At 42.4% G+C, this 72,089-nt stretch overlaps 4 protein-coding genes across 4 annotated transcripts in view; 1 reads left to right on the top strand and 3 right to left on the bottom strand.

Annotated features, from left to right (window-relative positions):
• LOC311099195 (interferon regulatory factor 4-like) overlaps positions 1-230 on the bottom strand; it is a gene marked incomplete at its 5' end in the record, with an annotated part of 22,477 nt that extends 22,247 nt beyond the window's left edge. The window contains one exon of the mRNA XM_084139875.1: positions 33-230. Within this exon, the coding sequence (XP_083996001.1) occupies positions 33-230 (198 nt within the window). The remainder of the gene's footprint in view (positions 1-32) is intronic.
• Positions 231-3,431: 3,201 nt separating this feature from the next.
• Positions 3,432-10,787, bottom strand: dusp22b (dual specificity phosphatase 22b). Its single transcript, XM_084139200.1, has 7 exons — positions 10,582-10,787; positions 8,949-8,982; positions 8,685-8,767; positions 7,816-7,865; positions 4,787-4,861; positions 4,239-4,410; positions 3,432-3,981 (listed from the first exon to the last, which is right to left on the bottom strand). Exons 1-7 carry the CDS (start codon positions 10,600-10,602, stop codon positions 3,829-3,831), a joined length of 588 nt encoding a protein of 195 aa, XP_083995326.1. The 5' UTR covers positions 10,603-10,787; the 3' UTR covers positions 3,432-3,828.
• Positions 10,788-14,736: 3,949 nt separating this feature from the next.
• On the top strand, positions 14,737-23,675 carry LOC311099194 (receptor-interacting serine/threonine-protein kinase 1-like). Its single transcript, XM_084139874.1, has 11 exons — positions 14,737-14,963; positions 15,284-15,493; positions 15,771-15,927; positions 16,145-16,282; positions 16,750-16,993; positions 18,353-18,502; positions 20,354-20,430; positions 20,648-20,723; positions 21,123-21,845; positions 22,003-22,155; positions 22,665-23,675. Exons 2-11 carry the CDS (start codon positions 15,336-15,338, stop codon positions 22,958-22,960), a joined length of 2,172 nt encoding a protein of 723 aa, XP_083996000.1. The 5' UTR covers positions 14,737-14,963; positions 15,284-15,335; the 3' UTR covers positions 22,961-23,675.
• A 6,640-nt stretch (positions 23,676-30,315) lies between these two features.
• On the bottom strand, positions 30,316-49,862 carry LOC311150567 (opsin-5-like; the record flags this gene model as incomplete). The annotated part of the gene is made up of 6 exons (XM_084188046.1): positions 30,316-31,029; positions 36,203-36,537; positions 38,066-38,193; positions 38,850-39,012; positions 42,537-42,630; positions 49,809-49,862. 6 exons carry the CDS (start codon positions 49,860-49,862, stop codon positions 30,316-30,318), a joined length of 1,488 nt encoding a protein of 495 aa, XP_084044172.1.
• Positions 49,863-72,089: the final 22,227 nt, after the last annotated feature.

The following is a 72,089-nucleotide window of genomic DNA, read 5'->3' on the forward strand; positions in this document are numbered from 1 at the left end:
CGGGTAAAGTCAGGGTGTGGGTCCAAACGCACCTTGAAGAGTGCAGCATCCTCGTCTCGATTGTAATCCTGTTTGCCCGCATGTTTCCATGGAATCCTGAAAACGCTTTTCTCTTCATTCTCCCAAACCAGTCCGGGATAGCGGCAGCTGTCAATCTGATCGATCAGCCACTGTCTAAGTTTCCCATTGCCACAAATCACTGACTGGCCTCTGTCCCCCTCTAAGTTCATCTCTTTCGAAAAGCGCATGCAATAGAAGGATGGGCATAGTGATGATGTGGGAACAATGAGTCGGTTATCATGCAATGCAAAAAAAAAAAAAAATACATTGTCAGTTGGTGCTGAGTGATGGAGGTTAATGTTATTAGGGAAATCATGCTTTTATGAAATGTAATGCATTCATGAAATTAGGCTTTAATATCACTACTTTTTTGAGAATATAATCGTTGAGATTATTACATATGTTTAATCACATTTTAAAAAATCACTAAAAATAAGTCGGCCTAATTTAAGAACGAAACACTTCTGGATTTGTTGGTCATCTTAATTCAAAGACAAGTCAATTAATATTTTGTAGGCTTATAATTGCAATCAGAAATACAATGTTATAATCACATGCATAAAATAAATAACATAATAGCCTAGTGTTGAGTGCATCAACATCACTGCATCAATTTCAAGACGTTTTCCCTCTCTTATGTTCTACACTATGAATGAGAATAAACTCCTTACCTCTAACCATGTGAGCGTCTCTGACAAGTAATGAAATCGATCTCACGGACACTGTTCTCAAAAGAGAGCATGGGATGACCTATTCTTAAATATTGTCATATCTTTATGGCGGTGTCTTGACTGGGAGGAGCCTATACACTTTATGCGTGCATCGCTATGCGCTACATTTCTTTGAAGCTTATCGAGAACAACCTACATACAGTAGCCTACAGTAAGTGGATGGGGAATCCCTCTCGAGTGGCAAACACTGCCATGGAATGGAACAATTACCTGCGCTAAATATAAGAAAAGAAACTCCCTAAAATCGTGATTATGTAAATAGATTGCGCTACCATTCCATGTTTATACTTTAAAATAGTCTACTGTATTATAAAATCCTAAAATATAATTGTTCTTGAGTTTACAGTGCATTCGGAAAGTATTCAGACCCCTTGGCTTTTTCCACATTTTGTTACGTTACAGCCTTTTTCTAAAATGGATTAAATCGTTTTTTCCCCTCATCAATCTACACACAATACCCCATAATGACAAAGTGAAAACAGGTTTTTAGAAATAAAATAAAAACAGAAATACCTTATTAACATAAGTATCCAGACCCTTTGCTAAGAGACTCAAAATTGAGGTCAGGTGCATCCTGTTTCCATTTATCTTATTATTATTATTATTATTATTATATTTTTTTTGGTCATTTAGCAGGCTCTTATCCAGAGCGACTTACAGTTAGTGAGTGCATACATTTTCATACTGGCCCCCCTGGCCCCCGTGGGAAACGAACCCACAACTCTGGCGTTGCAAGTGCCATGCTCTACCAACTGAGCTACATGGGGCCTTGCATGTTTCTACAACTTGATTGGAGTCCACCTGTGATAAATTAAATTGATTGGACATGATTTGGAAAACACACACATGTCTATATAAGGTCACACAGTTGACAGTGTATGTCAAAGCAATTGTCAGTTGAGCTCCAAGACAGGATTGTGTCGAGGCACAGATCTGGGGAAGGGTACAAAACATTTCCGCAGCATTGAAGGTCCCAAAGAACACAGTGGCTTCCATCATCCTTAAATGGAAGAAGTTTGGAACCACCAAGACTCTTCCTAGAGCTGGCCGCCCAGCCAAACTAAGCAATTGGGGGAGAAGGGCCTTAGTCAGGGAGGTGACCAAGAACCAGATGGTCACTCTGACAGAGGCCCAAAGTTCCTCTGTGGAGATGGAAGAACCTTCCAGAAGGGCAACCATCTCTGCAGCACTCTACCAATCAGGCCTTTATGGTAGATTGGCCAGACAGAAACCACTCCTCAGTAAAAGGCACATGACCACCCGCTTGAAGATTGCCAAAAGGCACCTAAAGACTCTCAGACCATGAGAAACAAGATTCTCTGGTCTGATGAAACCAAGATTGCACTCTTTGGTCTGAATGCCAAGTGGCACGTCTGGAGGAAACCTGGCATCATCCCTACAGTGAAGTATGGTGGTGCCAGCATCATGCTGTGGGAATGTTTTTCAGCGGCAGGGTCTGGGAGACTAGTCAGGATCGAGGGAAATATGAACGGAGCAAAGTACAGAGAGATCCTTGATGAAAACCTGCTCCAAAACACTCAGGACAGACTGGGGCGAAGGATCACCTGCCAACAGGACAACGACCCTAAGCACACAGCCAAGACAACGCAGGAGTGGCTTCGGAACAAGTCTCTGAATGTCCTTGAGTGGCCCAGCCAGAGCCGGGACTTGAACCTGATCGAACATCACTGGAGAGACCTGAAAATAGCTGTGCAGCGATGCTCCCCATCCAACCTGACAGAGCTTGAGAGGATATGCAGAGAACAATGGGAGAATCTCCCCAAATACAGGTGTGCCAAACTTGTAGCGTCATACCCAAGAAGACTCGAGGCTGTAATCGCTGCCAAAGGTACTTCAACAAAGTACTGAGTAAAGGATCAGAAAACTTATGAAATGTGATATTTCAGTATCTTTTTTTATATAAATTTGCAAACATTTCTGAAAACCTCTTTTTGCTTTGTCATTATGGGGTATTGTGTTTTGATTGATGAGGGGGGAAAAACAATTTAATCAATTTTAAAGGCTGTAACTTAACAAAATGTGGGAAAAGTGAAGGGGTCTGAATACTTTCCGAATTAACTGTATATCATTTTCATAATTTATATTACTTTTAAAATTGAATTTCTATTTCATTTAGTCAACCCTCTTGATAGGTAATTACAGTATTACACTGATGAAAATATGGTATATCTTAGTGGAGGAGAGTGGTTTAATTTCATTAACAAATAGCCTACAACATAGCCTAAATTGGTTTTACTATGGTAATACTGCTGCCCTCCAGTGGTTGTGTAGTGTACATAACCTTAAATATAAACTGGGTCTATTTCATAGACTGTATGATATATCTACTGGAGGGCTACACTATAGGTAAGCGGATAGGTAGGCTACAGACAAATAAAATTTAGTCACTTTTCAGAGCTAGTTGCACTCATGCCCAGCCCTCTCTATCCCTCCGATGCTGACAGTGAAAGGTGGCTGAAAAGGTTGTTTTTACTGCTGTCATGCAAGGCTTCCTTTGCATTCCACACAAACAGGAAATAGACCCGGAAACAGAGAGGTAAACAGCGCAGAGCATGTCTTTCTGTCATCACATGGTATCTGACAGCACACACAGCAGTTAATAACCATTTCATCACACAGTGACATGAATCCTTTTATTATTGCACAAAAAGCTGACGTGGCTTCAAGAAGAAACAAATGACATGGTAACAATATTATACATTTTCAAGGTTTAGAAAAACAAGTACAAATACTGAACATGGCATACATAGCTATATACATAAAATAGGGGTTATAAAACCAGTAGTATTAGCCATAATAAAACATCAATAAACCTTCTCAAAATGGTGCATCAATTGGCCCATCCTCCCCCAGTCGTCTCCAGCAAAGGGACAACAACAGAGAGAGAGTCTGGTCCAACGGCATACTGACAGAGAGAGAACCCCCCATCCCCCCCCCCCCCCCCCCCCCCATCCCCCTCTCGGGGCTAGAGTGGTATCATCCCCCAATGCAAGCCTTAAGACCTGGATAAGGGGTCTCAGGTACCCTGCAATCCTGGAGGGGTGGGCAGCTCAACATTCACCTTCACCGCCACCCCGTTGGGTTTGAGACTCCTGGCCAACAGGATGCGGATGTCATCCTCGTCATTGAAGGGACTCTCTTTGTACTCCTGCCGAAGCCACTCCCTGTACTGCAGAGACAGACAACAACATACAGTATGTCAATATTCTTGTCTACTAAGGCAGCTGTATTCTCTTCCTCAAGTAACTATGAGGCTACTCTTCTCTCTGAAGGCTTTAATGCTTAATACATAAATGTTTAATGATAAGAAACTCATTTTTATTGAACTTCCATTTCCTCCAAGAGTGCCTGCATATCTTTCACTGTCACCTGTACCTAGACTGACATCTTCCCCTCTGTCCACCCTCTATCCCCCTCTGTATTGACCTGGTCAGCGTGAGTGGTCTCAAACTCCTGGAGCTGGCGCTGAAACCCCAGGTTGGGGCCAGCGCATGGCCGAGCCACCCTCACAGCAGCCAGAGCCTCCTGCCAGCCCAGCCCTGTCACTGTCATGATGTAGGCCACCACCAGGGAGACACTGCGAGACACACCCGCCAGACTGCATGAAGAGAGGAATGGATGGTTAAGCAGAGATGTATAGGAGCAGGCATGGCCATGATAGAGATAAAGGGCATGGACATCAGCAGGTCATTAATAGACATACATTTAATTGAATTGGAAGTCAAAGATAGAGGCTGTGGAGGCAACATTAGAAAATGTAAATAAAGGAAGGATCTTCTATATTTCTCAGATAGTCTAACAACACGATACATTCAAATCAAGATTGTTCTTTGGGGAAGTTCAAAAATAGCCTTCTGTGTAATCTATGTGCTGCTTACCATAGTCACACATGGGTTCACTTGTGAGCACTCAGATAAACCCAGAGATACAGTAGCAGATGGACAAATTAAGAAGTTTTGTATCTTATGACTCACCAGTGGACCAGACAGCCCTCTCCTTTCAGCCGGGACTCGTGCATGAACATGATGCTTTGTTTGAAGTGCTGTGTCCTGAGAATGACACACATACAGTGAGGGAAAAAAGTATTTGATCCCCTGCTGATTTTGTATGTTTGCCCACTGACAAAGAAATTATCAGTCTATAATTTTAATGGTAGGTTTATTTGAACAGTGAGAGACAGAATAACAAAGAAATCCAGAAAAACGCATGTCAAAAATGTTATAAATTGATTTGCATTTTAATGAGGGAAATAAGTATTTGACCCCCTCTCAATCAGAAAGATTTCTGGCTCCCAGGTGTCTTTTATACAGGTAACGAGCTGAGATTAGGAGCACACTCTTAAAGGGAGTGCTCCTAATCTCAGCTTGATACCTCTATAAAAGACACCTGTCCACAGAAGCAATCAATCAATCAGATTCCAAACTCTCCACCATGGCCAAGACCAAAGAGCTCTCCAAGGATGTCAGGGACGAGATTGTAGACCTACACAAGGCTGGAATGGGCTACAAGACCATCGCCAAGCAGCTTGGTGAGAAGGTGACAACAGTTGGTGCGATTATTCGCAAATGGAAGAAACACAAAATAACTGTCAATTTCCCTCGGCCTGGGGCTCCATGCAAGATCTCACCTCATGGAGTTGCAATGATCATGAGAACGGTGAGGAATCAGCCCAGAACTACACGGGAGGATCTTGCCAATGATCTCAAGGCAGCTGGGACCATAGTCACCAAGAAAACAATTGGTAACACACTACGCTGTGAAGGACTGAAATCCTGCAGCGCCCCCAAGGTCCCCCTGCTCAAGAAAGCACATATACAGGGCCATCTGAAGTTTGCCAATGAACATCTGAATGATTCAGAGGAGAACTGGGTGAAAGTGTTGTGGTCAGATGAGACCAAAATCGAGCTCTTTGGCATCAACTCAACTCGCCGTGTTTGGAGGAGGAGGAATGCTGCCTATGACCCCAAGAACACCATCCCCACCGTCAAACATGGAGGTGGAAACATTATGCTTTGGGGGTGTTTTTCTGCTAAGGGGACAGGACAACTTCACTGCATCAAAGGGATGATGGACGGGGCCATGAACCGTCAAATCTTGGGTGAGAACCTCCTTCCCTCAGCCAGGGCATTGAAAATGGGTCGTGGATGGGTATTCCAGCATGACAATGACCCAAAACACACGGCCAAGGCAACAAAGGAGTGGCTCAAGAAGAAGCACATTAAGGTCCTGGAGTGGCCTAGCCAGTCTCCAGACCTCAATCCCATAGAAAATCTGTGGAGGGAGCTGAAGGTTCGAGTTGCCAAACGTCAGCCTCAAAACTTTAATGACTTGGAGAAGATCTGCAAAGAGGAGTGGAACAAAATCCCTCCTGAGATGTGTGCAAACCTGGTGGCCAACTACAAGAAACGTCTGACCTCTGTGATTGCCAACAAGGGTTTTGCCACCAAGTACTAAGTAATGTTTTGCAGAGGGGTCAAATACTTATTTCCCTCATTAAAATGCAAATCAATTTATAACATTTTTGACATGCGTTTTTTCTGGATTTTTTTGTTGTTATGCTGTCTCTCACTGTTCAAATAAACCTACCATTAAAATTATAGACTGATCATGTCTTTGTCTGTGGGCAAACGTACAAAATCATTAGGGGATGAAATACTTTTTTCCCTCACTGTACAGGTTATGTATGGTCATAAGCAGGTCATAACACAATAACAAACCAGTTACCATTCCCAGAAAGGTAACAAAATTGTATCTGTTGTGGAAGACAAATCATATAGGACAAGTAACATTAAAGTTGCCAAAAAAACTGTAAAACTGAAACGGGCCCTCCACCCCAGTCATAGAAAGTGGGGGGATGAGTGGTTAAGGGTGTGCGACACAGGAGGCTGCTGAGGGGAGAACGACTCATAATAATGGCTGGAATGGAGTGAATGGAAAGGCGGAAAAACACACATGGAAACCATGTGTTTGATGTGTTCGATAGCATTCCATGAGCCCGTCCTCCCCAATAAAGGTGCCACCGGCCGCCTGTGGTGTGCGAGCAGTGAAGGGTATGGGTGAGGGGAGGGCCATAGGGGTGAGCATGTGTGTGTTCTTCTAGGCCCTAGGGCTATCCATCTATCCTCCTGACAGGACCAGGATGAGCAAGTGGTGTCTGTGTCCATCTCTGGCTAGCCAGGGTCAGTTTTACATTTCGCTTGCTGGTTTCACACACCTTGCTGGAGAGACGTGGGGGTAACAGGGGAGTTGACAGCGACATCTGGGTGCCTGGGTGTGAGTGTGTGTGTGTGTGTGTGTGTGTGTGCGTGCGTACGTGCATGTTTTTTTGGGGGTGTTATAAAAATAGAGATGCAGTGCAGACGGACAAGGCAACTCTGCAGTAAATAACCAGAGACTTCCTGTTCCTTCCTGCATAGAGGACCAGACATCCTGCACTCTACGCACTGTGTGTGTGTGCATATAGGCATGTTTTTTTTTACAGCATCTATCTATCCACCTATTTATGTATGTATATGTTGATCTGTGGGTGCTCAGTACATCTCTGCATGTGTTTGTGTCTTAATCCTAATGTGTAAAAATCATTCCATGGTTTCTCATTAGAGATATCAGAAGCTGAGTCGCCTAGTCATCTAGTGATTTATTCAGTGCTTTGATTCACAGTCAACTGGTGAGCATGTGAATCATATCATTTTCATATCAGGAGAACATGAACTAGAGACGCCCACACAGTATGTGTGCGCTGGATAGAATGGATCTGACTGGTCTAGTCTGCTTCAGTCCGGTGCTGATCTGTTCTGTAGAATGGATCTGACTGGTCTAGTCTGCTTCAGTCCGGTGCTGTTCTGTTCTGTAGAATGGATCTGACTGGTCTAGTCTGCTTCAGTCCGGTGCTGTTCTGTTCTGTAGAATGGATCTGACTGGTCTAGTCTGCTTCAGTCCGGTGCTGTTCTGTTCTGTATGGTAGCCTTGTGTACTGTGTGGTGCTGTGTGTTAGGGTACTTACAGGTTTTGTGTGGGCAGGTCTGCTGCTGAGATGCATAGATAGGTAATCTCCTGCAGGAAAACAGCCAACTGTTATATGCTCTAACACAATTACAATCTAATAGGCAAAGTATGCCGACAGGATCGTTGTAAACACCACTCTGTACACACTATTACATAATGCTGAATTCTCAGTCTTACAAGTGTTTCTGCAAACAACAAAAAACATTACGTAAGCTTCCACACCAGGTCCTATCCTATAGACTGTGTTTATGATGGTGGGATGGCAGCTGTAGTGAGGAAGTAAAGGAATGGGACAGACCGTGCTAGTTTCTGTAGGGAGTAGTAGAATTCGAGAACACCAAATCCCACACAAGCTAGAGCCAGAGCACTGGGTCAGAAACTCAAATGAATCCTCCTCTCTGCCACCTACTCCCTCGCCTACACCCTCCCACAGAGCTCAGACAGGCTCCAACAAATTCTTTCTATTGAAGTAACGTGAACCTGTTTTGTTTGGGATGGGGCCTAGTCTAATATTACACACTAAGCCACATTCGCATACTGCTGTCCTGAATTACCTGACAGACTGGTCCAGGGGCAAACATACACCATGCTCTTATGGGAAGAGCAGTCATGGGGACTGTCATGGGGACTGTCCATTTATTTGAAAATCTTGATTTGTAACATTAACATCCATCTAAATTGGATTTTGAAACTGGATTTTGTGCGCGCGTATGATACAGACAGGCATTAACGAACGTGTGTTAATACATGTGTCAGGTGTCATTAGATCACGTACATTCATATAATAGCCTCATGCGTAAAAAATGTCTGATGAGGTATTTAGCCATTTTGATCTAGCGAATGGTCCACTGGGAAATGTTTTCTTACCGGCAGGATAGGGGCTGCACTGTCATGGATGGAGAGGATGTGTGTGATGTTGTTCCTTGCTAACTGTTCCCTGTCCCTCGCATCTAAAGGAAAACAATTATTGAATGACAAACACATTAATCATCTATTAAATATTCATAGAATGTTCTCAAATATGAATGTGCCACTGAAATGTACTGGAAGGGAAAATGATGAAGGGGTGTCTTCATTGGTCTTATCCTTAGCTCAAGCCTTTGACCAGTACAGTTGGGAAGAAACACTTACCTTTGAAGTTTCCCAAGTACAAGTCAGGCAGGACCTACGGGAAGGTAAGCATTCAATATTAATGTGTGACCTGTTGTTTACATTCACCAGTGTTCTTAAACCTGACATAATTACAACAAGCATTTCATTCATTACACAAATAACTAGGCTAAGCAACCATATTACTACTCAAAACACAAGCCCCTGGGCCTATACTCCTGTACCACTATTGACAGGAAAGATGAAACTCAAATATATAGCTTGTGTTCTCAAGAAAAGACAACATGGAGGTCCAGAGACAGTATATTTAGTTTGACACCAAATATCAGAGGAGAGTGAGCTCACATAAATGACACAGGTCACTCTGATGCCACACAAAATAATAGTGATAATAAGACATGTTAATGGAGGATCTGTGTGTGTGAGTGTGTGTGTGTGTGTGTGTGTGTGTGTGTGTGTGTGTGTGTGTGTGTGTGTGTGTGTGTGTGTGTGTGTGTGTGTGTGTGTGTGTGTGTGTGTGTGTGTGTGTGTGTGCAGTGGTGTAAAGTATTTAAGTAAAAATACTTGAAAGTACTACTTAAGTCGTTTTTGGGGTTATCTGTACTTTTACTTTACTATTTATATTTTCCCTGTCACCCAAAAGTACTCATTACATTTTGAATGCTTAGTAGGACAGGAAAATGGTTCAATTCATGCACTTATCAAGAGAACATCCCTGGTCATCTCTACCGCCTCTGATCTGGCTGGCTCACTAGGGGTTGAAGGATTATTGTTATACTATTCCAGGTATTCCTTAAAGAGGTAGGGTTTCAAGTGTCTCCGGAAGGTGGTCAGTGACTCCGCTGTCCTGGCGTATATAAGTAATTTCAAATGATTTATACTTTTACTTTTGATACTTAAGTATATTTAAAACTGACTTTTACTCAAATAGTATTTTACTGGGTAACATTCCCTTTTACCTGAGTCATTTGGTACTTTTTCATCCACTGTGTGTGCCTGTGTGTATCCCACATACCTCTCCTCCCCCATCTCAAACCCAGCTGGAATGACAGCGATGAGAGGTGCAGAAAGCTTTTCCAATTGAAATGAGTTGATGACACCTGTTGTGTACACCAAGTACCAAGCCAACATTTGAGAAGGTCAATTGCTAAAGTATCCATGATGACATGTAGCCTACAGTATGTGATAAGACACAGCAATGCATTACACCCATAAGTAATATCACCAAATGTAGTATGCTAAGATCATTTTCAACAGAAATCTGTCCACTGTGTAGGCAAGGAGTTGGAATGTAAAAGCACAACGCCTACACACCGGGTGTGTGTACTTTGATAGACAGCTAGTCATTAAAGTGTACAGTGTCCAGTAGCCTACATACAGCGGCAAACAGACACTCTTATGGCAGATGGTATTAAGTGGAATATGGTATTATGCAACTGTGCACGATTCAATATAAATTCGATGTAATACGTGTTTAAAACACCAATAGAACTCACGTATTAAACACATTTGACAACACGCGTTTGATTGACATTCTATATTCATTATTCATTGAAACCCCCTGTCTACAGAACTACTGTAGCCTTCTCGGAAACCATGCGTAAACTTTGCTTTAGGAGCGCATGCATAGGCTGTATATCAACGAATAACATACCTTATTGAGCCCATTACCCATTCTAAGCGAAGACGTCTGTAAAACCAACGAATGGAAATTACGGCATTTATTGTTGTACTCTTGTCTCGAGAAGTAGTTCTCCAACGGCTTTCCCAAAAGCTCCCCAAATTGCGAGCGATCGAGGACCTCACACAGTCTGCAGCAGCGCTGTTCTATAAAGCTCCCGATGTTTTTAATGCTTCCTGGGATATGTAGTTTTGCTTATCTAGAGAGGCATGGGCTCTGTAAATGAAGGATGGTAGGCCTACACTTTTTTTATATTCACTATTTCTATACAGTTTATGCCATAGTATACTCTATGGGTACGCTTCACCTATAGGCAATAGGCATACAGTCAAAGATCTCTCAATTTATGAATGAAGGAATGGACACAGAGTTTTTTTGTCTAGTGTGGAAACAAAAGTATTCTAATTTCACAACATACATATTCATTTTTGGTAAAAGCCACTCACTCAACATCTTTGTTTATCATTATTAATTACAGGACTTATTATTTTGGAGATGAGGCAAGCAGTGAGATACTGCCAACTTATTTTTATCTGTCTTCACATAAGCCATAATGTATATATTGTTGAATAATTGCAATCACATATCATGACCAGTAATAACATATATAGGGATATTTGCTTTGAATGAAAAGCTTACCAAACTTATTGAGCTTTGCTGTGGGCAGAAATTGTTACAATGCTGGCCTATACAAAATAGGCACCAGGCCAGACAATAGTGCATTTAGGCCTATTACACCCATACCGTTATTGATTAAACCACTTTCATTCACCCAGACTCTATTACATAAGGCAGACAATAAGAACCAGTAAAACAGTGGATGCCAGGGTTACTGTAATGACACTGAATCATGAAAAGAGAACCCAGAGCCATGGCAAATGATGATGTGAAATACTTTGTTATGGCTTTAGTGTGTGAGGACAGGCAAAGAATATAGCGGAGGTCGGGGGCGTTTACAGAATATAGGCCTACTCCAGATGTACTGTAGGCCTTGGCCTAACTCTGCACATTCAGTGCAGTCTGGTCACATCACCCAAAACCTTCAGAAGCGCTACCATTCAGGTGGTTTCCCATCCTGGTTTCAGAGAAAATCTTACTTTATCAATGGATCACAATCTCTTTTGTTTTTGTCAGTGTATGCTTTAATTCAGTGTGGTTTGGCTGTGTTGAGTCATTGTGCCGGTAAGTGAAAGTGTCTTGTTATTTCCTTTTTAGTGTCTGTAAATTACTCTGAAATAGATTCTTTAAAAAGATTCTGGTTATTTTGGGGGTAGCTATTTTGATCCTTTAATATATCATTGTATTAAAGGAACAGCCAAGCTATAAGTGGTAAAGTGGCCTACATGCTTCACATGACTCTCTCTCTCTCTCTCTCTCTCTCTCTCTCTCTCTCTCTCTCTCTCTCTCTCTCTCTCTCTCTCTCTCTCTCTCTCTCTCTCTCTCTCTCTCTCTCTCTCTCTCTCTCTCTCTCTCTCTCTCTCTCTCTCTCTCTCTCTCTCTCTCTCTCTCTCTCTCTCTCTCTCTCTCTCATAATACACACACAAACACAAAGAGTATGATTGTGGTCAGGGCTGACAGGTCTTCTCAGCCCCCTAACAAGATGATGTTGCAGCATCAGGAAGTGCCACACAATACTCTCTGCTATACTGTAGGCTGGAGAGGCTACTTCTTAATAAATACCTAGACAAACATATATCTTTAGAATTACAATCACCCTATAATGTAAAGCCCCCAATAGTCAGGAGATGCTTGGTTGTGAATAATGTAATGATGAACCATGTTCTCTTCTTTGGTAGATGAACTGTGATAGACGCATACCTCCAGTAGGCGGTAATAGTGCTCTATTTTACTGGACTATTTTTATTTTTATGGGCTTTTGCCTCCCGATCTGACCATGGCACTATGCAATGAAAGAAGGTAGTCCAACTGTGATATCATTGTAAGCCCATTGCCTAGGCTAGGAATCTGTCTTTGACCAAAATGTTCAGCTCCATTCACATTTCATAATTTATACCACAGAAAAAACATTTTCGTTTCAAATATTGTAAGATCATTTTTTCTCTCAGTGGCCTTGCGGTTAGAGTGTCTGCCCTAAATTCAATCCCTGGCGGAGTCACACCAAAGACTGTACAAATAGGACCTGATGCGTCTCGGCTTGGCACTCAGCATTAAGGAGATATATTTGGGGTTAAGGCCCTGCGATAGACTAGCGTCCTGTCCAGAGGGAATACTTGTATATTCACTAAGCTGCCTCACGCTACAGAAACAGGAGATATACTCCTGCCCTATGAGCGGTTCCGGCTCGCACAAGCCAAGGCTCGTGCAAGGCTACTTACTTACTACAGTCAGTGAATACAGTTGAAGTCGGAAGTTTACATACACTTAGGTTGGAGTCATTAAAACTCGTTTTTCAACCACTCCACAAATTTCTTGTTAACAAACTATAGTTTTGGCAAGTCGGATAGGACATCTACTTTGTGCATGACACAAGTAATTTTTCCAACAATTGTTTACAGACAGATTATTTCACTTAGAATTCACTGTATCACAATTCCAGTGGGTCAGAAGTTTACATACACTGAGTTGACTATGCCTTTAATTAGCTTGGAAAATTCCAGAAAAGGATGTAATGGCTTTAGATGCTTCTGATAGGCTAATTGACATCATTTGAGTCAATTGGAGGTGTACCTGTGGATGTATTTCAAGGCCTACCTTCAAACTCAGTGCCTCTTTGCTTGACATCATGGGAAAATCTAAAGAAATCAGCCAAGACCTCAGAAAAAAAATTGTAGACCTCCACAAGTCTGGTTCATCCTTGGGAGCAATTTCCAAATGCCTGAAGGTACCATGTTCATCTGTACAAACAATAGTACGCAAGTATAAATACCATGGGACCACGCAGCCGTCATACCGCTCAGGAAGGAGACGCGTTCTGTCTCCTAGAGATGAACGTACTTTGGTGCGAAAAGTGCAAATCAATCCCAGAACAACAGCAAAGGACCTTGTGAAGATGCTGGAGGAAACAGGTACAAAAGTATCTATATTCACAGTAAAACAAGTCCTATATCGACATAACCTGAAAGGCCACTCAGCAAGGAAGAAGCCACTGCTCCAAAACCACCATAAAAAAGCCAGACTACGGTTTGCAACTGCACATGGGGACAAAGATCGTACTTTTTGGAGAAATGTCCTCTGGTCAGATGAAACAAAAATAGAACTGTTTGGCCATAATGACCATTGTTATGTTTGGAGTAAAAAGGGTGTTTCTTGCAAGCCGAAGAACACCATCCCAACCGTGAAGCATGGGGGTGGCAGCATCATGCTGTGGGGGTGCTTTGCTGCAGGAGGGACTGGTGCACTTCACAAAATAGATGGCATCATGAGGAAGGAAAATTATGTGGACACATTGAAGCAACATCTCAAGACATCAGTCAGGAAGTTAAAGCTTGGTCACAAATGAGTCTTCCAAATGGACAATGACCCCAAGCATACTTCCAAAGTTGTGGCAAAATGGCTTAAGGACAACAAAGTCAAGGTATTGGAGTGGCCATCACAAAGCCCTGACCTCAATCCTATAGAACATTTGTGGGCAGAACTGGAAAAGTGTGTGCGAGCAAGGAGGCCTACAAACCTGACTCAGTTACAACAACTCTGTCAGGAGGAATGGGCCAAAATTCACCCAACTTATTGTGGGAAGCTTGTGGAAGGCTACCCGAAACGTTTGACCCAAGTTAAACAATTTAAAGGCAATGCTAACAAATACTAATTGAGTGTATGTAAACTTCTGACCCACTGGGAATGTGATGAAAGAAATAAAACCTTAAATAAATCATTCTCTCTACTATTATTCTGACATTTCACATTCTTAAAATAAAGTGGTGATCCTAAGACATGGCATTTTTACTAGGATTAAATGTCAGGAATTGTGAAAAACTGAGTTTAAATGTATTTGGCTAAGGTCAATCAATCAATCAATTTTATTTTATATAGCCCTTCTTACATCAGCTAATATCTCGAAGTGCTGTACAGAAACCCAGCCTAAAACCCCAAACAGCTAGTAATGCAGGTGTAGAAGCACGGTTGCTAGGAAAAACTCCCTAGAAAGGCGAAAACCTAGGAAGAAACCTAGAGAGGAACCAGGCTATGAGGGGTGGCCAGTCCTCTTCTGGCTGTGCCGGGTGTATTTAAACTTCCGACTTCAACTGTATTTGCATCGAAATCATATGCTCTTTTCTCGATTAGCTACACTGGTCTGCAATTGACTTCTAAGACTTCCACAACATATTTTCTGTTGTTTCAGAATTGCGGCAACGAGAGAAATCCCGGAACTATAGGCCTATCCGTGGGATGAAAAGGTAGGTTATTTCTCTATAATTTACGATTTGACCTACATCTTTTATCATAATGCATACATAGACCTATTTACATTGAATTTTAAACTGCATTCATTATTTATGTCATCCACTTCATGTGTTGACAACTCTAACAGAGCAAGTTACAGTATTGGATTTCCGACTACGTCTTTCACTTCCATATTCAGTTCTGTATTTCGATTCAATGTAACGCCGCTGAAGCTCCTCAGCCTACTCCTCCATTCGTTCGGAAATCAACTAGTGTTACTATTTACATCATGAGAGATTGCTCTATTACTGATTAATTACAATGTATCCATTAGTCTCGTATCAACGCTAGAGGGAAATACCCGACCGAGGACCAGGTAGCAAGCCATGGCTACTGTGCAGGACTCCATCTACATGAAATCCGCTGATCTTATCAAAAAGGAGCCTCTGGACTACGGTGGATTCGGTACAGTGTATCTGTGCTATCACAAAACCCTCGGCCAGGTGGTTCTGAAGACCGTCTACACCGGGCCACCGCGTAATGAGTGAGTATAGCGGGCTATGGTGTAGAGGATTCCCCCAGTGTCTGTAAGTGTTGTGACTGTCACGCTCTACCGAGTTTCATATTGTAGTCTAAACCAGGGATTCCCAAACTTTTTCACTCAGGGACCCCCTTCCAGCATTGGGGAACATCCTGTGATGTGTATATTGCTAAAGTAGGCTATAGTAGGCGGCCTAGTTAATAAATAGGGATACATCTCCAAATTAACATATTTTCCTAGCTGGTAGTCTTGACCAAGCCTTCCTCCCTCTCTCCCTCAGGGGCAATAAGCAGTCCCTGCTAGAGGAGGGCAGCCTGATGAGCAGACTGAACCATGAACGGGTGGTCAAACTGCTGGGGGTGATCCTGGAGGATGGGGACTACTCTCTGGTCATGGAGCTCATCCCTAAAGGCAACCTGCTGGCCATGCTGGACCGGGTGAGAGGATATCACAACAACAACAACAGCTAACTTGTCTACACTGTCACTATAGGAATGAGGTTAGGTCCTGGACTCACAGGCCAGCCTCCTTCCTCTCACTGCAGAGATGGAAGGTCTTCAAACAGAACTCCACATTACATTTTGTCTGTGTAATATCAACAAGCTATTTTCTCTCTGGGCAAACAACTTGTATATATTCCTGTCTTTTCTCCAGGTGCCTGTGCTGATATCCATCAAGGGCAGGATCATACTGGAGATTCTGGAGGGGATGGTGTACCTGATGAAGAACCGTGTCGTACACAAAGATCTCAAACCAGAAAACATACTGGTGGACAAGGATTTTCACATCAAGGTACAGCACCCACTGTATAATATGCTTTATTACTGTTTATATCATTTACTTTACTGTGTGTGTGTGTGTGTATGTGTGTGTGTGTGTGCGTGTGCGAAGTCCCCACAAGAATAGTAAACAAACAAACATTTGACCAACTGGGAAAATGCTATTTCTAGGGGGTTTAAGGTTAAGGTTAGAATTAGTGTTAGGGTTAGAATTAGTTTTAGGGTTAGGTTTAGGAGCTAGGGTTAGGGTTAGGGTTAAGGTTAGGTTTTGGGGTTAAGGTTAGGTTTAGGGTTAGGTAAAATAGGATTTGGGGACTGAATTGTGTGTCCCAACAAGGTTAGTTATGCAAGACTGTGTGTGTGTGTGTGTGTATTGATGTCTCTACGTTCGATGTATGTGTATGAATATGGATATGTGTGTAATCTGTGTATGCAATGCATGTACATGTATGAATATGCATGTCTGTATCTGTGCTCCAGATTGCAGACCTGGGCCTGGCCACCTGTCAGACGTGGAGCAGGCTGACTAAGGAGGAGTCTCGCAGGCAGAGCCGGCTGGGGCGTCCCGGGTCTGGGGGAGGGGGGGGCAGGGCAGCTGGTACTCTGTGCTACATGGCTCCTGAGCACCTGGACAGCATCCACACACGCTCCTCTGAGAAGTCTGACGTCTATAGCTTCGCTATTGTCGTATGGGTCATCCTCACTGGCCGTGAGCCATATGAAAGTGAGTGTTGCTCACTCACTCAACAGAGGCCTGTTGCATTCAAATTAATCTGATGCGATTTCAGCCATATATACTGAACAAAAATATAAATCCAACATGCAACAATTTCGAGTTACAGTTCATATAAGGAAATCAATCCATTTTAATAAACGTATTGGGCCCTAATCTATGGATTTCACATGACTGGGAATACATATATGCATCTGTTTATCACAGATACCTTCAAAAAACGGTAGGGGCGTGGATCAGAAAACCAGTCAGTATCTGTTGTGACTACCATTTGCCTCATGCAGCGCGACACATCTCCTTCGCATAGAGTTGATCAGGCTGTTGATTGTGGCCTGTGGAATGTTGTCCCACTCCTCTTCAATGGCTGTGCGAAGTTGCTGGAGATTGGCGGGAACTGGAACACGCTGTCATACACGTCGATCCAGACCATCCCAAACATGCTCAATGGGTGACATGTCTGGTGAGTATGCAGGCCATGGAAGAACTGGGACATTTTCAGCTTCCAGGAAATGTGTAGAGATCCTAGTGACATGGGGCCGTGCATTATCATGCTGAAACATGAGGTGATGGCGGCGGATGAATGGCCCGACAATGGGCCTCAGGATCTTGTCACGGTATCTCTGTGCATTCAAATTGCCATCGATAAAATGCAATTATGTTCATTTTCCGTAGCTTATGCTTGCCCATACCATAACCCCACCGCCACCATGGGGCACTCTGTTCACAATGTTGACATCAGCAAACCGCCTGCCCACACAACGCCATACATGTGATCTGCGGTTGTGAGGCCGGTTGGACGTACTGTCAAATTCTCTAAAACGACGTTGGAGGCGGCTTATTGTAGAGAAATTAACATTAAATTATCTGGCAACAGCTGTGGTGGACATTCCTGCAGTCAGCATGCCAATTGCACACTTCCTCAACACTTGAGACATCTGTGGCATTGTGTTGTGTGACAAAACTGCACATTTTAGAGTGGCCTTTTATTCTCCTCAGCACAAGGTGCACCTGTGTAATGGTCATGCTGTTTAATCAGCTTCTTGATATTCCACACCTGTCAGGTGTATGGATTATCTTGTCAAAGGAGAAATGCTCACTAACAGGGATGTAATTTGAGATAAATAAGCTTTTTGTGGGTATGGAACATTTCTGGGCTCTTTTATTTCAGCTCATGAAACACCGGACCAACACTTAACATGTTGTGTTTATTTTTTTGTTCAGTGTAGTTTGTGAACTCTGATATATTTTATAGTAAGAGGTCCTTTGTTATTTTTTATGAATGTATAAGGTTTTTAGTTTTTCTGTACAGATTTGAATGCACTGAATTAATATTGGACTACTGTATTTCAGATGCTCGGAGTGAGGACCATATCTGCCAGTGTGTCCGTAAAGGTGATCGTCCTGATGAAGACCTCATCCCTGATGATACGCCTGTAGAGATCATAGAGCTAATGAAGAGATGCTGGCATCAGGATCCACAACTACGACCAACATTCGAAGGTGCGTGTGCATGTGTGTAGTGAGATTGAGGTACAGGAATTCCTAAATACAGTAAAATGCATTACAGTGTACACAATGCCAATCAATACAATGTTATTTGTATATATTTGTATATTTGTTTATCATTTTAAGCTTGGAAAAGAGAACCTTAAACCCAGACTTGGGACCACACAGTCACTCCACTGAATAGCAGGCTAGTGATTACTTTGCAATGCTTGCAGGTAGCCACTGATTCCTTCCAAACCACTCATTGTTGAATTGGCGATTTCCAACTTGTAGTGTAATGTATATGTCCAATGGCCGATGAGCACCGATACGTTTTATCTATTATTTCTCTTCATATGACAAGGATTAAAAAGGATTTGCCAGTAGATTGTCGACTTGATTCATGATGATGACTGCTAGCTAAGATTTTGAAAGTATGATGTAACGTGATTAACGTGATTTGACGTCATTTTATCTGTGGCCAATGACCTTGAGCCTTCATGGATGGGCACTTCTAATGTGGCAGCACCCAAGGGGCTTGAATTTTCGAGCTCTACCCTTAGATTTGGCGGTGACGTAGTGTCCGCATGAGTGACAGAACACTGAGCCAATCACGGCGCAACTAGAGAACATTACCAACCCCTACGCTCCGTATTTTCTGCTGGCTACCCCACCACCACAGAAAACACTGAGCTAGGCTGAAACACCTGCATTTTGGAGCTGCCTTACTCAAGAGAGCAAAAAAGAGGCAATGTTTGTATGGAGGCTTTATTAACTCAATGATTATTTATATATTTTTACATTGTTTGCAAACTGATATGTGACACGTAAAAATACCAAAATAACATGCGAAACAGGCAACTCAAAATGTGGGGCTCAAAACAGCCCTGAATGACAGGTCGCCACTGTTCCTAATGGTAGTGTAGATAACCCCTGAGAGGTATTAGACTCTAGAGGAGTCCCCATCCACCTGTGGCTAGCTGGACATACTGTATATATGTGTGTAACTGGTGTGAAATGGCTAGCTAGTTAGCAGTGCGCGCTAGTAGTGTTTCAATTGGTGACGTCGCTCGCTCTGAGACCTTCAAGTAGTTGTTTCCCTTGCTCAGCAAGGTAAGGCAATAGGTAACGATGCTTCATGGGAGGCAGTTGTTGATGTGTTCAGAGGGTCACTGTTTCGAGCCCAGGTTGGGGCAAGGACAGGGACGGAAGCAAGACTGTTTCACGTGTACAGACATGGCATTAAAGGGGTTTTTCGACCCTCTCTCCTTCTCCCTCCCTCCCTCCCTCTCTCTCTCCCTCTCTCCCTCCCTCCCTCCCTCCCTCCCTCCCTCCCTCTCCCCCTCCCTCTCTACTGCACCTGCTGTCTCGACCTCTAAACGATCTGGCCTTAATGGCCATGTACTGTTATAATCTCCACCCGGCACAGCCAGAAGAGGACTGGACACCCCTCAGAGTCTGGTTCCTCTCTAGGATTCTTCCTAGGTTCCTGCCTTTCTAGGGAGTTTTTCCTAGCCACCGTGTTTCTACATCTGCATTGTTTGGGATTTTAGGCTGGGTTTCTGTATAAGCACTCTGCTGATATAAGAAGGGCTTTATAAATAAATGTGATTGATATTGCAGAGCATTTACACCTTGTACATTTCAACACATATTCAAAAAAAGTGCAATATGCAACCAATATGCTGTTTTCATCTACAAAAGTCAACATTGGACCTATGAATAAATTGGTACTTCAACAAGCATCAATTCATTGCATTCAGGAGTCTAATGTTACATCATGGTCTAATACACAGACTATTCTGTGGCTGTTGCTATGTTAGTCATGACTGCTCTAATTTTCAAATTTTCTCTCTCTCTACACAGAGGGCTACAACACCTTCCTTCCCGTCTACAGGGAGAAGTTAGAGCCAGATGTAGAGAGGGACTCACTTGGTCTCAGAGTAAGTTGCATGTGTGAACAAAGTAATAGCACTGTCATGAGTACATCATTGAATTAACCAAGTGCACAACAAAGCAAAGTCGGAACAAATACAGTAACTACGTGAAAGATATTGATGGGTGTTTAATATTACCACAATATTACAAAATGTATCATAAGGTCCATAACACCTTTTAAACAATATTATGCGTCCTGTGATCTGTTTCATTGGCATGCAGGACTTGTACGAGGGGCCAGAGGAGCTGGTGGAGAAGATGAAATCATTATCCATGCCCCCTGAGAGCCTCAAAGGAGGTGAGCAGTCTGAGCACAATGTGAGGCAGGCTTCATGGCCCTGACCCTCTATAGCTCTCCACCTTACTACTCTACACCACTCACTGCCTTGCTAAACAGTCTCAGCGTGGTGGAAGCTTGCGTCAAGTTTTATATTTAATTACTTTGCCTAAGCCCACTGATCCAAAGGTTTGGACAAAGTGCACTGAACTATTGGACATGAAAGAAAAGGGATACAAAAATTGAATGTGATGGGATGCACTAAGACCTCAACTTGAGATCTTTGCCAGTTTCTAGATTTACCATTCAAATCTCTCATTCTCATCAATAATCAAACCATTTATACGACAAGTTATTCACCTTGATCTTAATTTAGAATTCAGCTATTAAAAATGAACCCTCTACCACTTCTCCCTATAGACCGGCCGGCTCCCTTGCTGACCTCAGACGGTGCTGGGGCTGTCCGTGTAGAGGCTGGTCCAGTGGAGGCCAGCATCGAGGACCTGAACCTCTTCCTCCCCTGTGAGACCTCCCTAATCCAGCCAGATGCCTGGACCCTCGACCCGGTCAGCACCACCTCGGGCATGGAGCTCAAAATGGTCAGCGACTGCTCAGCCCTGGAAGTCAAACTAGCCCAGGAGTTGGAATATCACAAATATGGCAGCTACAGCCGGATGGAACAGCTTGACTTCAGCCCCTACCCTAACCCTCACCCTGCCACCCCACAGCGCCTCTGCTCACAGGACCCCACCGCCAATAGAGGGCTCCCCGACCTCAGTCCCTTCCATCCCTCCACGTCCCCAGTATCCTCTGTCCAGTCCTGGACCAAAACCCAGGCCGTCCAGCCCAGCAGCGTGGAGGTGGACCCCCACCTCCGTCTTTCTAGCCTAGGCCTGTACGAGGCCGCGGCCCCCTCAGGGGCCACCACCCCCAGGCGCCAGCTTTCCAGCCACATGCCTGAGTCCTCCAGCAGCCCCTCTCTAAGCCAGGGCCAGTACTCCCCCCAGCAGCAGGATCCCTACGCCCAGTACTACCGCCTCCAGTCATTGCCAGCCTACCCAGTGCCAGAGTCAACTGCCCCAGACCTCACTGCAGGGCTGCGCCTGAACTCGGGTGCCAAGGTTAGACCTCCACAGGACCCAGGTAGGGGTGAAGCACAGAGATTACAGTGCTTGTTACCACTATTACCATTATTACAGCTGATGCAGATTCCCCAATCAGCATGACAGCTATCTACCACTTCAATTAGAAAAGCATTTATAAGAAACAGTATGTGTGTGTGTGTGTGTGTGTTTTGCAGGAGGCCTGTTCATCCATAACGCCAGTGGGATCCAGATAGGCAGCAACAACACACTGAGCATCAGGGACCACGAGACTTACAGCAGGTCAGCCAGCTCTCTCTCCAATGGGGCAAACTCACACTCTCTACTCAAAGAGACCCTGCAGATGTACGGTAAGAATAGAATCCTGCAAAGAGGAGCCTACTTCCTGAAAATAGACATCTTCCTATTTTTCTATGTCATGTTTTCTACTTCTAGTCCCATATTTTGTCTAGCCACAATATAGGGGTTCTTACATTGTTTGTTTACACATTTATATATTTGGGGTTCAGAGGAGGCTGATATAGGAGGATGGGCTCATTGTAATGGCTGGAATGAATGGAACGGAGTCAAACACGTTGTTTCCATGTGTTTGATAGCATTCCATGTATGCCATACCAGCCATTACAATGAGCCCGCCCTCCTATATCTCCTCCCACCAGCCTCCTCTGGTGGGGTTATAATTGGGTTGGATAGTTCAACTAAGACCATGGGGCATTTAGAAGTGCTATTATTTAACAGTAAATTGGTATGTATCATTAAATGAGAGTAAATTATCAAAAACCCTTGTAAATATCACAGAAAAGGGTTGTTAACTTCCATTTTACACAATATGTTCCGTTGTGTCCTGTCCCGTGTTCAGAGGACCAGGCAGTGACTGAAGAGCACCTTGATCTCCTGAGAGAAAACATCGGGAAGGAATGGAAGCGCTGTGCCCGTCGTCTGGGCCTGAGCGAGGTGGAGGTGGACACCATCGACCAGGACTACCATCGTGACGGGTTGCCTGAGAAGGTGCACCAGATGCTGGAGCGCTGGAGGATGAAGGAAGGCTGTGTGGGCTGCACCGTGGGCCGGCTCTGCAGAGCCCTGGAGAACTGTGTCAAAGTAGACCTGGTAAAGAAGCTTCTTCTTGCCTGCTGGACCAATACTTCTCCGTAGGTACAGTAGACTGTATCTATTCCAGTCCCCCCTACCCCTAACCCAGAGAGAGACTTTCTACTCCAGCACTCCACCCACAGACACCCTTAAATTCCTACCAACCAATGTAATGTGTAATGTTTGTGAGTTGAGTTGTTAGTATTGAATTTTCCTGCCATAGGATATGAGTGTACAGGTTAGAGTTCTCATTCACAGCCCGAACCCGACAGGACCAGTCCTCAAATTCTGTGAATCTACTGTGCGTGTCTGTGCACCTTTTAGCTTTTTCTCAGCCACAGCAGCGCCAGGATTCCAATATTGGCTGGGCCAGAGAAATTTGTGGCCATGATGAAACTTTTTTTCTGATGATTGAAATGTTTCAAAACTGCAATACGAATAAGCTGGAGTGCACTCGGGAGAATGATGATCCACGAGACCACGACAGGCAGCGCATCTCAGTATCAGGAGAAGCCCATATTCCAATGGCATCTTTTAATGCCGATACATCCAAACAAAATACACCTTATGACTGCCCTGCTAATGTGCCTTGCTGGACCTTGTAAACTATCGAAAGTAGGCCAAATGTCAATCAAACATGCATTCAAAACACGGCGCTTTTGAGTGATTATTCAAATGGTCGTTTGGCAGAAAATCAAGTTATTTATTTATTGTTTCATTATTCAACACTCCCTTTGTTATTTCATTTCAAAATAAAATGCTTGATTGTTTTAAAGGCATGAATGACTATGCTGTGTAATGACTTGAATGAAGTATTGGTTGATTGAAGTAGGCTGTTACGTTATGACAGATAAAACAGGACACACTCTCACGGCTCGATGGTGGATAGATTATCCTATAAGGCTTAGGCTACTATGTGAGGCAAGAGCAAAAAAGTAGTGTACACTTGATTAAAACCTGTTAAACTCTGAGTGGTTGTTTTGGGCCCTGTATAGGGCCCGGTGAAAATAAATCATAATAATAATCAGAAAATAGAAAGCTACAGGCATGGTCTTTTTGGAAATCAAACTAAAATCTTACTGCTGGCAATGTCATAAGAATATGCCCCCCATAAAGGCCATAAATCATGGTCAAGTAACCAAAAGTGCAAACATTTAGTATGCATGGAAAGGGTACATCCCGATGGTCACTGTAAAGCAATGCATTTCCTTCTCCATCCACATTACCTTCTATGCATCCACCACACGCGCCATTTAGCTAGCTCATTGTTTACAATAGGAAAAGTGAATGGGACATGAAGTTTGAAGTTTCTTCACTTGTCTGTGTCTTATAAAAATAAACATAAACTAACTTCATAACTTCAAAGCCCTGATTGCTAGGGTCATTTTAAGATGTCAGGCTTGAAAATCCGTTCAGCCATTTTGGCACAGTGACTCACTACCCAAACCAGACGCAACTGGTTTCAAGTGGCCAAGAGACATCATGTGATCTCCTACTGCTGTCTAGTGGACGAACTGAGAATCAGACAGAGGATATATGGTATTGCACATTGCACATATATGGGATTGCACATTGCACATTGCACAAGCCCTGCACTTTTAAAATGGCTGCATTCCAGTGGGAATTTGTGCATGTTTAGAGCGCCACCATTAGGTAAAAGATTTTGTGACATATTTTTATCTCAAAACTAGACATTCAAATCTCTTATTCCCCAACATGGGGACAATTGGGGCGACCCCCCTGAAAAAAAATAAGAAAAAATAAGGTACATTTAAGTTTTGGGGGGCTCTGTAGTAGTCACATTGTCTCTGACACCTGAATCTGAATCCCACAGTTCTTACCTTTCTAACAGTACTACATGTGTTTGTAGGACTTATAGTTTTGAAACTGAAATGTACTTTATGAGGGTAGTATACAATATTGTGTGTCATTTAGAAAATGCCCCCAGAAGGGGTCAGAGTTGAAAGGCAATACTTGATTTAGGCTACATTATTGCGTGCTAAATGTTTCTGATCAGTGATAGATGACCAAACAAATAAATGAGCTACCACCTTCACTTGTCCAGCCAGAGATCAATTAACCAAATATACAGACGGAGATTCAGTGAAACAAAATCACATTGGTTGATTATCAGTCACAGGCTTTTGGTAGCGAGTAGGACACTGTTAATTTTTTTGTGTGTTACTTTGACCATATAACATTCTTGTTGAATACCCAGTTCTTTTTGAGTTAGCATTAAATATTGTACACTTCCCTTTATTTTAGATTTGGACAAATAAACATTATATTCATATATCTGAATGTCTATCATCTGTTTGATGCAACAGAGCCCTGTACGGCTTATAAAAATATATTCGGTGAATACATAAAGGCAGACAAATTTTGAAGCTTGATCGAAGAGATCCATATTTATTCTTTGGTCCTTTATCCTGTGTAGGTACACAGGCAATGGTGGGCTGTGGAAGCAGAGTGCTTGTGGCGTATGGTCTTGATCCGTCTGCGGTGTACGGCCAGATCGATAAGACTGCCGGAAGTGGTGTAGGGCTCGTAGACCTTAACCACAAACTGTTTGGACCTCTTGCAGAAGATTTGCTGATACTGCAAGACATGGTTGTGGTGTTACCATTTTACACTTTTTGTGGAAGGGACGTAGGGCAACACACCTTTGTTGGTATCGGTGTCAATTAACAGGTGTGCCTTCTTAAAAGTGAATTTGTGGAATTTCTATCCTTCTTAATGCGTTTGAGCCAATCAGTTGTGTTGTGACAAGGTAGGGGGGGTATACAGAAGATAGCCCTATTTGGTAAAAGACCAAGTCCATATTATGGCAAGAACAGCTCAAATAAGCAAAGAGAAATGACAGTCCATCATTACTTTAAGACATGAAGGTCAGTCAACACGGAAAACTTCAAGAACTTTGAACGTTTCTTCAAGTGCAGTCGCAAAAACCATCAAGCGCTATGATGAAACTGGCTCTCATGTGGACCGCCACAGGAATGGAAGAACCAGAGTTACCTCTGCTGCAGAGGATAAGTTCATTAGAGTTACCAGCCTCAGAAATTGCAGCCCAAATAAATGCTTAACAGAGTTCAAGTCTCAGACACATCTCAACATCAACTGTTCAGAGGGTACTGTGTGAATCAGGCCTTCATGGTCGAATTGCTGCAAAGAAACCACTACTAAAGGACACCAATAAGAAGAAGAGACCTGCTTGGGCCAAGAAACACGAGCAATGGACATTAGACCGGTGGAAATTTGTTCTTTGGTCTGAAGTCCAAATTTGAGATTTCTGGTTCCAACCGCCGTGTCTTTGTGAGACGCGGTGTGGGTGAACGGATGATCTCCACATTTGTAGTTCCCACCGTAAAGCATGGAGGAGGAGGTGTTATGGTGTGGGGGTGCTTTGCTCGTGACACTGTCTGTGATTTATTTAGAATTCAAGGCACACTTAACCAGCATGGCTACCACATCATTCTGCAATGATACGCCATCCCATCTGGTTTGGGCTTAATGGGACTATCATTTGTTTTTCAACAGGACAATGACCCAACACACCTCCAGGCTGTGTAAGGGCTATTTTACCAAGAAGGAGAGTGATGGAGTGCTGCATCAAATGACCTGGCCTCCACAATCCCCCGACCTCAACCCAATTGAGATGGTTTGGGATGAGTCGGACAGCAGAGTGAAGGAAAAGCAGCCAACAAGTGCTCAGCATATGTGGGAACTCCTTCAAGACTGTTGGAAAAGCATTCCAGGTGAAGCTGGTTGAGAGAATGCCAAGCGTGTGCAAAGCTGTCATCAAGGCAAGGGGTTGCTATTTGAAGAATCTGAAATATAAAATATATTTTGATTTGTTTAACACTATTTTGGTTACTACATGATTCCATATGTATTATTTCATAGTTTTGATGTCTTCACTATTCTTCTACAATGTAAAAAATAGTACAAATCAAGAAAAACCATTGAATGAGTAGGTGTGTCCAAACTTCTGACTGGTACTGTATATATTCTTAATTCCATCGCTTTACTTGGATTTGTGTGTATTGGGTATATGCTGTGAAATTGTTAGACATTACTTGTTAGATATTACTGCACTGTCGGAGCTAGAAACACAAGCATTTCGCTACACCCGCAATAACATCTGCTAAACACGTGTATGTGACCAATAAAATTGGATTTGATTTTAATGTGTCGCTGTTATTAAATCCTCTTTCTCTAGACTAGTTTAAATTAATAGTTGTAGTGTGTTTGTAATACAGATCAGGAGTCTGGCATTGCAGGTCTATTTTCTGCCTTTCCTGCAGTCAAATGACCTAGTGGCCTCATGGGTGGAATGTTATTCATATTTTTCATAATTACATAATTTTTTTAATGAAATGCTGAAAAACGTTGTTTCTATGTCAAACAGTTTTGTTTAATTTGGGTCTTCTATGATGTGTATAAAGTGTAATATCGGGATGCCACCTCAAAATTGAATACATTTCAACTCTATATCTGACATGGTACAGGAGTCTTATTTTTTGTAAGCCCATAACCATGTGTGTGAGGTGTATACTTTTGTTTCAAATTAGATTTGTTTAAGACTACGAAGAAACACTGTGTGACCCTTATTTAGCCCACTGCAGTAAAAGGATAATGTCTGCTATTGGAAATGCGTGTCAGTGAATGTGCATTGGTGCATGTTTGTATGTGTTATTGTGTAAGTTAGTGGTATTAGTGTGTGTGTGTGTGTGTGTGTATTTACTCATATGTGTGTGAGAGAGGTATCTCAAAAAGAGCTGGTGGTGGCACTTTTTATTGTCTTTTTAAATAAAGTCTGTTCCAGAAGGGTGAGTTTTGTCATAATTATGCTCACGGCTGTGAAGCGATCTAGTGGTTTGTAGTCCATGATTCACTAAACACCTCAGTCCTTGTAGTGAAGAAAACGTTTACATTTCTTGAAATTGAATTCTTGCATGAGTCACACTTTCTTCTGTGGTATTGAGTTTTTTTCTTTAACAATTATTTAGCACTAACACTTATTTTAAATGTGGATCTACCATTCTACCTCAAAGCACCAGGAAACATTACATGGGGACAAGATTGTTTTTCCTGAACCGGACAAACTCCTGGCCCCGCCCCTAATGACTAACTAGTGTGCAACAACAGAACAGGACTTGGGTAGAGCCCAGATGATTAATTAGTTTGCACAGGCAGCAACAACAGAAACTTGGGGAGAGCCCAGATGATGAACTAGTGTGCCCAGACAGCAACAACAGGACAAGGGTAGAGCCCAGATGATGAACTAGGGTGCCCAGACAGCAGGCAGCAAAATAAACTTGGGTAGAGCCCAGATGCATGAGACTAGAAGACCATAGAGCTGCTGTGTTCAAGCTTCTCCTTGGGGTCAGACCCACCCAATCCCAGATCTATCCAACCCCAGTGATCAACTCTAACCACCACATGGCTGCTGCTGTGAAACACTGTTTTAATTGAATGTTTTAAAAAGGATCAGGGATGAGAAAGCGTTAAGATCAACACATTGTTTAAAGGCATTGATTCATGTTTCATGGAAACCTTCCCATATTGTAATACTAACATTTTAATCAAGGCTGGAGCCTGTTGCTTTCATTAATCCCCTTCGCAAACAGGAGAAAATTAATCTCTGCATGAATGATTGATGAATAGATCAGCGAATGCAAATGTGGATTAGCGTCTGTGTTCTCCACCCAATAATTACATCCATCAAATTTAAGGTTGTTTAAATCAACATTGTTCCAATTGCACCCAAATTATTCACTCTAATTAAGTACGATTGTTTACTTTAATCAAGACTACAAAACAATTATATTTTTATCTTTGCATCATTATATTCTCAAATAGGAAGTTAGTAATTCAATGAATGATTAAAACAGATTTTGTGGCGTGGTGCAGCGGTCTAAGGCACTGCATCGCAGTGTTGCGGCATCGCTGCAGCCTGGGGTTCGATCCCAGGCTGTGTCATTACCGGCCGCGAGTCCCATAGGGTGGCACACAATTGGCCCAGCGTCATCCGGGTTTGGCCAGGGGTGCCTCGCCTGCAGACTGACTTCGGTCGTCGGTTGAACGGTGGTTCCTCTGACACATTGGTGCAGCTGGCTTCTGGGTTAAGTGAGTGGGTGTTAAGAAGTGCGGTTTGGCAGGTCATGTTTTGGAGGACACATGACTCGACCTTCACCTCTCACGAGCCCGTTGGGGAGTTGCAGCGATGAGACAAGATCGTAATCACGAAAACGGGTAAAAATTACCAAAAATATAATATAAATAAATAACAGATTTCAATACAGTTACCCAGAGAGAGAAGGTGCATGGTAAAGTTAGTTCAGCTGTGGAAAATGGGAGGAAGGTTAAATTGCTTTGTAACAGGATTGGAGGGAATCGACAGCTTGTAGATTTGTTTTAGGTTTTTTTTGTGTGTGTGATGGAGGACATCCCATGTCGATGACTGTCATGCATATTTTTCAACCAGTTTTCACACAAAATTGCTTTGTAACAGGATTGGAGGGAATCGACAGCTTGTAGATAATTTTGGGGGGACCTGTGTGATGTAAGACATCATACGCAGATGACTGTCATGCATATTTTACATCCAGTTTTCACACACAATATTTTTCACACACAATGGAGTCAATACCAGACAACACAAATCTGTTTTCGCATGTTTTTTCCTCCCCACTCTCTCTCTCACTTTGAATTTGACTATCTACAGTTGCTCAATTTGCATTTGTTTAATTGCCTTGCTCACTCTTTCTCCCCTTCTCTGTGTTGCGCTTTTATACACAGTTGTTGAATGAGCTGTTTAATTGTTGAGTGAGTAGCGAATTCCCTCGTCTATTGTCATCTCTTGAAAGGTATCAGTATATACAGCTGTTTGATTTTGACTTTGGTTGATTATCTCTCTCTCTCTCTCTCTCTCTCTCATCTATCTATTTTATACATACAGACAACAGTGTACAGTTTCATGTTGAGTAAAGCCATGCTGTACTAAACCAACCTGTTATCTGTATTAGAAATCCAGCATCCGTGTACCTGCATTAGCAAAGTGTAAACAATGGTTGGAATTGGGGTGTAGAGGAAGTTGGACTGATGTCAAAGTTGGTTGGGCTTTCCATCGTCATGTGTCCAACTGTTTATTGCCGCACACAGGAAACAGTATTGTACCTGTGGTTTTCCTCCCAATCCATCAGGTCCTTCACTTCTTTTCCACTGTGTTCTCCTCCAGCCCACATGAATCCCTAAAGGACGACCCAGGTTTTTAATAAGTAGTACGTTTCAATGAAGAGTCACTGTCTATCTTGACAGATAAACAAATAAAGATATATACACTTATTTAAATAAATTCCATAATTTAAAATATGAACTGCATAATATATAAAACCAGAGAATACATATATAACATTTTAGGGCCAGGCAACTTTAGCGTGTCCCGGCACCATCTCCAAGTTGATCTGAATGTTGTCGATCTCCGAGGTCCTTTTTCCGTGCATGGTGGCTCGCAGGGACTTCTTATGACAGGCTTCCTGCTTTTTCTGCTGCCGCCTCTGCTTCCGTGTCTGTTTCTGCATCAATGGCTGCAGCTGCAGCCGGGGCTCTGTTGAGAGCTGATGCTGAGGTGTGTTAACGTTGGCTGAGGAGCCGGGGATGTCGGTGCCGCCATGGCAACCTCTGGGGTAGTGTCTGAAGCACTCAAAGGCATCACTGCACTTCTCGCAGGCCCTGCTGCAACCTCTGGACCCGGCGAGAGCTTGGCAGGCGGACGAGTTGGGGGAACAGGACTGGCCGTGGCCCAGTCGTCTGCGGAGCGATTGGAGGCTGACCCGGACTACGGAGTGGGAGTGGCACTTCCCCACAGCGCCCTGGGAGCAGGAGCACAGGCAGACCTTCAGAAAGGCCCTGCGAAGGCTCACCAAGTCCCGGTACATCACCCTGCGGAAGTTGGGCCTCAGCAGCAGGCAGATGATGGGGTTGTAGATGGTGGAGGACTTGGCAAACATGGCGGGCACGGCGAACGCCAAAGGTGGGATGTTCTCCATGTGTCCGAACGCTGCCCACATCGACACCACGGCATAAGGGCTCCACGCTGCGAAGAAACCGATACAGACAGCAACACTAAGCTGGAGAAGAAGAAAAAATGGAAAAGAGAGAGAGAGAGAGAGAGAGAGAGAGAAATGTTAACAGTTTAACAAGATCTATTGTCAGATTGCACTCTGCACTCCATACACAACTGACTGACTCTCGAGGATTAAATGATTGAAACAGGCCATTGAGATTATTTTAACGCCAAGGTTTAAAGAAAAGGACATCAGAGCCTATCTGACTTCCATTGATTGGATGGAGAGAGTAAAATATTATATAAGTGAAGCTTTCTCGTATGGATCACGGCATGGTCGCGGGAAGATGTTTTGGGGTGGCTGTTCTGTCTGGCATTTAGTTGTTGACAGCAGGTAGACACCTTGTTTATATTGGAGAAGGCAACATATTTAAGTAGCGAAGCATTTAAGTTGATCATGTTGTGAGATGGAAGTTGTTTTCGGTTGGTGGTGAGTAAACTTGCCCAACAAAAATATAGGATATATTTGTTGTCTTAAGGGGAAGGTGTTACAGGTTTTGGTTTTTCCATTTATGTTTTAGGGTTGGACTTTAGCACGTATAGCTCGTTAGCACGTAGGGCGCACAGATCGGTGTCACCTCGTTAGTCAGTATGTGTTACACCTGTGTTGGTTGCCATCTAATTAGTGGGAAGGCGTTTCACCTGACCTGGCCCAGGTGCTATTTAAGAGTGGCTGGCCAAGTGCTCCAGTTATCTTGAGAGATGTGGAGGGTCAATACCTTTAGCTGGCGATTCCTATTTGATTTCTAGAAAAACGTTCCTTTGTCTGATTTTGTTTTGCTCCACCTTTTTGGTTTTCTTCCTGTCTTTAATTTTGGTGTAGGTTTTTCTTTTGTTTGCCTCTTCTTAGGCAAATTTAGTGGGTGCTCATGGTGGGTATCTTTTAGGTTCCAGTTGTTGTTGCTAGTTACATTTCAGTGGACACCCCCATTTTGTGTCTTTCTGAACCCCTCCTAAAACTTCCCCTAATTCCCCTTTTCTGTTTGAGCAACATTTTTGGTTTTCTTGCTGGGGAACGTAACAAAATGGCCACCCTACTTCCCGCAGCTATGGATCACGGGCGAAGCTCATAGCAAGGATGGCTTTGGCTGATGACCACTAAGCAGCGATTGCAGCAGGCACCTGACTCCACATCCATCATAATGTATTCCTGTATAACTGTAGCCAATTTCCTCTGAGAACCTCCATCACTAGGGGATCTATTGAAGTTACTTCCAATCTCAGGGAGAGCGAGAGAAACAGAGATCAAAAGCTTTATTTATACAGCACAATTCAGACATGCAATGCAACACAATGTGCTTCACAGGAAAAAACTAATAAAAACAATTAAAATAAAAACTGAACTATTTACTACACAACAAACATAAGATTTAAAAAAAAAGAATAACAATAAAAACTGAACGACTAAGGAAAAGCAAAGCTTAAAAGGTGTGTTTTAAGATCTCTTTTAAAAATGTCCACAGTTTCGGCCCCCCTCAGGTTATTTGGCAGGCTATTCCAGAGGCTGGGGGCATAGTAACTAAAGGCTGCTGCTCCATGCCTCTTGGTCCTAGGCTTTAGGATAGTTAAAAGGCCAGTGCCAGAGGACCTGAGGGACCTACTTGGTACATACAGTGCATTTGGAAAGTATTCAGACCCCTTGTCTTTTTCCACATTTTGTTACAGCCTTATTCTAAAATATATATATTTTTTAATTTCCCTCATCAATCTACACACAATACCCCATAATGACAAAGCGAAAACAGGTTTATAGAAATGTTTGCAAATGTATTAAATATATATATATATATACCTTATTTACATAAGTATTCAGACCCTTTGCTATTTCACTCGAAATTGAGCTCAGATGCATCCTGTTTCCATTGATAATTCTTGAGATGTTTCCACAACTTGGAGTCCACCTGTGGTAAATTCAATTGATTGGACATGATTTGGAAAGGCACACGCCTGTCTATATAAGGTCACACAGTTGACAGTGCATGTCAGAACAAAAACCAAGCCATGAGGTCAAAGGATTTGTCCGTAGAGCTCCGAGACAGGATTGTGTCGAGGCACAGATCTGTGGAAGGGTACCAAAACATTTCTGCTGCATTGAAGATCCCCAAGAACACAGTGGCCTCCATCATTCTTAAATGGAAGAAGTTTGGAACCACCAAGACTCTTCCTAGAGCTGGCCGCCCGGCCAAACAGAGCAATCGGGGGAGAAGGGCCTTGGTCAGGGAGGTGACCTAGAACCCGATGGTCACTCTTACAGCACTCCAGAGTTCCTCTGTGGAGATGGGAGAACCTTCCAGAAGAACAACAATCTCTGCAGCACTCCACCAATCAGGCCTTTATGGTAGAGTGGCCAGACGGAAGCCACTCCTCAGTAAAAGGCACATGACAGCCCTTTTTGGAGTTTGCCAAAAGGACTCTCAGACCAAGAGAAACAAGATTCTCTGGTCTGATGAAACCAAGATTGAACTCTTTGGCCTGAATGCCAAGCGTCACGTCTGGAGGAAACCTGGCACCATCCCTAAGGTGAAGCATGGTGGTGGCAGCATCATGCTGTGGGGATGTTTTTCAGCGGGAGGGACTGGGAGATTAGTCAGGATCGAGGCAAAGATGAACGGAGCAAAGTACAGCGAGATCTTGATGAAAACCTGCACCAGAGTGCTCAGGACCTCAGACTGGGGCGAAGGTTCACCTTCCAACAGGACAACAACCCTAAGCACACAGCCAAGACAATGCAGGAGTGGCTTCGGGACCTGTCTCTGAATGTCCTTGAGTGGCCCAGCCAGAGCCCGGACTTGAACCCAATCGAACATCTCTAGAGAGATCTGAAAATAGCTGTGCAGCGATGCTCCCCATCCAACCTGACAGAGCATGTGAGGATCTGCAGAGAACAGTGGGAGAAACTCCCCAAATACAGGTATGCCAAGCTTGTAGTGTCATACCCAAGAAGACTCGAGGCTGCAATCGTTGCCAAAAAGTTATTCAACAATGTACTGAGTAAAGGGTTTGAATATGTAAAACTTGCAAAAATGTATAAAAACTAGGGGTGTAACGATTCGTTTTAACAACGATTCGATTTGTATCACGATTCGTGGTTGTCGATACGATTCAAGGACGATATTGGTTCATTTAGAACGATACGATCCGAAACGATTCAGTGACTTGAAATCGATTCAGTAACCTTTTAGCCAAAAATTCAACCAGTGTGACTGAAATAAATTCCTGGATACTGGACAGTGCAGGTGAAGTTTCCTAGATTCCTGTTTCTTGTAAGGACCGCAATGGTGGCTTGATAATTTCTCGCTCGTCGGCTTCTCCTCTGTCGTCCGCCATGCTATGTTTTGTTGTCTTTGCGCCTTTGCGCTGCTGCTGGCGCGGGGCGATGACGTCACGGATAGGCAGACTGAATCGAGTAATGTTTAAAGCCTTTATCATTAAAAGTGCTAAGAAAAAACATCCACATAAAGTCTGACGTGCTTAAATCCAATGGGTTATTTCCTAGTATCGATACAATCGATTTATTACATTTTAAAACGATGTTAGATTGATATATGTTGTCCAAAAGGCCAACTCGCCGAGCACAGATCGATGTAGTTGGATCATAGGAATATAAATCGATACATCGATGTAGTAGATGGATCGTTACACCCCTAATAAAAACCTGTTTTTGCTTTGTCATTATGGGGTATTGTGTGTAGATTGATGAGTAAAAAAAACAATTTAATCAATTTTAGAATAAGGCTGTAACGTAACAAAATGTGGGAAAAGTAAAGGGGTCTGAATACTTTCCGAATGCACTGTAACTTAAAAGCATGTCAGACATGTATTGGGATGCACAATCGTGGATTCATTTAAAAACCAATAGGAGAATCTTAAAATGTATTATAAAACTCACAGGCAGCCAGTGCAGAGACCTTAAAACCGGTGTAATGTGTGCTCTCCATCTTGTCTTGGTCAGTACCCTTGCTGCAGCATTCTGTATGTTTTGCAGTTGACCAATAGCTTTCTTGGGTAGACCAGCCAGGAGAGCATTACAGTAGTCAAGCCTGCTTGTAATAAAGCATGGATAGGTTTCTCTGTATCAGCCTGAGAGAGAAACGTCCGCACCTTGGCAATGTTCCTCAGGTGGTAAAAAGCTATTTTAGTCACATTCTTAATGTGTGAATCGAAATTGAGTTCCGAATCTAAAATAACTCCTAGGTTTTTTACCTGGTGTTTTATCTTTATTGCCCGTGAATTAAAATGTGCGGCCAGATTCACTCTCTGTGCTTTGGCTCCAACAATATGTACCTCGGTCTTGTCTTGATTTAGCTGGAGGAAGTTGTGAGCCATCCAAGTATTTAAATCATGAATACAGTCTAATAATTTATCTGTGGAGCTAAAATCCTCTGGTGACACAGAAATGTAAAGTTGTGTATCGTCTGCGTAGCAGTGAAAATAAATGCTGTGTTTTCTGAACAGTACCAAAAATCAAACCTTGTGGAACGCCCCATGCGATATGTATTTTCTATGAGTTATTTTCACCAAGTGTGACAAAAAACTCCCAACAGGCCAACCCACCTCTCCAGTCTGTCCAGAAGGACATCATGGTCAACAGTGTCGAATGCAGCACTTAAATCCAAGAGTACAAGGACAGAGAGCTGTTTGGCATCTGTGTTGGCTCTAAGATCATTTGCCACTTTAAGGCTGTCTCTGTGCTGGGCCCGAAAACCATATTGGAATTTTTCCAAAATACAGTTTGCATTTAAAAAATAATTTAGCTGTTTGAAAACCAATTTCTCCTGAATTTTGCTTAAGAATGGAAGGCTGGCTGAAAATGGCTAAGAATCTAGATTACGAGAGAGCGAGAGAGCGAAATAATCATTATTGTTAGCCATTTTCTGCAGTATTAATGAGGGGAAGTCTTGAAAGAGTACTGACTGAGCATCCTGTTCATGACATTAATCCAGACAGGACTGGACAGCATACATCCATAAACATGCATTCCTATTATCCTATTCCCTTTCCAACTACAAACCCCCTATTACAGTATGTGAAGTGGCCCTAGTTGTGACTATATAATACACAATTGAATGACTTCCCCAAAATGTATCAACCAATCAAATGTATTTCTGCCTTTTTAAAGCAAGTTGTCATAGCATGCTTTACAATACAGTACCACTGTGAGACTACACAGTGCTCACCTTCACAATAACAGTCTGGATGTTGCTCATCTTGGTCTGACGGGCCTCGTGATGCTCCATCGCCTTATGGGAGGCTCGGACCGTCATCAGGATGCCCGTGTAGGACACCACGATGACACAGCAGGGCACGATGTAGCACAAGACAAAGAGCACCGCAGTGTAGGAGCGGGCCACGGGATGCAGGTTGGACAGGCGCCAGTCGATGCAGCAGGCTGTGCCGTAGGGCTCCGGACCATACTCACCCCAGTGGGCCAGAGGGGAGCAGGCAAACATCAGGGCCCAAGCCCACGCACAGGCTATCAGTAGACGGCCATGGACGGGGTTGAACTGGTTACCTGGATGGATGGATGGATGGATGGATGGATGGATGGATGGATGGATGGATGGATATATGAGTGGGGAGATGGATGGATGAATTGATGGATAAATGGATGGATGGGATATGGATGGATGGGTGGGGAGATGGATGGATGAATCAATAAATGGATGGATGGATGGAGAGATGGATGGATGGATGGATGGATGGATGGATGGATGGAGAGATGGATGGATGATGGGGAGATGGATGGATGGATGGATGGGGAGATGGATGGATGGATGGATGGATGGGTGGATGGATGGATGGATGGATGGAGAGATATATTGATGAATGGATGGGGACATGGATGAATGGACGGATGGATGGGGACATGGATGGATGGGGAGATGGATGGGGAGATGTATTGATGAATGGATGGGGACATGGATGAATGGACAGATGGATGGGGACATGAATGAATGGACGGATGGATGGGGAGATGTATTGATAGGGAGGTGGATGGATGGAGAGATGTATTGATAAGGAGATGGATGGATGGATGGATGGATGGATGGATGGATGGATGGATGGATGGGGAGGTGGACAGTCAGTTTAAAGCTGCAATATGTAACTTTGTTGGCGACCCGACCAAATTCACATAGGAATGTGAGTTATAGATCTGTCATTCGCATAGAAAAGATGTCTAAGAAGCGGTAGATATGTTCTATGTGTGCTATTTCTATGCTTTCCATTTCGTTTTAGCGGCTTTTACTTTCGATTTTGTACACCAGCTTCAAACAGCTGAAAATATAATATTTTTGATTATTGAAAATATATTTCACAGCGCTTTAGATGGTGCAATGATTTTCATAAACTGAAATTAGGCAAACTATTAGAATTTTAGCAACCAGGAAATGGCAGCATGATTTCTGCATATTGCACCTTTAATAGGTAGCATGGTCATCATTAGAGATTCTGATAAGTACATGGGTGGATTTGCGGAGGAACATGATGTTTCTCAAAGTGAAAATGTCATAGGGTAATATTTTGACAGGTACACATTTTTCTGAACTGCTTTGAATGCTCCGAGGGGGATTTTCCCAATTCCCAGCCCTGGATATGTATGCATGGAATTGACTAAATATATGGATAACTAACCCATTATATTACATACTAGGCCACATTTCAAAAGAACAGCAATGAATAAATGAATAACTAATTTGTTCCATTTGGTTAAGCGTGTCTCGGGCTAAAACATCCAAGCATCCATGCAGATGCAATTTGTCAGTACAATTGCCAAAAAATGATTCTCAGAGTTTAACGCTGAATATAAAGCTGGATAGCACCGTTTTTTGGCAACATCACAAGCCACACTAATTGAGTGTCGGCTAGTCGCAAGTGGACTCGTCAGCCATCAAAGCAGTGGCTGATGAGTGCTGGGTCATTGCGGAATTACCTAGTTCTTTACATTTTTTGCCATCAATGGTCAACCACTTATTTTCGAATGTACTATTCCTATGTCAATTCCATGGGCAAGACTAGGGCCAGGCTCTTTGATGACTTACCGTAGAGAGGATAACATACTTTCACAAAACACACCATGCTCAACAGGGTGAGAGTTGTCAGACTGCAGACTCCAAACAACATGCCGCAGAACGCGTAGATCAAACACGCTGTTTTCCCAAACAGCCACCTGAGGGAAGGGGGGGAAGGGAAAAAAGAGAGGAAGAAAATTAGGGAGAGTGAGAAAGAGAGAGAGACACAGAAAGAAAGAGAAAGTTGGAGAGAGAACCCACTGGTTGTTTGTTTAGCACTCCATGGATAGTATAAAGCAGCACCTGTAACCACACGACCAAACCAGATCGCTAATTGAACCTTGACAATTGGAAAGGAGAGTTTTTAATACAAACCCAACACATTCACTAATCTGCCTTAAAACAGTGTGGTGGCCAGCGTTAGACATCAAAGCATTCAGTCAAAACACTACTGTTTCCTCCAACTCTGTCTGTGAAGTACAGGAGCCAGTCACATGTGATGTGAAGCCTTTCCTTTTCTCTCCAATAGGCTGTTACTGTGGCTTGGCAGTACTGTATGGGGTCTTTCATGCTATTATGTTGAACCAAACTCCACTGTGCTGGCCTGGACATTTCCTTTTCACTTGATCCTTTCTAGGAGGTTCCTGTGGATGAGTAACCAGGTCAGCACAGGTCAGCTTGGCTGGACTCTGTAGTGTAAAATTGCATACAGTACCAGACCTGGGTACGTCCTTATTTCACTGTTATTTGTACAGTACCTGTGGTAGATATTTGCTAGGCTTGGCTTTGTAGTGTAAACAGGTGTGTACAGTACCTGTGGTAGATGCTGGAAGTGATGGCCATGGGGTAGAGGGACAGGGTCAGACCCATGTCGCTGATGGCCTGGTTGATTATGAAGAACTCAGCAGGTTTGAGCAGGTGCTTCTTCTTGTAGGAGACGTAGAGAAGCGTGCTGTTGCCAAACAGAGAGCACATGCCTGCACACCAGAGACAGAGACACAACTCAGTAGCCTGCTGTGAGAACTACCACAGAGACAGACACAGCTGAGGACAACAACTGGCGGCTTATACATATGTAGAAATAAAAATACTAGAACAGAAATGGATGTACTGTCAAATGGCTGTCGTCTGGGGGTATGTCCATTTTAGTCATTCTATTTACATGCCTAAAAACAGTACAGTTAAGGAACATGTTTGAAATAAATGACGTCCCAATGGGGCTGTTTTCAGAAGGAATATTAAGTGAAGTGTTCAGAGACACTGAATATGTTATATCATTTCCCCAGGCTTGTCCTATCAATGAAGTGTAATTACACGTTGTTGTAACAAATGAACAAGGACACTCCATAAATCTAGAAGTACAAAGAAAGGACATATTTTAGATTTTGGAATTATACCTCTCATTCAACCATTCTATAGAAATTCACTTCATTGATTTTCCAATCTTCTTATCTAAATCAATCGTCATTAGATACCCTAATTATTTTGTCATCAATATGGGAGAAGCAACAAAGAGATGAAAACGGCTGAAATATCAATATCAGTAGCACAATATGAACATCCTTGATCACCAATGTCTCTCTTACAGCCTGCTAAATTCTCCAAATTAATTTATAATCACACAAAGGAAATAGTATTTGCATCATTAATATATCGGCCAGTAGATATTACAAAACATTTAACTTCATAAGAACATTTCCTTTTAACTGGAAGTCTATGTAATATCAAAGCTGCCACATTATATCCCTTTACAGCATAGCTTTGAATTCAATGTATCTGGTCTTATTGTAACACCTGCCCTATCCCAGCCTAATGTCAGACAGCTTGAGAAGGGTCTTACTTCTAGTTACAATATATTCATTGAGAAGCACTGCCTTTGAACAATGTAAAGATGTCCATGACCTTGAATGTACATGACCCTCTGACCCATCTGAATGTATGTATGTAACTGTAGGAAGTAATCGGAAAAAATGTAAATCATGAAATGTGTAATAACTTCAAATATGACATATGGATGGATGGGGAGATGAGTGATATATATATATATATATATATATATATATATATATATATATATATATATATATATGTATATACACTACCGTTCAAAAGTTTGGGGTCACTTAGAAATGTCCTTGTTTTCAAAAGAAAAGCAACTTTTTTGTCCATTAAAATAACATCAAATTGATCAGAAATACAGTGTAGACATTGTTAATGTTGTAAATGGCTATTGTAGCTGGAAACGGCTGATTTTTTATGGAATATCTACATAGGCGTACAGAGGCCCATTATCAGCAACCATCAGTCCTGTGTTCCAATGGCATGTTGTGTTTGCTAATCCAAGTTTATCATTTTAAAAGGCTAATTGATTATTAGAAAACCCTTTTGCATTTATGTTAGCACAGCTGAAAACTGTTGTGCTGATTAAATAAGCAATAACACTTGCCTTCTTGAGACTAGTTGAGTATCTGGAGCGTCAGCAATTGTGGGTTCGATTACAGGCTCAAAATGGCCAGAAACAAATAACTTTCTTCTGAAACTCGTCAGTCTATTCTTGTTCTGAGAAACTGAAGATCTCGTACAACGCTGTGTACTACTCCCTTCACAGAACAGCGCAAACTGGCTCTAACCAGAATATAAAGAGGAGTGGGAGGACCCGGTGCACAACTGAGCAAGAGGACAAATACATTAGAGTGTCTAGTTTGAGAAACAGACGCCTCACAGGTCCTCAACTGGCAGCTTCATTAAATAGTACCCGCAAAACACCAGTCTCAACGTCAACAGTGAAGAGGCGACTCCGGGATGCTGACCTTCTAGGCAGAGTTGCAAAGAAAAAGACATATCTCAGACTGGCCAATAAAAAGAAAATATTAAGATGGGCAAAAGAACACAGACACTGGACAGAGGAAGATTGGAAAAAAGTGTTATGGACAGACGAATCAAAGATTGAGGTGTTCGGATCACAAAGAAGAACATTTGTGAGACGCAGACCAAATGAAAAGATGCTGGAGGAGTGCTTGATACCATCTGTCAAGCATGGTGGAGGCAATGTGATAGTCTGGGGGTGCTTTGGTGGTGGTAAAGTGGGAGATTTGTACAGGGTAAAAGGGATCTTGAAGAAGGAAGGCTATCACTCCATTTTGCAACGCCATGCCATACCCTGTGGACAGCACTTGATTGGAGCCAATTTCCTCCTACAACAGGACAATGACCCAAAGCACAGCTCCAAACTATGCAACAACTATTTCGGGAAGAAGCAGTCAGCTGGTATTCTGTCTGTAATGGAGTGGCCAGCACAGTCATCAGATCTCAACCCTATTGAGATGTTGTGGGAGCAGCTTGACCGTATGGTACGTAAGAAGTGCCCATCAAGCCAATCCAACTTGTGGGAGGTGCTTCAGGAAGCATGGGGTGAAATCTCTTCGGATTACCTCAACAAATTGTCAACTAGAATGCCAAAGGTCTGCAAGGCTGTAATTGCTGCAAATGGAGGATTATTTGACTAAAGCAAAGTTTGAAGGACAATTATTATTTCAATGAAAAAATCATGCATTTTGCTATATTTCCTATTCAAACTCATTTCATGGAAAACAATGACATTTCTAAGTGACCCCAAACAAAAAATAATCATTTCACTTCACCAATTTTGGCTATTTTGTGTATGTCCATTACATTAAATTCAAATAAAAATCCATTTAAATTACATGTTGTAATGCAACAAAATAGGAAAAATGCCAAAGGGGATGAATACTTTTGCAAGGCACTGTGTGTATATATATATATATATATAAATATCTCAATACATCCATAAGAGTGGAGGGAAATCTTCAAGAGACCCTTAGCGTTTTATTCCCCACCACTTTGAACATACAGAACTCTTCACTGTGCATTTCAGGCTTGTTCTGCGTTTAATCAAAAAGGTGCACGGGGGGGGGGGGTGGGGGGTGTAGTGTGCCTGTTTTTATCTCTCTTCAGAGCTTGCTGCTATAGCCTGTATTAGATATAAAACGTTTCCAGTAATACTTTTAAGATCAAAGACTTTGGTGGAAAGCTAGCTAGTTAATCTGGGTAAGATTTCTACAGCATTGTGGCCTTGGCGCACAGCTTAACCATTGACAGAACTAACGCCCCACGGCCTCCTCTCTTGTCAGAACCCAAGATGAGACGTGTGTCTGTGTGTCTATGGAAATACAGATCCCCCCCCCCACCCTCCACACACACACACACACACACACACACACACACACACATACACCCACTCCCAGTGTGTAGTCTGGCATCATGTTGAGTTGATGGACATGTCTCAGCTGAAGCAGAACAGTCCTCACAGCAGGAAGCTGACTGATAGAGTTGGTCATGTTACAGTACAGTAAGATGCTTCATCCTCTCCTTTCTGCCTACAGTACATTTTCATTTGAAGAAAAGCAGTGCGGCTCTGTTTTCCTTCATGTGGGTAACTGGGGGTGTTAGTGAATCATTTCTGAAGAGAGAGCTCACTTACCAAACACAGCGTACACTATGGCTACTGTTATGTCTGCCGCCACAGGTATGTTTGAATGGAATGCAATGTCGTCAATGCCCGCAAATGCCCCCATCTGAAATGGAAGAGAATAGAAAGAGATAGTTACATATGTGTACTGAACATGATCAATACCCTCTCTCTCTCGCCAATATGTGGAGTTGACTACATCAAAACAAGTTGGTTTAAAAAAAAAAAGTTTTATCTAGCAACTTCCATTCATCCTCCAAGTCGTGTGGTTGAGTGCCGCAAGGAAATACCTAGTTAAGCTGCAGCTGGCCCAGAACAGTGCGGCACGTCTTGCTCTTCATTGTAATCAGAGGGCTAATATAAATACTTTGTATGCCAATCTCTCTTGGCTAAGAGTTGAAGAGAGACTGACTGCATCACTTCTTCTTTTATAAGAAACAATGTGTTGAAAATGTCAAATTATTTGCATAGTCAACTTACACACAGCTCTGACACACACACACTTACCCTACCAGACGTGCCACCAGGGGTCTTTTCACAGTCCACAAATCCAGAACAAATTCAAGAAAGCGTACAGTATTATATAGAGCCATTATTGCATGGAACTCCCATTTCATATTGCTCAAATGAACAGCAAACCTGGTTTCAAAAAACAGATAAAGCAACACCTCATGGCAAAACGCCTCTCCCCTATTTGACCTAGATATTCTGTGTGCATGTATTGATATGTAGACTACGTGTGCCTTTTTTAAATTGATGTAGTTCTGTCCTTGAGCTGTTCTTGTCTATTAATGTTCTGTATTATGTCATGTTTTATGTTTTGTGTGGAACCCAGGAAGAGTAGCTGCTGCTTTCACAACAGCTAATGGGGATCCTAATAAAATACCAAATACCAAGAAAGGTTGAATACCTCTCACATGTCCAGTCTGTTTTCACCTTGGTGTACTGAGGTTTACTGACAAGTTTACCTTTTTTTCCTCAGTGTTGCATGTCAGCAAATCAGAGAACATCCATGACATCCATGACCATACATCACCAAAGTGTTGTATGAGTTGGATTTTTAACAGTAAGATGAGTAAGAACTATTTTTTGTTGCAAGGCATTGAGAGGGGGATAGGAGATGAGAGTACGTTTGATTCTCTCTCTGTGTGTGTGTGTGTGTGTGTGTGTGAAACCATATTTTCACATGTATACATATTTAGAGTTCACATGTTAACACCACCACATAGTTCTGCTGTATGAAGGTCACTGCCTGTTAAAGGGCAATCCTTAGTTGCTACATCCATTTTTAGATTTATCAATTAATTATATGTACCCATTGATTCTTGAAGAATATAACATATACAGTGAGGGAAAAAAGTATTTGATCCACTGCTGATTTTGTACGTTTGCCCACTGACAAAGACATGATCAGTCTATAATTTTAATGTAGGTTTATTTGAACAGTGAGAGACAGAATAACAACAAAAAAATCCTGAAAAACGCATGTCAAAAATGTTATAAATTGATTTGCATTTTAATGAGGGAAATAAGTATTTGACCCCTCTGCAAAACATTACTTAGTACTTGGTGACAAAACCCTTGTTGGCAATCACAGAGGTTAGACGTTTCTTGTAGTTGGCCATCAGGTTTGCACACATCTCAGGAGGGATTTTGTCCCACTCCTCTTTGCAGATATTCTCCAAGTCATTAAGGTTTCGAGACTGACGTTTGGCAACTCGAACCTTCAGCTCCCTCCACAGATTTTCTATGGGATTAAGGTCTGGAGACTGGCTAGGCCACTCCAGGACCTTAATGTGCTTCTTCTTGAGCCACTCCTTTGTTGCCTTGGCCGTGTGTTTTGGGTCATTGTCATGCTGGAATACCCATCCACGACCCATTTTCAATGCCCTGGCTGAGGGAAGGAGGTTCTCACCCAAGATTTGATGTTACATTGCCCCGTCCATCGTCCCTTTGATGCGGTGAAGTTGTCCTGTCCCCTTAGCAGAAAAACACCCCCAAAGCATAATGTTTCCACCTCCATGTTTGACGGTGGGGATGGTGTTCTTGGGGTCATAGGCAGCATTCCTCCTCCAAACACGGCGAGTTGAGTTGATGCCAAAGAGCTCCATTTTGGTCTCATCTGACCACAACACTTTCACCCAGTTCTCTTCTGAATCATTCAGATGTTCATTGGCAAACTTCAGACGGGCATGTATATGTGCTTTCTTGAGCAGAGGGACCTTGGGGGCGCTGCAGGATTTCAGTCCTTCACGGCGTAGTGTGTTACCAATTGTTTTCTTGGTGACTATGGTCCCAGCTGCCTTGAGATCATTGACAAGATCCTCCCATTTAGTTCTGGGCTGATTTCTCACCGTTCTCATGATCATTGCAACTCCATGAGGTGAGATCTTGCATGGAGCTCGAGGCCGAGGGAGATTGACAGTGCTTTTGTGTTTCTTCCTTTTATACAGGTAACAAGCTGAGATTAGGAGCACTCCCTTTAAGAGTGTGCTCCTAATCTCAGCTCATTACCTGTATAAAAGACACCTGGGAGCCAGAAATCTTTCTGATTGAGAGGGGGTCAAATACTTATTTCCCTCATTAAAATGCAAATCAATTTATAAAAAAATGCGTTTTTCTGGATTTTTGTTGTTGTTATTCTGTCTCTCACTGTTCACTGTTCAAATAAACCTACCATTAAAATTATAGACTGATCATTTCTTTGTCAGTGGGCAAACGTACAAAATCAGCAGGGGATCAAATACTTTTTTCCCTCACTGTAAATACCTCATGAATTTAGCTCAACTGTCTTACCCCATCAGAACCTAAAATATAAGCTTGTTTTACTCCAATGTTTTTTAAACAAAGTAAATGTAAACAAACACTGTATAGCCTAAAAACATGGTTAAAACTATATTTGTGATATCATGGATGGTCAGTCCTTGCATCCATAGCGTAGTCTATGGGTTTGAGAGTGTTTGCATTTCTCCAGCCCCGTCCCTCAGTTTTTTACCGAAACTGTAGCGGTGAGTACACTTTGTTAATGTTTCAATTGAGGATTGCCACTTTAAACACCTTTAATAGAGTAATAGTGTTATTATATGGTGCAATCATCTAGTCAGTGAGTTTCTTTGTTCCATCAATATCAACCAAAACTTCTGAAGTCGAGAACAAAATTCTTAGTATTGCAAAAGGAAACATAAAAGGAAATTATTTTGAAATGTGAGAACAAATTAATTGTAAATGGATGCAAAAAAAAAGTTATGTGAAAATTAAATAAATAATATGCCTCCCTCTTTTCTGCAATTTTCTGATCTTGGTTGTTACCCTGGCCTTTGCTTTCGCTTTCTTTTTTGAAGTTGCAAGTTTGGGCATGTTCATTCCAGCAACATAGCACCCTGCATCCCACTGCTGGTTTGCCTCTGAAGCTAAGCAGATCGGTCCCGGTCAGTACTTGGAAGGGAGACCATATATAGCTAGAGGTGGTGACAAATAAACGTGAGGGTAAAAAATGTCACATATGGGGAATAACATTTTTACTGCGAAAAACACTTTAAAAATGTACATGTTCACAGGTGTCTGAAAACCATGTCTGACTAATGTGAAAATTTCAACAACACATTTTTTTGGTTCACAGGTGTCCGAAAACCATGTGTTTTTTGGTAAGGGACTGCAGGGCCATGTTAGCGCAGAGTCTGTTTTAGTGGATGTGGTCACACATTTTAACCAATGCATGGCACTGGGACCACTGGTGGTAGTATGAAACAGATTTCTGAATGGATATGGGCATTAAAAAAAACTCAAATCTTTATGCATGCATCATCTACTGTAGGCATGTAGTGTGTGTGTGTGTGAGCGCATTTGCGAGAGAGAGAGAGAGAGAGGTGGGTTGATGATGTTGACTTGTGACTTAAAGTAACCATCAACTCTCAGCCTATGTTGTTAGTTCAATGTTATACTCCCTAAGCGGACACATCAATCATTTTATGAGCTGCTTTTTTATTACAGTAAGAGGACATCAAATCTACAATGAAAATATAGCCTATAACTAATTACATAATAACTAAACTGTTACACAATAAAAGGTTGTATCTCAACTATCAGTCACAGGATAGGATCTTAAGTAGAGATCTGTTAGACACCTAATACACAAATGATGTCACCAGACTGCATAGTCACTGCATAGTCACTTTAACTCTACCCACATGTACATATTACTTCAACTATCTCAACTAGCCGGTGCCCCCACACATTGACTCTGCACCGGTACCCCCCTGTATATATAGCCTCCCTACTGTTATTTTATTTTACTTCAGCTCTTTTTTTCTCAACACTTTTTTTGTTGTTGTTTTATTTTTACTTTTTTTGTTAAAAATAAATGCACTGTTGGTTAAGGGCTGTAAGTAAGCATTTCACTGTAATGTCTGCACCTGTTGTATTCGGCGCATGTGACCAATAAAATGTGATTTGATTTGATTTGACACAGGGGTCACAGGGGTAAATTGCTTTGGGTTTCCTGGAAAGAAAACATATCCAACCAGAAATGACAAGGCAATATATCCTCTATTTAGAAGCCTAATCACATTAGTACAATACAAGACAATAATTAGACTAGACAAGAGTATTGTGTTCCAAAACCACTTGTATTGACTTCGACCTGTCTCGAGCTTTGCTTTAACCTGCCATTAAAACCGTTAAGGCCTAGATTCAATCAGAACAAGTGTTAACAGGCAATAGCTGACACCCCCATAGCTGATGTTTTGGTGATGTCGGATGCGGAACTGCATTGGAGGACCTTTCCAATCGGTGAGCAGCTGCTCTTGTGATTGTCATGAAGTCACACACGTCCCACTCGCGTTAGAAGTTCAGAACAAGAAAGTGTTGGTTATAGGCCCATAGAAATAATTACGCTGAAATTGAAAATCACTAAACGAAATAATTAGAATTTATATCAGCCTAATTGAGGTGTAGATTACACATCTCACATTTCAGTGTTCGAACTTGTAAACGAGGCTGCATGGGATTTATTAATAATAATGCAACCGCGCAGCCAATGACAATGTCCACTTAGGTATAATGCCGGGAGCAGCTTGTGGATTTGACAACTCTTAACTGCAGTTCCACCTCCGACACCTTCAAAACAGCAGCTATGCGAATGTTGGCTAAAACGCATCTGATTGAACCGGGCTCTAAATGAGTGTTCGATGGACTTATTTGACAGAAGTCGATGTAGCTACTCTATCCAATTGGATAGTAAATGTAAAGTGTAGAGTTTCCACATGACCATAACCCACAATTTAGAACACCACTGCTTTAATCAACAGTCACCCTGGGGTATGTTTAAATGAAATGCCTTTATTTACAGTCGGACAAATTCAATGATGGATTTGCCTTGAGCTCTGTTTAAAAGCAGAACACGTCAACTCTGAAAGGTAATTAATTGCAGGTATGCGCTAACTCGGATTTGATGGGTCTTCATGTTTTGCAGCGGAGTTTATTCTGTCACACCAATTCCACACCTGCTGTGAATAACTTTAATCCCACTGCCTATTTTTTTTCAATTCAGTGGATCTGAGAAGGATTATGGAGTGATATTTAATCTTGTGTGCGTTCTTTTAAAAAAATTTTTATTGTCTTTCCAGACAAAACAAAGCTCCATGGTTCAGATTTATTTCGCAAATGTTTCGTAGAATCCTGGATCGGTTTATTCTTTGAGTAGGGAGGAGGCATATAGCTCGGTCTAGTAGTGCAATACATCTGGATCAGAGCTAAATTGGCTCGTTATTCCCGAGAAGCATCAGCCGCATTGGTGTTTGAATGAAGAACAGCAATAAACAGTCTTCTGTTTTATTTTATTTACATGAAAAAAATCTGAAATTCGATACCAACTTGTGCATACACAGCTTTTTAAACTCGATGATGCTAGGCTACAGAACTATTGAATCCAATTCCAATAATTTCGCATGCAACAACAAAAATGACGAGTAAAGGCTATTTTAAGTTCATACCTTGTCAGTGTGCTGCTGGATTCCAGGAGTGTTGCTTGACAACTTCTAGGAAAGCCCCGGGAAGTTACCTGAAGATGCTGTTATTTAGCCTCCATAATACCACATTGGTGATGTCCAGCCGTGCCGTTACCCAGGTGGTAATTCAATTAGTTGTGTGTCGGAAATATGCACACATAACAATCAGCTCCATGGGTCTCCAAAATGAATTAAGAAATGCAGAATGCGCAGTGAGCGCTCATAACAGTGAAGGGTCCTTGAGAATGTGGGTATAGCAGCACCTGGCTGACAGTCTGTCAATTGGGCTATACTGATCGAAATCAGTCCTCTCCACCTGTTCTTAAGCCTACTACACTTGCTTTGTCAAAACATTATACTGAATGAATTCAACACCGTCATTACTGACGTCAGGTGCAAATTCGTAGAATTCTGGAGCAAATGGGAGCCCGGGATTTTACGCACATTGATACCCTATCCAATTCTCCAATTACCTCACTGTGAAATCGTTTCCTGCATGCTGTGTGAGCATCTCCTGTCAAAAACTATGGTATGGATGTTTTAACACAAGTCTAATTATTCCTATAGGCCTTGTGACTCACCCAATCCTATGGGTTTAATCAGAGGTCATAACCATCCACAGTACAGTATGTACTGGTCCATCACTATTTAATTGGATGGATCTGTACATAATTGCATTCTAAATGTATTTTCATTTTCTGAAATTATAGTGGACATTGGACAACATTCCTAGAGGGTTCAATAGGTCAACATTTAGTGTTCAATACATGTTCAACTTTTTATGTACTTTATTAAATTATTCTAATTAGGGCTGACAGAAAACCCCCTAAAGTGGATACGTATGTCACTGGTATGTCAGACTTCATTTATAATTAATTTCAAACATTGCATGCAGTCATCATCCACCCAAGTCCCCACCTGCCTCGAAAAACATCACTTTTTGATTGTAGTCAATGGTTTAATCATTGTCTTTGAAATGTGCTTCCCGGCTCCAGCTTTAATTAGGCTACAGCAGAAGTTCATTGCATATTACATTTACATTTTAGTCATTTAGCAGACGCTCTTATCCAGAGCGACTTACAGTTAGTGAGTGCATACATTTTTACGTGGGCATATCCCCCCACGTAAACTTAAATGGATTCCAATGCATGTATTAAATCAAAAGCGCATACATTTTCAATTTGCCACAGAAAACGACATTCACATTAGTCATACCTTGAAAGCTGACATGAATTATACTCAAACAAATTCCATCTGTGGAGGCCAGTGGAATAGTTACCTGTCTTAAAGGCGCCACATGGTCAATTCGACGTCTGCATTGGCCGTGCAGCATTAACGGTGATATGGCTTCTGTAAAAGTCAGGCATTTATACTTCTTGCGCTTTGCAGAGCTGTTGTGAAGGAAGTTGTCAAGGAAGTGCATTTGTGTTTATACAGGACCTCCCGCCCTCACCTACCGTCAACCAATCATTTCAATGCGGAGCTATATGGAGCCCTCCGCATTGTTACAAAATTTGAGAGGCGCATGTTGATGCTCTATGGATCTCTATTTTGCCCTCTGCAATTGCGGAGGTTCCGCAATTGCTTCACACCATCCATATGGCGCCTCCGACTACATTTTCAGATCAAGCATAAATTGGCTCTTAGGTTACATGTTTAAACTATCTCCATTGGCACCTGGATAGCCACAAGCCCGCTACACTCATTGATGGAAGGGCTGTGTTGGAACGCAGGACTGTGAATCATGCTAGAATTGTCCTAAACGAGCTTATCTCCAGGATGTAACTGTAGTGTCCATAAATCGAGTGTCTACACAGAAACCCACAGGGGTTAGAATTAATTTCATGTCTATGATGAGATTAAAACCAACACGACCCGAGGAGAGTTCTGACCTGCCAGGAATTAAAAAGCATTGTTTGTTTCAGTATTTCCTATAGCTAGAAAGACCAGGGATGTAAAGGCTAAACATTGATCCGCATTACATTCCTTTAACTACAGGCTGTTATCGTAATTGTTGTATTATAAGCAGAACACATTACACTGTAAAAATAGAATGTCTCAAAACACCATGATTTTGTAATGAAACCATGTAAAGTAGTGCACCTAAACTGAGATCTGGTGTTTGGAGGGTGTTTGAATGTAAACCCAATGTAAGTGTTTTAATACACATAATGTGTTTTAAACCAGAGATTAAGTACTCTGAAACACCCAAAGTGATTCTTCAACCTGAATATTGGTGTTTTTAAGAGTGTTGTGAAAACACTTTTTGGGGTTTCAGTGCATGTAAAAGGCAGCATCAAAACACAAAAACGGTGTTTCTCATACAATTAATGGTTTATAAATGCAAATAGTTTATATCCTAAATATTGATTGATAAGGGCCTATGGAGAATATTTTTTTGTGGAATTCCACCTTTATTTTTTCAATGCTTTAGTTACATTTTACATTTACGTCATTTAGCAGACGCTCTTATCCAGAGCGACTTACAGTTAGTGCATACATTATTCTTTTTTTTTTTTTTTTTTTTTCATACTGGCCCACCATGGGAATCGAACCCACAACCCTGGCGTTGCAAACGCCATGCTCTACCAACTGAGCTACCTCCCTGCTGGCCATTCCCTCCCCTCCCCTGGACGACGCTGGGCCAATTGTGCGCAGCCCCATTGGTCTCCCGGTTGCGGCCGGCTACAGCAGAGCCTGGATTCGAAGCAGGATCTCTAGTGGCACAGCTAGCACTGCGATGCAGTGCCTTAGACCACTGCGCCACTCGGGAGGTTAGACAGATTAGAAACAGGAGAGGCAGTAAGATGATACGTTTTGTTGGAATCTTACCCACTCGGCCACGCTGTAAGAAATTATTCTGGGTTTAATTGAAATTGACTAATATATATATATATATATATATATATATATATATATATATATATATATATATATATATATATATATATATATATATATATATATATATATACTGAATAAAAATCAATGCAAGTCCTGCAGAGCCTGTGGTTTAGTAAATTGTGCAAAACCCGATGAACTGGGTTAAATTCCCTGCTCCAACCCTTCACTCCGTTTCTCCGACCTATCTGTATCCCCTCAGTAATTTCATAACTGTCTCAATAAAATGTCAAAATACCTCCAAAATATATTTCAAACAATTTATGCAGTCATATCAATGATTTGTTAAATTAATTTTACCAAAATAATGTAAGAATAAATCCAACTAAATATGTTGCTCAAAATGTCAGTAACTTTCATGATGATAACCAAAGAGAGAGAAAATTAGTAATTTAACTCATTAGAACTCTAGTTTTAATCACCTTGATTTCCTATCTTGCCACATGACTTGATATTAGAGGATTGTGGGTAATTCAAAAAAAAAATGACTTTATGATTCTTTCACACAATGTTGTATGCATGTTTGAAGAAATAAAACTATATTTCTATACGGGGGGCCAGTATGAAAAATAAAATAAAATAATAATGTCTGCACTCACTAACTGTAAGTCGCTCTGGATAAGAGCGTCTGCTAAATGACTAAAAATGTTTTTTTTTTTTAATGTATTAAGCATGTGCCGTGAAGTGTAATGGATCATGATGAATTGATATCTAAACCATCAGGAAAATGTACGTTCAATGAGGACATCATCCATTCCCACATTCAACATTATTAATGTTAGTGCAGAATCCTGCATTTTTGCAGTTCAACCTCCAGTTACTTCTGGTGGTTTGAACACTGTGCATGACAATGCCTGCCAAAACGGTATAAATTGGCAAATTATAAAATACATAAAACAATGTTAAACATTAAGACACTTCAGAAAAAGGGATCTAATTCTGCACTAGACAGGATCCAGAACATCAGAATTGTGTTTAGAAGCTTTAGAGAGAGGAAACAACACCAATAGAGAAGGTATCTAATTCTGTACTAAACAGGACTCGAAACACCAAAATCGTTTTTCAACCTTTCCTGTGAGTGCTCCCAGTCCCTGGCATGGTGTTGCACAACACTTGATGAAGTGGTGTTACAACACACCATGTAATGTTTCAAACCATCTCAGGATAATGTGTTTCAATACTCAAGCAAAGTTAAGGTTTCGTCTCCTTCAAGTTGGTGGCAGCTGAGTTTCCACTAGTTTTGGTGTTACAAAGCACTTCATTTTAACAGTGTACTTGGTAGTGCAGCTAAACACTGTTTGCTAAAAGTAACATGAACTTTGTGACCTGGTAGGAACTTAACTCCCCTACGTATTTATTTGGACAGTGAAGCTAAAACTTTTAATTTGTATGTATACTCCAGCATTTTGGATTTATATCAAATGTTTTATGAGGCGACAGTTTGTGCTTTGGCAAAGTGGGTAGGGTTATATCCTGCCTGGTTGGCCCTGTCCTGGGGGGCCAACTTCATTCTCCGTACTGGCCAATTATTATAACGACGATTATAACAACCATTAATTCATACATTGTTGTGCCCCTGGCCTGAGAGGATGGAAGTTCAATATGTAGCTAGATGTAGAAGGCTAATGTTAACTAGCTAACGTTGCCCATGAATGGAAGTTAGGCTAGTGAGCAAGTATTTTAGCCAGGCAGCCTAGGACAACAAAAAATAAAAGCATGTACTGTATGACAGAGTGATAGACCGTTTCATCACCATAAAAGAGAGGAGGTTGGCATTAGCGTTTCTCTACAAGTAGGGTGAGTCAACATGTTTTTCTACTTGCAAGAACGCGCACGCACACACACAGAAATCAGAACCATGGACAGCCACATCATATTTAGCTGACGTTGTGCTGGAATAGTGGAGGCAGCTCCTGTTTTCTAAGTGACTTGCGGTAACTCTCTGTGGTTCTAAATCAATAGTTCTTTAGTGGTCCGACAATGTCGGCAAAATTAACTTGCTTAACCATGCTGTAGGTTATGTAACTGTCTGTTACATGCAATATGCATCGTGGACTTCACTGGGCATAGATTGCTATCCAGTTTAGTGATAAAACAAAGGTGTGGTTGAATTTATTCTGCCACTGTGCCTTCTTATTGTCTCTGCCTTTAGGCCTATATATCACAGTGATTTTACCCACGCACAAAATTGGAGCTGCAGTACATCGTTGCAAGTGATTCACTGCCATTGAGTCAAAACACCAAGATCCTGGGTCAGGTCAGTGTCCAGGATAGTCATGTATGTGCCCCTGGTTTCCAGCTAAACAGACTCAAGAAGTGTTTTCACTTATCAGTAGGGTTGCAAAATTGCAAAATGAAGTAAGCTTTATGCAACATCTTTTTCAGTGCGGACCCATCACTCCTTTTTATTTGAAAAATTACAGTAACTTTTCCAAACTGCCCAGGTTTTCCAGAAATCCTAGTTGGAGGATTCAGGATTTAATCTTTATTCCATTTATTCCCTCCTAATTCAGGGAGTCTTCCAACCAGGATTTCCGGAAGATTTTGCAACCCTACTTGTCAGTGATTTTCCCAATGACACACTGTTGGAAGTAACTAACCAGAGTGAAAGCTATCAAAAAAAAAATCTGGAAATGTATTCAGCAAGCAGTGGCATGCATTGCTCTCTATAATGACATGTCTTCACTGACATGAGTACTGAATTTTCTCTTAAGACAGATCCTACAGTATGATTTGTATTGAAGTCCTCATCATCTCTGTAAATTAAACATATGGGGCTGATCAAAATGTCTCAAGAATCCCAGCATTTAGTATGTTTCAACTGAACAAAGTTTGTGCATTTAAAATGTTGTGTCCAGTGGCGATTTTTGTATGTAAATCTTGGTGGGGCAAACTCCCATTATTTTATTTTTTATGTATGCCAGCAAAACCACTTGTCACGCCCTGACTCTGGGGACTCGTATTTGTTGAGTCAGGGGTGTGTATTTTCTGTGTGGTATGTTGTATTTTCAAAGTTTAGATCTAGATCGTTTAGATCTAGATTGTCTAGATCTATGTTGGCTGGTGTGGTTCCCAATCAGAGGCAGCTGTCGCTCGTTGTCTCTGATTGGGGACCATACTTAGGCAGCCTATTGGCACTAGTGGGTTGTGGGATCTTGTTCCGTGTGAGGAGGAGTGCCGACGACGGAGACCTGAGAGGCAACCCCAAGAAAAAAATTTTTTGGGGGGGGCACACGGTGTGGACGACGAGGCAGCAGGAGGCCGTTAAAGGGCGGGTCTGCAGGTTAGGAGAGGAGGCCACCATGTTACGGGGGCTATTGGTTCAGAGGGAGCAGGAGTTATTCGGTCAGAGGGAGGCGCTACAGGAGGCTATAAGGGAGAAGGAAAGTGTAGAGGCACAGCGAGAGGAGCTGGTTAGGCAGCAGAAGGAGCGGGGGTTAATAAAGGAACCCAGTCCCACTCCTCGCACCAAGCAAGTGGTGCATGTCGCCAGTCCGGTCCGGCCCGTTCCTGCTTCCTGCACCAAGTCAGTGGTGCGCGTCGCCAGCCCGGCCTGTTCCTGCCCCTCGCACCAAGCCAGTGGTGCGCGTCGCCAGTCCGGCCCGGCCTGTTCCTGCCCCTCGCACCAAGCCAGTGGTGCGCGTCGCCAGCCCGGCCCGGCCTGTTCCTGTCCCTCGCACCAAGCCAGTGGTGCGCGTCGCCAGCCCGGTCCGGCCTGTTCGTGTCCCTCGCACCAAGCCAGTGGTGCGCGTCGCCAGCCCGGCCCGGCCTGTTCCTGCCCCTCGCACCAAGCCAGTGGAGCGTGTGTCCAGTCTGGCATGGCCCGTGGCTGCTCCACTCCGGAGCCAGAGCAGTCCGCTCCACCAGTGTCCAGTTTAGCTCCGGTCAGCTGCTCCACTCCGGAGCCAGAGCAATCCGCTTCACCGGGGTCCAGTCCAGCTCCGGTCAGCGGCTCCACTCCGGAGCCAGAGCAGTCCGCTCCACCGGTGCCCAGTCCAGCTCTGGTCAGCGGCTCCAGTCCGGAGCCAGAGCAGTCCGCTCCACCGGGGTCCAGTCCAGATCCGGTCAGCGGCTCCACTCCGGAGCCAGAGTAGTCCGCTCCACCGGTGCCAAGTCCAGCTCCGGTCAGCGGCTCCAGTCCGGAGCCTGTGAAGTCCGCTCCACCGGTGCCCGGTCCAGCTCTGGTCAGCGGCTCCAGTCCAGACCCAGACGTCAGCCCCTCTCCAGGTTCGGGGTCTCCCACACCAGGGTCCAGACAGGGCTTGGTACTTCGTGGGAGGAAGGAGAGGGGAAGCAGCGCCCCAAGGTCCAGACCAGACCAGGGGCGCAACAGGGAGGCGGAGAGTAAGGGGTCGTCACGTCTGAGCCGGATCCGCCTCTGAGGCGGAATGCCCACCCGGCCCCTACCCTGTTATGTTTATGTTGTGCGGTCGGAGTCCGCACCTTTGGGGGGGGGGGGGGGGGGGGGGGGGTACTGTCACGCCCTGACTCTGGGGACTCGTATTTGTTGAGTCAGGGTGTGTATTTTCTGTGTGGTATGTTGTATTTTCTAAGTTTAGATCTAGATCGTCTAGATCTATGTTGGCCGGTGTGGTTCCCAATCAGAGGCAGCTGTCGCTCGTTGTCTCTGATTGGGGACCATACTTAGGCAGCCTATTGGCACTAGTGGGTTGTGGGATCTTGTTCCGTGTGAGGTATGTTGTTTGTCTACCTTGGACTTCACGTTTCATTTGTTGTTTTGTCGTGGTGTTTATTCAGTATAAATAAACATGTATGCATATCACGCTGCGCCTTGGTCTGACCCGTCTGTAAACGAACGTGACACCACTACACAACACTAAACAATACATTAATTGGACTATAACGGCGACAAACAGTGCCCACAAACTGTTAGGGCCTACATAAAGCTGTCCCAACCTTCGTGGGCAAATTTGGTCATCAAAGTCTGGCATTCTCTGGATTTATGGTGCGTTCAAGACAACTGGGAACACGGAAAAAAACACAGTCGAATCATGATGTTAGTGATCTTCAGATCAGAGTTCCAGACTTGGAATTCCGAGTTGGGTGACGTTCAAAACGTATTTTATCCAGAGTTCCCAGATGTCTTCAACTCACTGAAGTCTGATATTTCCCCGTTTCCAGTTGTTTTGAACGCGGCAGAAGTCATGCTGGATTGACAGCATGGCCAATGTTGAATGTTTATCCTTTTAAACTTGGAAAAGAGACCCTTAAACCCAGACTTGGACCACACATCCACTCCACTGAATAGCAGGTTGGTGATTGCTTTGCAATGCTTGCAGTTAGCCACTGATTCCTTTCAAACCACTCATTGTTGAATTTGCGATTTCCAACTAGTTGTGTAATGTTTATGTCCAATGGCCGATGAGCACTGATACATTTTATCTATAATTTCTCTCCATATGACAAGGATTGAAAAGGATTTGCCAGTAGATTGTCGACTTGATTCATGATGATGATTGCTAGCTAAGATTTAGAAAGTATGATGTTGACATGATCAGTCCAATCAAAGCTACTGTAGATATAACGTGATTTGACGTCATTTTATCTGTGGCCAATGACCTTGAGCCTTCTTGGATGGGCACTTCTAATGTAACTCTATGGCAGCACCCACGTGGCTTGAATATACAAGCTCTCCTCGTAGATTTTGCGGCGACGTAGTGTCACCATGAGTGACAGAACAATGAGCCAATCACAGCGCAACTAGAGAACATTACCCACCCCTACGCTTCATATTTTCCGCTGGCTGCCCCACCACCACAGAAAGCACTGAGCTAGGCTGAAACATCTGCATTTTGGAGCTGCCTTACTCAAGAAAGCTTAAAAGAGACCATGTTTGTATGCGGTTTTATTAACTCAATGCTTTTTTATTTTTTTATTTTTTACATTGTTTGCAAACTGATATGTGACACGTATTAATGCCAAAACAACATGCAAAACAGGAAGAAGAAAAAAAGGTGGGGCCCTGAATGACTGGTCGCCACTAGTTGTGTCTATATTCATCAGTTGATTTGCCCCTTTATTACTTTAAAATTCACATGTTTTCGTTCCCATTTGGCAAGTAAGAATTTTAATCTGACAAGACAAACATTCTGACCATCTAACAGACATTAGAGTAGCCTTTCTCCCTGTATATAAGTGCACTGCAGCCATAGCCAAGACGTCTGAGCCTTTTGGCACAGGTGAAAGTGCACTCACTATGATTCCACTCACTCTTGTTCAGACCCCACATCGACTTTTCCTCCTCAATCACTACATTACAGTAGAATGATTTTTTCCTCTGTACTGCATCACATGTATATTCCCCAGTTGTTCTACCTTTGGGCTGCATTTCCCACATTTGTCATATTAAATGCATGCCTTCAGCTAACTGCTCATACTCCTACATGGGACCTCCATCTGCAGAACCCAAACAGCCAAGGGCTGACCATGTGAAATAACCAGGGCTTTTTGAGATGAGAGATGCTGCTAATTTAAACAGCCCCCTGCCTGTCTGATCCATAGGGCTGCTGGTGAGTGTATTGGGAACGGTCGGTTAATGATGGAGTGTTTTGAATACAAAGTGTCTTCTTTTAAAGGAGGCCCTCTCCGTTTCCATCATTATCTCATATCTCATACTGCTCTCCTGATTGAAACGATCAATATTGAGGCAAACTAGGTCAAGGAAGACTAGAAGCGGTGTTTAGGAGTATCAGAGGCTGGTTTCAGTATGGGGGGAGGGGGGGAGGGGAGATTTAAGCTCTTTACTTTCACCTCACCCCTCACATAAAAATTATAGATGTGACAAGAAGAAAGAGCTTATGGTGATTTTTCACTCTTATAATGTGCTTACTATGTGCTTAGTATGTTACACTCTAATGTATAGGACCAGTAGTCTGTTCTTTTTGCTTATGTATTATAACAAGAAAACACTACTGACATGCATGGTCAAGAACCTTTTAGCGTGTTTCATGAATGCTGTTCTAAGAATATGAGGTTTGCTTTCTTTACTTTCGTCTGTATGCATATGTCTTGGCTCTGTAGCCTATAGCAATTACAGGTTACAGTAGATCAAAGTGGAGCGATACAATGCCAGACAGTGGTTTTCAGTAAAGGGGGGGAAATGTAGTCCCCTGTAGCTCAGTTGGTAGAGCATGGCGCTTGCAACTCCAGGATTGTGGCTTTTGTTTCCCACGGGGGGCCAGTATGAAAAATGTATGCACTCACTAACTGTAAGTCGCTCTGGATAAGAGCGTAAAATGTAAATGACCCTTCCTCCTCTACCCCCACAGACAATTAAAGATGTGACAAGACGACAGGGCTTATTGTGATGGCACAGTACAATAAATAGTGATTGGTGGTGTGACGGAAGGAGGTCTTTCTGTGTCGATTGTAGGGTCATTTTGGATCATTACTACATTAATTTGCCAGGCATACCACTCAGTTGAATTTTTTATTAGTGTATAAAAAAAGTGAAACAATAACACCTTATAGAGTGCAGAACATTTGTCACAGTGGAAAAACATGTTGCCTGCCATTCAAGGTGGAGTACGAATTAGGTTAACATCCGGAACACATAAACCTTTGCTTAGTTTGTATCCTTGGAATGACATACAGTACAAAACATACATTTCCATTCACATTTCTGAGAATAAATGACTATATAGTCTATAATCTGTCTTTTGAATAATAGATTGTCAAGGTAAAAAGAGATACTATAATGTAATATTGTCTCATTCCAGCCTCTCCTTTGTCCTGGTTCACTGTCCCTTCAATAGCAAGGCTGTTGTGTTTGCTAATCAAAGTTTGCTAATCAAAGTTTAAGTCCCCGAGTGGCGCAGTGGTCTAAGGCACTGCATCGCAGTGCTATCTGTGCCACTAGAGATCCTGGTTCGAATCCAGGCTCTGTCGTAGCCGGCTGTGACCGGGAGACCCATGGGGCGGCGCACAATTGGCCCAGCGTCGTCCAGGGTAGGGGAGGGAATGGCCGGCAGAGATGTAGCTCAGTTGGTAGAGCATGGCGTTTGCAACGCCAGGGTTGTGGGTTCGATTCCCACGGGGGGGCAAGTATGAAAAAAGATATATAATAATGTATGCACTAACTGTAAGTCGCTCTGGATAAGAGCGTCTGCTAAATGACTAAAATGTAAATGTAAATGGCTGTTTAGAAAAACCTCCCTCCAACTCTGCAAGGCATTGAAGGCAATGGAATGAGTGCATTTCCTATAAACAGAATTTCAGCTGTGATCTCTACTCGCAGCGTATTTGCTATATTACAATCTCAAAGTTTGGGGTCACTTAGAAATGTCCTTGTTTTCGAAAGAAACACAATTTTTTTGTCCATTAAAATAACATCAAATTGATTAGAAATACAGTGTAGACATTGTTAATGTTGTAAATGGCTATTGTAGCTGGAAACGGCTGATTTTTAATGGAATATCTACATAGGCATACAGAGGCCCATTATCAGCAACCATCAGTCCTGTGTTCCAACGGCACGTTGTGTTTGCTAATCAAAGTTTATCGTTTTAAAAGGCTAATTGATCATTAGAAAACCCTTTTGCAATTATGTTAGCACAGCTGAAAACTGTTATGCTGATTAAAGAAGCAATAAAACTAGCCTTCTTGAGACTAGTTGAGTATCTGGAGCATCAGCAATTGTGGGTTCGATTACAGGCTCAAAATGGCCAGAAACAAAGAACTTTCTTCTGAAACTCGTCAGTCTATTCTTGTTCTGAGAAATGAAGGCTATTCCATGCGAGAAAATGCCAAGAAACTGAAGATCCCATACAACGCTGTGTACTACTCCTTTCACAGAACAGCGCAAACTGGCTCTAACCAGAATAGAAAGAGGAGTGGGAGGCCCCGGTGCACAACTGAGCAAGAGGACAAATACATTAGAGTGTCTAGTTTGAGAAACAGACACCTCACAGGTCCTCAACTGGCAGCTTCATTAAATAGTACCCGCAAAACACCAGTCTCAATGTCAACAGTGAAGAGGTGACTCTGGGATGCTGACCTTCTAGGCAGAGTTGCAAAGAAAAAGCCATATCTCAGACTGCCCATCTTAATCTTTTATTTTTATTGGCCAGTCTGAGATATGGCTTTTTCTTTGCAACTCTGCCTAGAAGGTCAGCATCCCAGAGTCACCTCTTCACTGTTGACGTTGACACTGGTGTTTTGCGGGTACTATTTAATGAAGCTGCCAGTTGAGGACCTGTGAGGTGACCCCAAACTTTTGAACGGTAGTGTATATACATATACATACATACACATACATATACACATACAGTGAGGGAAAAAAGTATTTGATACCCTGCTGATTTTGTACGTTTGCCCACTGACAAGAAGTGATCAGTCTATAATTTTAATGGTAGGTTTATTTGAACAGTGAGAGACAGAATAACAACAAATGTTACAACATTTCTGGCTCCCAGGTGTCTTTTATACAGATAAAGAGCTTAGATTAGGAGCACACTCTTAAAGGGAGTACTCCTAATCTCAGTTTGTTACCTGTATAAAAGACACCTGTCCACAGAAGCAATCAATCAATCAGATTCCAAACTCTCCACCATGGCCAAGACCAAAGAGCTCTCCAAGGATGTCAGGGACAAGATTGTAGACCTACACAAGGCTGGAATGAGCTACAAGACCATCGCCAAGCAGCTTGGTGAGAAGGTGACAACAGTTGGTGCGATTATTCGCAAATGGAAGAAACACAAAAGAACTGTCAATCTCCCTCGGCCTGGGGCTCCATGCAAGATCTCACCTCGTGGAGTTCCAATGATCATGAGAACGGTGAGGAATCAGCCCAGAACTACACGGGAGGATCTTGTCAATGATCTCAAGGCAGCTGGGACCATAGTCACCAAGAAAACAATTGGTAACACACTACGCCGTGAAGGACTGAAATCCTGCAGTGCCTGCAAGGTCCCCCTGCTCAAGAAAGCACATATACATGCCCGTCTGAAGTTTGCCAATGAACATCTGAATGATTCAGAGGAGAACTGGGTGAAAGTGTTGTGGTCAGATGAGACCAAAATGGAGCTCTTTTGCATCAACTCAACTCGCCGTGTTTGAAGGAGGAGGAATGCTGCCTATGACCCCAAGAACACCATCCCCACCGTCAAACATGGAGGTGGAAACATTATGCTTTGGGGGTGTTTTCTGCTAATGGGACAGGACAACTTCACCGCATCAAAGGGACGATGAATGGGGCCATGTACCGTCAAATCTTGGGTGAGAACCTCCTTCCCTCAGCCAGAGCATTGAAAATGGGTCGTGGATGGGTATTCCAGCATGACAATGACCCAAAACACACGGCCAAGGCAACAAAGGAGTGGCTCAAGAAGAAGCACATTAAGGTCCTGGAGTGGCCTAGCCACACTTTTTAAACTTTTGGTGCCAACGAGAATGACATAAGAAAGAAGTCAAGACAACTAGCTTGATTGAGTCACCGCCATGTATATCTTACTAGGTCCATATATCTACTATTTCTAATGTATCTATGACATTCATGATTTCATTAAGAGCATGAGGGTAATAGTTTGTAGTGTGATTTCCTTTATGGTCCATTGAGCTTTTTAAAACAATATTATAATTATAATAATAGGCCTCCTGTAGCTCAGTTGGTAGAGCATGGCGCTTGCAATGCCAGGGTTGTGGGTTCGATTCCCTTGGGGGGCCAGTATGAAAAATGTATGCACTCACTAACTGTAAGTCGCTCTGGATAAGAGCGTCTGCTAAATGAGTAAAATGTAAATTATATAATCTCCCACCATAATAATAGTCTTGTATTGCTTGCAGGGTTGATCATTTATTATATATATATTGTCAAAGAAGTGTGGATCATCATTATTTGGTCCGTAAAGGTTAATGAGCCATATCTGTTTATGGTCCAATAACAATCATCCATCTACCTTGTGGATCTGTTTGGACAATTTGCACATTCGGATCAATATTACTGTTAATTAATATCATCACCCCTTTTGAGTTTATTTTTTATCTCTGGTTTGTTATGTAAAAATTAACCCGAGTTTTTAAACAGAGTACATTACTTTAAATCATATCTTCACTTTGAAAGAGAAAGTTACATTTCTCCTATTTATGTTGGACGAATATATGAGCACCATTTATCCATCTGCTATCGTGTCTACAAATTCCAAATTGTAACAGATTGCCTTTTTCTTGTGCAGTTTATTATAACAGCTTGTGAAGCTAATCATAGGATGTAGCCAGCTTGCTTTTAATAATATTTTAATTCGAACTGGCTAGCCGGCTAGAAATGTTCTTTCTTCATTAGAATTTCAATTGTGATACCAAAATGGCAGACACATAGGTAGGTAGCCTAGCGGTTAGAGGGTTGGGCCCGTAACCAATAGATCGCTAGTTTGATTCCACGAGCCGACAAGGTGAAAATTCTGACGATGTGCCCTTGAACAAGGAACTTAACCCTAATTTCTCCAGGGTCACCGTTGATAATGGCAGACCCTGGCCATGACCCCACTCTCTGAGGAGGAGTTGGGATAAGCATAAAACACACTTGTACATGTGTGAAATAGGACAAATACACCGAGTATACAAAACATTAAGATCATTTCCATGACATAGACTGATCAGGTGAAAGTTATGATCCCTTATTGATGTCACTTGTTAAATCCACTCCAATCAGTGTAGATGAAGGGGAGGAGACAGGTTAAAGAAGGATTTTAAAGTCTTCAGACAATTGAGACATGTATGTGTGCCATTCAGATGGTGAATGGTCAAGACAAAATATTTAAGTGTCTTTGAACAGGGAATGGTAGTAGGTGCCAGGTGCACCAGTTTGTGTCAAAAACTGCAACGCTGCTGGGTTTTTCACGCTCAACAGTTTCCTGTGTGTATCAAGAATGGTCCATCACCCAAAGGACATCCAGCCAACTTGAAACAGCTGTGGGAAGCATTGGAGTCAACATGGGCCAGCATTCCTGTGGAATGCTTTCGACACCTTGTAGAGGCCATGCCCCGACGAATTGAGGTTGTTCTGAGGGCAAAATTGGGGGGCGCAACTCAATATTAGGAAGGTGTTCCTAAGGTTTGGTATACTCAGGGTATAAGCACCTACCAAATTATTAATATTACACACACGTGCAAGGATGCAGGCATGCAAACACGCATACACAAACACTGACGCACCACCTTTTTTTGTGACTCACTGTCCAAGTTTTGAGGGCACTACATGTACATTTAGTGTTTCAAACTAAATATCATTCAAGTTGACAAATTGAAGAATTGACGACACAGCACAACACAAAACAACACAGCACAGCACAACAGAGCAAAGAATGTGCCTGTGCATGTACACTGAAAAGCAATTAACCATAAACGGAGTGGAATTTGTTACAAAGCAAACTCAGGTCCAATATCTTCTACCACAAAGAACTCTGTGACTACTGTGCAAAATCAGAGAAGGCTTTTAACAGAGTGGTTTTCATTAGTACAACAGCTTCTTTTTTTCAATCAGTTTCCATTGTTGTGTCTGCAGTTATATGCAAAGGAGTGCCAGCACAACAAGATCATCCCAGTCATAAAGCAAAGCCCTGGCAGAATTACATAGACTTCAAAGTCTTTCCCCACTAGACACTCTGATTATACACCTGAATGAGGAGAGGAGCAAGACGAGCACTAGGGTCTCCTCTTTAATTCACATCCACAGGACTGACAGGGAAAGGAAAAGGCAACCAGCTTTTTGTTTAATCTACTTTTGTTCATGCTGACATTTCAGATGAGGCATAGACATGCATTCTCTGCATGCCTACGTTGCGTTCCATGGCTATTTTCACTGAAGAGTCATACATAGAGTCTACTATATCTTTAGATCTTCTCTCCAGATATCTTCAAAGGACATCTAAGATTCAGTGCTCTGAGTGGACAAAGATAGAAATTCCAAGATTTTTTTTTAGATGTTGCCCTCAAAGTAAATTCCCTTTAACTGAAACCGTGAGTCTCATGAGTCAGATGCATTTGACAAGGGTCTTTTTACTTTGATTCTTTCCATTCAATGATCTTTACAAGGGAGTGTTTACATTTTTACAAGGGACTTTGACAATACTCGTCATCATCCATTTTAAACTCAACAGTGTTTCTATCCCTTAACAACATCAGAGCGAGTAAGGTGACTGTGGTGGGATTTTAAACCAACAATTGTGACCGATCACCTCGATTAAGTCTTATGTAGCAAAATTTGAAATTTAGTTTTTTACATTGGATACAAGTAGAGACTCAGAGCTAGACAATTGTATGTCATACACTGCAGTTGAGGAACAATGGGAAAGTAATTCTGCTTTGAAAGTTGATAAACTTGTAACCCCACTTTTGAGAAAATTGCCCTTGAATGTTTTGGTACACCTACTGGAGAGTTCTTCTTTGTCTAACCCATTCAGCATCGTTCACACCCTCTTAAGCCTTAGCCCCACCCATCTCTTTAAGGATTCACATGTGAGGCCATGTGGTGAACACATGCTATATATAAAAAAAAATCTACGTTTATTTGTCACTTGCACAGGATATAGAAGGTGTAAACGGTACACTGAAATGGTTACCTGCATAGTAGCAATATCAAAAACAGAAAGTGTCCAGATAAAAATATTTTATAATTATCAGATGACGCTTACCCAACAAACTTGTCTAAATTGATGGATCATGACTCATGTGAAGGAGATGCTATAACCACCTCCCAGCCACATCTAGCTAAGTGGATGGGTCCCTATTGTCTAGACATGTACACGTGTTCATGAAATACAATAGATGGCCATAATCACTCCCAGACACACCTGGCTAATTTGATGGGTCATGTAATAATCCGGCCAAAGTGGAGTATTTTGTTTTAGACATGTAGTTAGCTAGATAACTAGCTAGCTAGCTAAACAATAAATCGGCATAATCCCAACTCATACTACTACCAATACAAACATTGTCATAGCTGTAGTATGAATCTGCAGGTAGCTAAAGCTAACAAACTAGGTTCAATGTGTGAAGGAACATTTTATGTTTGTGCTTTTCTAATAACCAATTTGACTGGGTTCATGCAAGTGACTGATCGCTTCAATACAAATCTCACCAGATTGGGTCTGCTGGATGGTCGGGATTTCTGCCTAAGGATTAGCTCGCTGACTCCCTGACCCTGTAACTCTGCGGTGAGGTCGCCGATATGATGGGGAAGTATATGCCAATTTGCAAAAATTGTTTCAACTATGTGTTGTTATTCTCTTTGACATTTGTCTTAGACATTTGTATTAAGAATATTGGTAGTAGTAGTAATTTGTCATACAGTAAATAGTTTGTCTGGATTTCCTGAATCAGAAATGCCCTAAACTAAACTGTTGTTCTGGTCTGTCCTCTCTCGAGGTTATGGCGAAGGTGACCACAGATGGTATCTAGATGCATGGAAGATAATTAGACTGAGAACAGTGGGAGCCTCACCCCCTCTAACCAGCTGAAGTAATGGCGACAATGGCATTCACTGTGGCCCTGTCCTTCACCACTTCTACCATGAGACCTGAGTCCGAGCCAGCAACCTGTACATAGCATCCAGTCGAAGCTATCAACTGTCTTTTCTCTCATGCCTTTTCTCTCAGGAGTGCGACATGTGTCCACGTGGAGTGAGCATGGAGAGAGATCCCGTCCAAACTTCTCTCATGCTGCTGGTGTACTGGTAGGAAAATGGACAAGACATAATGGACCGTAAAGGACAGTGGCGGCTCAGGTGATAGATTTGTCTGATTGGGAAATTCGGATTATTCTACAAGCGCTCAGCTGGTAGAGCACGGCGCTTGTAACGCCAAGGTAGTGGGTTCGATCCCCGGGACCACCCATACACAAAAAATGTATGCACTCATGACTGTAAGTCGCTTTGGATAAAAGCGTCTGCTAAATGGCATATTTAACATGTGCCATTGGGAGGACAAACTGTAAAGCTATCTGAAGAAGAAAATGAAGAAACGCCAGAAGAATGAGTGCTGTGAAGGAAGGAGGTGGTCAACCGTGCCCGTAATTGATTTAGGCTTATCCAAAATTGTTTATTTGGGGTATCAGGTTGATTGTGGAGGTCTGCACACTGCGACATTTCTAGTAATTTAGACTAAGAATGCATTGAGATACCAATCTGTCATTACCACAAATGGGGGCCGTGATGAGAAAAGTTCATGCTAGAAATATAAGATGAATATACTGTATGTGAATATAAATGTACATTCTGCCAGTGTCGGTGTGTGCTAAATTGAGGGTGTTAAATTCGAGTGATCGAACCAACGTGAAGCACTAAGGACTGTCATTCTAAATTTGGGTTGGATAAGTTATCAATAGTTCTAATTATGATTTGGAAAGGGGAGGCTTCTAGAGACAGAGCGATGCCCCTAAAATGTGAGGAGAGCCACGAGATTGTAGCTTGGGCTAACCTTGCCCCAATCTCATTCTTATCAAGGTTGGTGTGAAACTGTTATAACATGTGTTCTCTCTCTTCCCTGTGAAAGTCAATATGGTTTCTAGGTGGTGTGGAACACTTGAGTGATCATTGTTCCAGATGAGGGATTGTTTGAAACTGACAAATTCTTTGTAACTGACTAATTGACTTCAGCAAGTTTTTAGTATGTTTATAACTATATAAGTGGAGCAATTAATGTGTTATGGCTTAGATGGAATGATTGATGTGCAAATTTATTTGTGACCGGAGGCAAAGTACAAAGGGGGCCTGTCTCTGAGACAGAATGTTTCTATAAGGGTGAGATAAGTCCCGAGCCAAAGGGACCAACGCAGGCCCGGAGTAGTGGCCCAGAAGATGGTAATCGTAGAAGGAGTCCTGAGCCAAAGGGACCAACGCAGGCCTGGAGTGGCCCAGAAGTTAAGATGGTGAAATTGACTATAGCATTGATAAGAAAAATACCTTTTAAGACTGTGACCAACAATGTACTATGAATCTTAATGGATCCAATGCTTGCACTGTTGGGTTTGTGGTGACAGCTATGAGAACTGTTCCAAACAATGAGAAGGATATGAAGGCTCTGTTTAAGAGACTACAAACCTCCTGGAATGAGGAGAGATAAGAGGTCTCTAGCTGTCATCACTCACACTCATGCACCTGCCTCCAGGTTCTTTGATGTGTTTTTCCCTGGGTATTGAGTTGCATGTGCCCTAGACCAAATTCAGGAGATCTCTAGAGACGTAGAGAAAATTGGCAATGCTAAGATAATTTCGTAAATTGGCTCTGCAAAACAGAGAGGCTATTGACTATCTTTTTTCAGGTCAAGGGGGCACTTGTGCAATCATTGGCGATGAATGTTATACTTTTGTCCCAGATCACTCTTCCAATATGACTGATCTCGCCGAATACATTGCCACTGTTGCAAATAATAATTCCCCACAACCAGAGTCGACGCTTGCAACTTTCTGTTTGGAAGTTGGAGATCCCAAATTGCCAAATGGGCAAATGTGTGTGTATTTTGATAAATTCACTCCCGTTAATAGAAGTATAACCTTTATTATGATGATAGCATTACCATACTAATTAGATTGTATAACCCAGAATGAAGGGTTTGAAATGATGAAGTGTCTGGTTTTATGTGTTGATTTCCCTTACTTTAATAGAAGTATAGAGCCTTTTGATAGAAGCTATAATCTAATGCTTACCTTAAAATGTTATGATTATTATCACAGAAGTGATAAGAGGAGAGAATGTGAAGGAAAATGTTATGTTTGTGCTTTTCTAATAACTAATTTGACTGGGTTCATGCAAGTGACTGATTGATCGTGCCTGGGAGGAATCCTCACTATCAGTATCTGCAATTTGGCAGTGCGCCCAGAACATTGTTTTGAGAATTAATTGGATATCTCAGCCTCAAGGTCTCAGCTTGGATAGAAGAAGCCTCGTGAGGTATTGGTCGGTCAAATGCATGAACCAAACGTTAATGATGAATTAATTATGAATAATGAATAAGCTAAATCATGCAAATATATCTTGTCTGTGTAAGCAGTATATATGAGAACTAATGGGACTGCCCCGGCGGAGCTCACTTCAGACCGGTACTTTATGCATCTAAGTTTGACTGTGACCTCTCCTGATTGCTGATGATAAAGAATGATTCATTTAAGATTGACTTCAGGTGTCCCTGGTGGTAATTTCCATGACAGTTGTTAGCTAGTTAACATTAGGCTATAACTAGTAATGCAACTGGATTTCTGATTCGAATAATGTTTTACACAGATCATACACGTAACGTTAGCTAGCGAGCAAGCAAGCTAACGTTCGCTAAATAACTAACACTACGCTTTAACTTGCAATAAAAACGACTTTCTGACATAATTAGAAACATATATCTGAAAATGTAGCTAGACTCTTACCCGTATACATGGATGAACACTTCACGGCAGACTGGAACCATTTAACTCTGTTTTGTTTGTAGCTACATCTTGTTTGGCCAGCGTTGTGTCAAGTCATTCCAGTTCACACTGACCGTGGCGTGTGCAGAAAGTAGCCCATCACTTTTTCCAACTGATCTGTCGATAGCGTCTGCTAAATTCAGGGCATCAATGTTGTTGAGAAAAGTAGCAAAACTTTTGAGGTTCTCAATGGCTAACGTTATATCTTTCAAAAACGGGATGGTAGAAAGGACTATCAACACATACTAAACAGCTCACGTTACAGACAGCAGCATGCTACACGGCAGACCAATCCAAACTCATCTCCCAGCATGTCCAGCCCATCCATTATCTCAGCCAATCATGGCTAGTGGAAAGGTTCCTGTCTTTTTCCGTGGCTAATTTATGTATTTATTCATATTTATGGATGGAATAGAAGTTTGTTATTAAGGCACAACAATTATAAAGTGTTAAATGTGGAACTCCTACACTTTTTGAAAAAATGGTTCCAAAATAGTTATTAGGCTGTCCCCATAGGAGAACACTTTTTGGTTCCAGGTCAGAGGCATAATGCCCATGCTCTCAGATTTGTCCTGTAAAAAAAATAGATAATACTTCTTAATTGTTGTTTTTTCTCTGTAATACTACTAGCCCCCTGGCAATTTTATGAAGTTGGCTCTAGCTAGCCCAGATAGGTTCCCAAACTGCTATCTCAGCCACTGCCTGTCACCAAGGGAGTACCCCAAGGCTCAATCCTAGGCCCCACGCTCTTCTCAATTTACATCAACAATATAGCTCAGGCAGTAGGAAGCTCTCTCATCCATTTATATGCAGATGATATAGTCTTATACTCAGCTGGCCCCTTCCCAGAGTTTGTGTTAAACGCTCTACAACAAAGCTTTCTTAGTGTCCAACAAGCTTTCTCTGCCCTTAACCTTGTTCTGAACACCTCCAAAACAAAGGTAATGTGGTTTGGTAAGAAGAATGCCCCTCTCCCAACCGGTGTGATTACTACCTCTGAGGGTTTAGAGCTTGAGGTAGTCACCTCATACAAGTACTTGGGAGTATGGCTAGGCTAAGCTGCAGGCTAAGGTTAAATCTAGGCTTGGTTTCCTCTACACTGAGGGAAAATGTATTTGATCCCCTGCTGATTTTGTACGTTTGCCCATTGACAAAGACATGATCAGTCTATTATTTTAATGGTAGGTTTATTTGAACAGTGAGAGACAGAATAACAACAAAAAAATCCAGAAAAACGCATGTCAAAAATGTTATAAAGCTGGAGACTCTTATCTCCCTCACTAACTTTAAGCGTCAGTTGTCAGAGTACCTTACCGATCACTGCACCTGTACACAGCCCTTCTGAAATTAGCCCACTCAACTACCTCATCCCCATATTGTTATTTATTTTGCTAATTTGCACTCCAGTATCTCTATTTGCACATCATCTCTTGCACATCTATCATTCCAGTGTTAATACTAATTGTAATTATTTTGCACTATGGCCTATTTATTGCCTTACCTCCATAACTTGCTACATTTGCACACACTGTATATATATTTTCTGTTGTATTTTTGACTCTATGTTTTGTTTTACCCCATATGTTACTCTGTGTTGTTGTTTTTATCGCACTGCTTTGCTTTATCTTGGCCAGGTCGCAGTTGTAAATGAGAACTTGTTCTCAACTGGCTTACCTGGTTAAATAAAGTATAAGTATTTGACCCCTCTGCAAAACATGACTTAGTACTTGGTGGCAAAACCCTTGTTGGCAATCACAGAGGTCAGACGTTTCTTGTAGTTGGCCACCAGGTTTGCACACATCTCAGGAGGGATTTTGTCCCACTCCTCTTTGCAGATCTTCTCCAAGTCATTAAGGTTTCGAGGCTGACGTTTGGCAACTCGAACCTTCAGCTCCCTCCACAGATTTTCTATGGGATTAAGGTCTGGAGACTGGCTAGGCCACTCCAGGACCTTAATGTGCTTCTTCTTGAGCCACTCCTTTGTTTCCTTGGCCGTGTGTTTTGGGTCATTGTCATGCTGGAATACCCATCCACGACCCATTTTCAATGCCCTGGCTGAGGGAAGGAGGTTCTCACCCAAGATTTGACGGTACATGGCCCCGTCCATCGTCCCTTTGATGCAGTGAATTTGTCCTGTACCCTTAGCAGAAAAAAACCCCCAAAGCATAATGTTTCCACCTCCATGTTTGACGGTGGGGATGGTGTTCTTGGGGTCATAGGCAGCATTCCTCCTCCTCCAAACATGGCGAGTTGAGTTGATGCCAAAGAGCTCCATTTTGTTCTCATCTGACCACAACACTTTCACCCAGTTCTCCTCTGAATCATTCAGATGTTCATTGGCAAACTTCAGACGGGCATGTATATGTGCTTTCTTGAGCAGGGGGACCTTGCGGGCGCTGCAGGATTTCAGTCCTTCACGGCGTAGTGTGTTACCAATTGTTTTCTTGGTGACTATGGTCCCAGCTGCCTTGAGATCATTGACAAGATCCTCCCGTGTAGTTCTGGGCTGATTCCTCACCGTTCTCATGATCATTGCAACTCCACGAGGTGAGACCTTGCGTGGAGCCCCAGGCAGAGGGAGATTGACAGTTCTTTTGTGTTTCTTCCATTTGCGAATAATCGCACCAACTGTTGTCACCTTCTCACCAAGCTGCTTGGCGATGGTCTTGTAGCCCATTCCAGCCTTGTGTAGGTCTACAATCTTGTCCCTGACATCCTTGGAGAGCTCTTTGGTCTTGGCCATGGTGGAGAGTTTGGAATCTGATTGATTGATTGCTTCTGTGGACAGGTGTCTTTTATACAGGTAACAAACTGAGATTAGGAGCACTCCCTTTAAGAGTGTGCTCCTAATCTCAGCTCGTTACCTGTATAAAAAGACACCTGGGAGCCAGAAATCTTTCTGATTGAGAGGGGGTCAAATACTTATTTCCCTCATTAAAATGCAAATCAATTTATAACATTTTTGACATGCGTTTTTCTGGATTTCTTTGTTGTTATTCTGTCTCTCACTGTTCAAATAAACCTAAAATTAAAATTATAGACTGATCATTTCTTTGTCAGTGGGCAAACGTACAAAATCAGCAGGGGATCAAATACTTTTTCCCCTCACTGTATCATAATCGCTCCCCAGCTGCGAAACTAACCCTGATTCAGATGACCATCCTACCCATGCTAGATTACGGAGACGTAATTTATAGATTGGCAGGTAAAGGTGCTCTCAACCGCCTAGATGTTCTTTACCATTCGGCCA

This window comes from Coregonus lavaretus, assembly GCF_964263955.1.
Source record: "Coregonus lavaretus genome assembly, chromosome: 23".
Classification (NCBI taxonomy): Eukaryota; Metazoa; Chordata; class Actinopteri; order Salmoniformes; family Salmonidae; genus Coregonus; species Coregonus lavaretus.

Excerpts from the sequence above, each read along its gene's own strand:
- dusp22b (XM_084139200.1), bottom strand. The coding sequence starts at position 10,602 with ATGGGTAATGGGCTCAATAAG. Across the intron at positions 8,983-10,581 it reads TGGGTAATGGGCTCAATAAG|GTCCTGCCTGACTTGTACTT; the intron begins GTATGTTATTCG and ends ACCTTCCCGTAG. Across the intron at positions 7,866-8,684 it reads GTGCAGCCCCTATCCTGCCG|GAGATTACCTATCTATGCAT; the intron begins GTAAGAAAACAT and ends GTTTTCCTGCAG.
- LOC311099194 (XM_084139874.1), top strand. The coding sequence starts at position 15,336 with ATGGCTACTGTGCAGGACTCCATCTACATGAAATCCGCTGATCTTATC. Across the intron at positions 20,431-20,647 it reads GGGACTCACTTGGTCTCAGA|GACTTGTACGAGGGGCCAGA; the intron begins GTAAGTTGCATG and ends ATTGGCATGCAG. Across the intron at positions 22,156-22,664 it reads AGAGACCCTGCAGATGTACG|AGGACCAGGCAGTGACTGAA; the intron begins GTAAGAATAGAA and ends TCCCGTGTTCAG.